This window comes from Macadamia integrifolia, unplaced genomic scaffold, assembly GCF_013358625.1.
Source record: "Macadamia integrifolia cultivar HAES 741 unplaced genomic scaffold, SCU_Mint_v3 scaffold949, whole genome shotgun sequence".
NCBI lineage: Eukaryota > Viridiplantae > Streptophyta > Magnoliopsida > Proteales > Proteaceae > Macadamia > Macadamia integrifolia.
The window spans coordinates 149723-200896 of NW_024870593.1; the positions used below are offsets into that span (position 1 = coordinate 149723).

Sequence of the window (51174 nt, forward strand, 5' to 3'; positions counted from 1 at the left end):
AAAAAAAAAAAAACGAAAAAAACAAAAAAACAAAATGTGATGTGACAAATTTGACCATTGGATATATGAGGAATGGTCTAAGAATATTTATTTACTCACGTATGAAATGCAACATTTTAATTCCTTGTTTTTCCACTTGGAAAACAAGGATTGATAGAGAGAATGATGGAGGATGGGAGCGTTGTGGAAGGAAGGAGACCTGAGGATGATGATGCTGATAACAGTGACCGAGAGGCTTTGGGTCGTTGACCACCTCCTCATGAACAAGCGGTAGAGTCTGCCCAACCTACTGCCCCTAAACGTTCTTATGCAAGGGCTATGGGATAGGCTTCCTTGCCTACAATCGACTCCCTCCCAGGCAGGAAACATCACGAGGATAATAATTCCCTGAACCGATTCAGGCAGGCTTCCTTGGTCGGGTGAACTTTCGATTAATTTTGTTGGACGATCTACGTAAGGAGGCTAAAGATAATTGGAACTTGAGTCAAGGGGTTGTGACGCACCCTCTCAGCAAAGGTAATGTTATTTTTCAGTTCCAATGCGAGGGTGATAAGGCAACCGTTTGGAGGAGAACCCCATTGTGTGTGGGGGAGCAGTTGATTAGATTTCAACACTGGAAACCGGATTTAATTATCCATGAGAAGCAATCCTTCACAAAATTGGTTTGGGTTCACTTTCCAAATCTCCCATTGGAGTACTGGCATGAGAACGTCATTCTTTCAATCACAAAAGCGGTGGGTGCCTTGTTGCATTGGATAGGATTACCAAACAAGGAATTATGGGGTACTTTGCTTGAGTATTGGTAGAGGTCGATACTTTCGAATCTGCAACTCACATTGAGGAGGTTCAGGTTGAGCACCTCCAGCTAGGAACATAAAAAATTTTTGGGTTCCGCCAACGAGTGATTTACGAAGACAACAATGTGAAGTGTGGACACTATAAATGCATGGGACACCAGGTTAATGCATGCCGTCAGAAGAAGGCGGAGGATGAGAGGCAGAATGCTTGGGATAAGTTGGGAATACCAGGTGCTGTGTAGAAGAAGATGGAGTTGACTCAGCAAGAGCCAACTTGGTGGGTCGCTCAGATCCAATTTTGGAAGGAAATATTCATGAATATTCCCAACAGTTACCAAATGTAGGAGGAAGGGGTACTGCTGAGAATATTCCCTCGAATGATTCTCCTAGGTTGCCTACCGTGGAGGGGGTTGATATTTATATCGATTTGGTTCCTTCCAAATCTTCTCTCACTAAATCAGGAAAGGAGGGTCTAGCGCAAGAAAGAGATGATGTGGATGAGGATTCGATTGAGGCTGATGTGGATTGATTTGATTCTAAGATTGGTTTAGAGTACGGTTCAATGTCAAACCATTCTGATGCTATTGGGCATGATGAACGGATCCATATGGGGGGCTCCTCAGTTCCTAGTCAGCAGGGCACGCAGGACTAGACCCAGGATATTGCCGTGAGGGCTCACCACCCTGATTCTGTGAGAACTTCCTCCCGCCCAAAGAGGACGGTGGTGGCACTGTGTGCTAGTCATGGTGGTATGATTGGAAAGAGTGGCCGGCTAGCTCTTATCAGAGACCCACATACCGCTTCTCAAGCTCCTGTGAGCAGGAAGGAGGCGGCTGTGATGGGTGTGGAAGCGATTGATGAAGAGGTTGTCTCCCTTAAGAAAGGCATGAAGATGGTGGAAATAAGGAGAAAGAAATAGAAAAAATAGGGTGGTCAGGCTGCTAGGTCTGACAAAAATCTTCGAAAAATTATTAATCATGTGTGTTCTTTTTTGGAACATCCGTGGTGTGAACAAAGAGGCTAGTAAGAGGGTTTTGAAATCCATAGTGAATGAGTCTTCTCCAGATTTTATTTGAGTGGCTAAACCAATGGTTCAGGTTAGTAGATTTCCAACTCTATTCTTTGACAAACTGGGGTATGTTGTGGATGTTATTCACAATATTTGCTAGGATAGGGTCCCTAATCTCTGGATTATTTGGAAACGGGGGTTGATGTGCCCCTCCCTTGTTTCTCTTTTGGACCAACAAGTTACTGTTGAAGTCGATTGGATGGGTAAAATTGCTCGCATTTCTTTTATTCATGCCAGTTGTTTCAAGTTGGAGCGTAGGGCTCTGTGGTCTGATCTCGCGGCAGTTTCTGTTGTTTCAGCTCTGTGGATTGTTTTGGTGATTTCAATCCAACCATGTTGTCTCATGAGAAAAGTGGGCCAGGTGCGTTTAATATTGGGTCTGCAGTAGAATTCCAGGCTATGGTGGATGCTTGTATGATTCTCCCTAGTCCTTCTCAGGGGAAAAAATTCACATGGTCTAATAATCGTAGATGAGGGAATGTTCTGGCTGTCCTAGATCGTAGCTTTTACAATGAACAATGGATTGATGTCTTCTCTAATATTTCTCAACGTGTTCTCACTTGTTCAACCTTAGATCGTGCACCACTCTTGATTCAGTTGAGTGCAATTCCTAAACCTCAGAACATCCCTTTTTTGGTTTTATAGCTTTTGGATGGAGGATGATCGATTTCTGTCAGTGGTGGAGAATGCCTGGTCTCAACCTATCAGTAGTAATCCCATCTTTAAGTTGGCCCAGAAATTAAAATCAGTGAAAATCGCTTTGAAGGCTTGGGCTAGAGAAGTTTTCCCTAATTTAAATGAGGAGGTGGCAAAGGCAACTATGGAGTTAAAAAGGGTTCAGGAAGCTATTGAGGTGTCAGGTATGTCGGATGCTCTTTTCAATGAAGAGGCTGATGCTAAAACTACTCTCTTAAATGCTTCTAAGCTGCAGGAGAAGATGTGGTCTTAGAAGGCTAAAATCAAATGGCTTAAGAATAGGGATCATAACTCCAAAATTTTTCACTTATCTGTGAAAATCAGAAGATCCAAAAATCAAATTTGTCCTTTGCGCCTAGAGGATGGCTTGTGTACATCAAATTAGTAGGATTTGGCTAGCCATGTGATTGAGTATTATGAGAATTTTCACTCTGAAGTTCCTGTATCTCCTCATTATGAACTGCTCGACCATATTCCTAAAATTGTCTCTGACGAAGACAACCTTCTCTTGGATGCTATTCCGTCTTGGGAGGAAGTTAAACAAGTAGTGTGGGAGCTTGATCCAGATAGCTCTCCTGGTCCTGACGGCTTCTCAAGTCAGTTCTTTTGTAGGTGTTGGGAAGTTGTGGAGAAGGATTTTTGTCGCCATTCATTCCTTTTTCCTGGTGGGGAAGCTGCCTCATGGGGTAAACAATTGTTTCCTTACTTTAATTGCTAAAATAGATGGTGCATCTTCATTAGACAAATTTCGCCCCATTTTATGGGGAATTTTTTTTTGTAAGGTCTTGTCAAAGATTACTGCTTCCAGGTTAACCTCTCTCCTTATAAGGCTTATTTCAGCTGAACAGGAGCTTTCAAGAAGGGCAAGATCATTACTGCAAACATCGGTCTTGCTTCAAAATAGGCAAATTTGATGAACTCGGCTGTTCGAGGTGGTGGTATGGGGTTAAAGCTCGATGTGCAAAAAGCCTATGACTCTCTGTCTTAGGAATTTCTTTTCGCCACATTGGGAAATTTTGGCTTCTCGTCCAAATGGATCAATAGGGTGCACCAGATGCTAGTCTCAACAAAAATCTCTATTTTGTTGAATGGTGGCCTAGTGGGATTTTTTTTTGTTAGTCGCAGTCTGAGACAAGGGGATCCCGTTTCTCCTATCTTGTTTATTCTGGCTGAGGAGGTACTATGCAGGGGATTGAAGAATTTGATTTTGGAAGCAAGGGTTGAAAGCTCTAACGGGGCCAAGAGGCGTGATTACTCCCTCACATTTTCTCTTCGTGAACGATATATTCATATTTATGAATGGATCAACCAGATATGTCAGTAGTTTTATATTTTTTATCCAAGTATTAGGACTTCTCTAGTCAGAAGATAAACTTGGAGAAAGCAAGCTATTCTTTGGGAAGATTGCTCCTCACAGAAAACAGTATATTACTGAGTACCTAGGAATAGCAGCGGTTTCCCTTCCTTCTAAATACCTAGGCGTGGAGATCTTCAAAGGTAGGGTGAAAAACTACCACATTCTTCCCCCTTTGGATAAGATTAAAGGTAGATTGGCATGATGGAAAGGAAAGCTCCTCTCTATGGCATGGAGGGTGGAGCTTGTGAAGTCTGTTATATTAGGCATCACAGTTCACAATTTCTCAGTATATTGGTGGCCTGAAGGGACAGTAAAGGTGGTGGAACGATGGGTTCGAAATTTTATTTGGTTTGGTGATATGGAAACCTCTAAGAAGATAGTGGTGAAATGGGTTGATGTATGTAAGCCTAAAAGGGAAGGTGGCCTGGGAATCAGGAGAATGCGTGAGGTGAACTTTGCTTGCTTGTGTAAGCTGGCCTGTCAAATTAAACATGAAGACTCCATTATGAGCAATTTCTTCAAAGAGAGATTTACCAAAAGGGATGGCTCGCTGAAACAGGGGTATAAATCCTCTTCCATTTGGCCAGGTTTGAAGAAGGTGTGGAGTTTTGTCTCTAAGCGTGAGCAATGGGTAGGCAATGGTGAAAAAATTAATTTCTGGTTGGACCATTGGCTGGACTCCAAATCCATTGCAAAGCAGTCAAATCTGGACCTCTCTCTCTTCTCTGGATCGAAGGTCTCTATGGCTGATTTTATTAATGGATCTTCTTGGGAGTTTCCTTCGTTGGATTCTGTGTTTCTTGCTGGTATATGGAAGAAAGCAAAGAAAATTCACATTCATAATTTTGAAGATTCCTATTTATGGTGTTTAACCTCTTTAGGGGTCTTCTCCATTAAATCAGCCTGGGAGGAAATTATGGAAAAAATAAAAAAAATGGGTTAGTATGCTCTTATCTGGAACTCTGGCATTCAGCCAAGGCAATCCATTTTTGCTTGGCGTTTACTTCAGGAAAAATTATAAATTGATGACAATGTACGTAGAAGAGGCATTGTGCTTGCATCCAAATGCAGCTTGTGTGGTAAAGAAGAGGAATCTCTTTCTCACATCTTCTACAAATGTGATTTTGCGATCAGTATATGGAGGGACTTTTGTGATGGTTTTGGAAAACAGTGGCCTCCTTTTGTGGAGTTAGATGCCCTCATGCTTTCGTGGAAACAATTAGCAAGTGTGGGTAAGTGGTTTCTCTCTTGTACCATACTTTATATGGCAAGAAATGAATGCTAGACGCTTCGAAGAATCCTCAAGGCCTGCGAACTTCTGCTTTGCACGGGTTAAGAGTGAGATCAGTCTCCAGGTGGTGGCTTCCACTGGATCTCCTCTTTCCTTTGATTCATTGTTGTGTGCTAGGAGGTTGAGAATATCTAGAATGTGATATAAGTCAAAGGAGGTGGTTGAAGTATTCTGGTGTTCCCCTTCTCCAAGATGGGTCAAGCTTAATTCTGATAGATGCACCCTGGGCAACCTAGGAAAGGCAGTAGTGGAGGTATTTTTCGAAATGATAAGGCTAAGGTTTTGAATACCTTTAGGTATTTCTTGGGTGTGTGCACAAACTTTGAAGCTGAGATTTTTTCTGTAATTCATGGTTTGGAAATTGCTAGAGAGATGGGGATCATGCACTTATGGATAGAGAGCGACTTGGTGGCTGCTGTTCTTCTTATTTCAAGCTGGAAAGTTCCGTGGAGAGCGCTTCAGAGGTGGATGAGTCTGATTTTATACCTGCAGTCCTTAACTTGGAAAAGTTCTCACTACCTTCGTGAAGCTAATCCTATTGCAGGCCTCCTCGCTAAGTCGGCGGTGAAGTTCGAATTATCCTCTCCAATTGGCTCTTGGCCAGTGCTTGTCACCATGGAATTAGATATTGATAGTCAGAATCGGCTCAGATACCGATTTTTATAATGTAATTTTTGCTTTTGGTGGCTTGGTTTCTATCTTGTTTTCTCTTCTGCTGATGGCAATGCTGAAAGTGGATTTGATCTCAGCTGATCCTAGGTGAATTTTTTTTGCATTCTTGTAAATTCTTTTTTTGCCCACTTAATACAAATGATTTTCTAGCCCAAAAAAAAAAAAAAAAGGATTGATATGGAATTTGGCATGTGACCATGAAACCTCGGAATCTACTTATTTACAAAATTTCAGCACCATTTCACATCTCACAGATCTAGGTGGCAGTTTAGCAAATTCTTTCCATAACATTCATTTAGAACCAGATCCTTAACCTGGATTACAAAATTTCAACTTACAGATTTCCAATTCTGACCAAAAAAAAAAAATAAAAAATAAAAATAAAAATAAAAAAGTTTACAGATTTCCAAAAGGGATGAAAAAGAAAAGAGCAAAACTGTTGTGCTAATCTTTAGAGGCTTCAGTCTCTTCTCAAAACCGCCTCTATATCCTCCTGGGCTTCGCACAAATTCTCTCCGCAAAGTTGACTAATCAGAAAATGGCAAACCGGTTCTTCAAGAGTATAATCCATTCCAAATAGATAATCTAAAACAAGCAGCATCATCAAACCGATTATTTGAAGAGAAATCCTCGACCAATCTGTTAAAAGTGTTCCTCCTAGGCCTCAGCTTACTTGTTAACAACCACTCCATGCCTTCTGTTGGATTTCCCTGCTTACACAATCCTGTAATGATATAATCATGAGTACAGACTAATGGCTCCAAACTCCGATTTTGCGTATCTTTCCATAACTCTATTGCTTCCTGTGCTTTTCCCTCCTCACAAAGAGCCTGAATCTGAGGAGTATAAGATGAAGTATAGGGTTGCAAATCCAGCACCATAAGTTCATTGAACAGGTTCATAGCCTCAACTACTTTCCCTTCCTTACAAAGACCCTGAATCAGAGTATTATATGTAACTACATCATGGTTGATACCTCTATTGGCCATTTCTTCAAACAGCTCATGTGCTTTGTCTGTCTTCCCATGTTGACAAAATCCTGCAATCATGTGTTATAACTCACTCTGCTCTCTCTGTATCCTGTATCACACATCTCCCTATTAACTCCTGGGCTTTTTCCAAATTACCTGCCTTGCAGTATCCATCCATGAGTGCATTATATGTATACTCATTTTGCTTGAATCCTTTATGAATCATCTCAAACCAAAGCTTTCTTGCTTCCCCTAATCTACCCATCTTGCAGAGACCATCAATCATTGTGGTGTACATAACCCTATCAGGAGCATAACCTCTGTCCTTGAGATCATTGAAGACTCGGAGAGCTTCATTCCCCATACCATTCTAGCAGAGCCCAGAAATGATTTCCTGATAGTGACGATATCAGGAAGCCGACCCTTCCCTATCATCAAATGGAGAAGCTCTGAGACCTTAGCATAATTCCCATCTCTGGAAAATCCAGAAATCAATTTGGTGAAAGCAATATTATCCGGGGTATGCCCAGCATCACTCACTTGTCGAAGAAGCTCATAAGGTTCGTAGAGCTTGTTGTCCTTACAGAAGGCTCGAATTAGATACCCAACAGTGTCAACATCGCCCACTAGGCCAGATTCCATCATCGTAGCATACAAATCCCAAACCAGATCGGTTCTCTCAATACGTAGAGAATCCAATAAAGCTGAATTCCAAACTGATAGAGCAGGCACAAAATTTAAAATTTTGAGCTGTGAAAACACATCAAGAGCGTCATAGATTGCTCCATCATCGCAGAGACATCGAATGAAGGATTCTAAAGAAGAAGGTTGGGGTTGAAATCCAGGGAAGCTCAGAAAAAATGATTTTGCAGCTTTGGCTGCTTTGGCTTCGACAAGGGTATCGAAGAGAACAGAGCAGAATTGAGGGCCAGGAGAGAAGCCAGGGTGAGAGGAAACGCATTAAAAGAAACGGAAAGACAGGAACGCATTGTTTTGACGCTTAATGATCTCTTCAAAGCAGTTAGGATCAAACATACTGTGATTGAGAGAGGGGAAATCAGAGAGGAGTGTCTGTTCCCATCTGGGTCGTGTTCGTATGGTCTTGCAGACCTCAATCGCCATTTGTTCTGTGAATTGAAGCTGAAGTTTTCCATCCATGATTTGGGGTTCTTGTTGTGTTCCATCTCCTCCTCCTTTCACGACAAGGTTTCCGATAGTTCTTCCAGGACGTTGAGGGTTTTGGATTCTACGAATGTTCTGGCGAAGGAAGTTGACGATCAGAGAGGACGAAGATGGTGCCATTTTAGTCCTCCTCCTCCTCCTCCTCCTCCTCCTCTACGCTCTTTTGTCTTCTCTCCTCTGTTGCTGTTCTTCCAGTTTTCCTTAGAACCGGGAGAGAACCAGTTAAAAACCGTTCGGTTGAAGACCATTGAACCGGTTTGTGGTTAGAATGGGTTGCCCATGATAAAAAAATACCTATTAAACTCAAGGGAAAATTCTATAGAACAATTATACATAATTATACATCTGAGAAGTTTTATTTATTTATTTAAATAAAAAAATTAATGAAGAAAAAACATGGAAAAAATTAATGTTATCATTACATGTCGACAAAGATTTCTAGCTTATCATAGCTTTGTAGGCTATATTTGCTAAAAATACAATCTCGTCATTAAAAAGATAAGGTTGAGGAAAGGTTATAGACATTTAAGAAGATGGGGGATTATGCTCCAAGGTCATGATGTGATTGTTCGGTGAAAAAAAAAAAATAAGAGTTTTAATTCTTTAGAATTACTCCAAACTTCTTCAATCTTCCATCCCTTCAGTCGAGCCTATTGAACTCCCAATAAGATCCATCGTACGCATGCATCAAAAGTGTTACTTGCCAACAAGTAATCAACAATGAATGAAATTACACTCTCCCCTATGTAAAAAACAAGTAGTTCATCCAGATGTCTTATGACAAGCATTGGAGACAATTGCACAAATCATGATGGTGAAGTCATGATTTGGAAGGCAAAGTGTCATAAGGCTTGGTTGGGGAGGGTTTACTTGTGATTCCGGGCAAGCGGGTTGAGAATAACAAAATGGTTATGTTTTTCTTTTTTGAAAATGATTTTATTTCTATGTGACCATATAAAATAGCAAATAAGAATAAAGTCTGAGAAAAAAATTGTGATTATTGACAGGGATAATGTTGGAATTAAAGGGGTACATAATAAGTTGCTAAAAAGAAGCAGCAGAAAAATTTTCGGTACAAAAACCTAAGGGGCATATTGCCCAAATCTAGATAATGAACTCGCAAGAAATAAAAGTGTTCCGAACAGATTCTAATTGCCTGTGACAGAAACCATAAATCGTCAACATTATTCATCCATTGCCCCAGTAGATACGAAGAGCTTAAATCTTGGGTATAATTTGAGTTTTCAGAAGAATCTCCATCAATGTGAGCAAGATGACAAGCAACAATGACAGCTATTTGAGAATCTGAATGGGTTAGTAAGCATTCTATGATTCAAAAACTTAGCAACCAATTCAGTGGTTAAGACCCTGTTTTTGAAAGGTGGCACCACCAAATATTAGAATTAAAGTTTAATGAAATATTAAAAATATTAATGACAAGTGAAAAGGAGAGAAAAGATGTTAACAAATTGGTATTCCAAGTGCTTCTTATCGTAAAATCACTTAGGGCCCGTTTGGTATCGTTTCTGTTCCAGAAACTTCGTTTCGTGTCAAAAACGAAAATTTCAGTTTCTGTGTCAAAACGCCATTTTTAAACGATTTATGCATGTTTGGTGAATCTGTTTCTAGAATAGTTTCAGAACCAAGAAACGACATTTCTGCCGTTTGGTAATGCTTGTTTCAGAAACGGTTTTTTTTTTTTTTTCTTTCTTTTCTTCTAAGTCAATAATTACAAAAATAACATTAAAATACTATAAGCATATAAATAATTTTGGGACAATAAAATATTACACACCAATGAAAAAAAACATGGTTTCCAAAGGATGAATAAAATACAGTATTAACAATGCCTTGTGCAAGTTAACTATTACATAATTCCCCAAATTTTCATTTTTTTTCCAAGTCTAAAGACTTGAATGCATGGAGGATGTCTTTCATCTTATTTGTTTGGTCCTCTAATCCTTTAAGTGTCCCTTCCAGATATCCTTTCATGTACTCGTTTGAAACGGAAAGTGGTCTGGATGATGTTGATGTTGAGCTTGAGCTTTCTGAACATAATGTATGTTGTATGGTAGAGATATGTGTTTCATCTTTTAACCATACAAACATACCACATCCACGGTTATCAGCCTATATCAAATAATAGATGTGATTAGGGTCGTTGAAATTTAACATCGAATTAAACAAAAATCATAAATTATCTATAGGTATAGGTCAATCGTAGAAATAAATTACCCCAGTTGAACTTGGGCAACATAGAAAATACTGTCCCTTGTTTGGACCTTTCATCGCAGTTCGTACTTTGCATTGACCTTTACCACATCTACATAGATGTAGTTGATCCACCCACATGAAAAAATTACATGAATCTTCACACTTGAAAATTTCTCTTCCAATATTTTTACCCGACTTGGTTGTATATTTACCACAACTCTTCCCACAAATTTCACAAGTTGCTATCATGAGTGGGGGCATAGAAGAAGTCATCTGTAACAGAAATTTATTTATCAAAAAATTTAATATAGCATCCAAATATATGACATTCATAATAATATATCAACTTGTACCACATATATAAATGTACCATAAAACAAGTACTACGTGGGTTGAAACATCAATTTAGGTTTTCAGTTTTGGGAAAATAGTTATCGGTTTTAGTTTTCAACTAGTTCTGGCATCCTTTGCTGTCTAGCCATTGCATTTGTAATTCTTAGCCTAATGGCATTCATCTCTTTTGCCCGATTTCGTTGACTTGATTGTATTGTAGAATGATCAACGAAATCTTCATGTGGCGGATTCAAGTCATCTTCTGCAACTTTTAAATCATCGCTCATCCCCACGAATTCTGCATCAGCAATATACTATTCTCGAATATAGTTGTGTAGCCCACAACATGCCAATACGATTGATGCCTGAGTTTCCACTGGAAACTGATGCATTAACCTTAAAATTTTAAATTTGTTCTTCAATACCCCAAATGTGCATTCAATAACATTCCGAAGTGATGAATGTCTATAATTGAACAACTCTTTCGCTGTTCTTAGGGATCTTCTATGCCCTTTATAGTCCGGTAGATGGTATCTCTCACCCCGAAATGGTGTCAAAAATCCAGATTGGCTAGCATACCCAGAGTCGACAACATAATACTTTCCTACAAACAAAAAATAATATATATTATTATGTATACACTCAAATGAAAATCTAATATATTAGTATAAAGTTAATACCTGGAGGTGGATGAGGAAAACTCAATCGAGGATCACTTCTTGCCTGTTCAAGTACTCGACAATCGTTTGCACTACCTTCCCATCCCGCATACACATATGTGAATCGCATGTCAAATGAATATGCACACATCACATTTTGAGTTGTGATCCCCTTCCGATTCCTATATCGAATTTGATCCTCTCTTGGAACTACCACATGGATGTGAGTACCATCTATGACGCCAATACAATGCTGATATGACATATATTGACAATTAAATGGCCAGTACATATAAGAATATAAACATTCATATATTTAATTACAGACATGTATCATATTAACATATTTACCTTGAAAAAAGGGTAGTATTTCGGGTTCTGTGCAATCTCTATCGGTATCATATTGACGTCTGGCGGTCTGATTTTCTCCTTAGCCAGACGTTGCATTGCAATCAAGACAACATTGAATGTTCGACTAATTATTTCTCCTGAGTGGTTGAAATGATTTTGGGTGTCCCTATTACTTGAACCCTTCCCAACAATCCATAGGAACATTCCAAGCTGTTCATCCACTCGGATGTTGGTCGTATCTTTCAACCACCCCCTATGTCTAACATAGTCACATAGGTTAAGGAAGACATGACGTTCCATCCTAAACTCTTCATAGCATCTATTGGCATGCCCATTCAATACGTCATGCATCATAACAGCACCTGGAAATACACTATTCCGACATGGTTCTCGAATATATACAGCCTCACTCAGTAATTCCATTCCCATGTGAATGACCATATCTTCTTCATCACTAGAAGTTTCACATAATGCATTTGACATAACTGTAATAAATAAACAATTACTACACAATTGGAAACAAATATCTGTAAAACATAACAAGCTGACACATCGTGTCAACCCAAACCACATGTTCAGCATTACACACATTAATAATAGGAAAAAAACACAAAAGAAATAAAGCCAAGTCATGCAATGTATCTCCAAAAGTAAAATTACACACATCAAAAGTAGAGTCTCGAATCCAAAATTATCAAAAGTAGCATACAAACACAACATCAACTACTCCAACGCATCTAAAAGCCAAGTCCTCTTCGCAGGCTCTGCACAGACAAACAACTCGCTCCAACTAGGATCAGTACACATACGATTGGTGGCCTTCAAATATATCTCCTTTGATATATCCAGTATGGAGGATATCAGCGCCTCACATGCACTCACACTGAAATCTCGAGGACAAGATGCACCTACCCCACCACGAACAGGAGATGTAACAGAAGTACTGGATGCTTTCTCAATTTTTATGGATAAATACTTTCCATACAAGTCCTTCACGTGGCTATCTCCCTTATTGGCGCTCTTCTTTCTTCGTCCCGTATGTGTCCTATCAAGACTTCGTTTTGTGGTGGTCTGAGTTGGAGTATGAGTATCCTCATGAAAGGGGTCAGTCATGCTTATATGCACCGGGGTACTGGGGGAGTGAGAGACTTGCTCAATATCAACTGTATTAACAGCTTCGATGCCATCCAAATCTTGAGCACTATCAACCCCTAATTTACCTCTAGCATATGCATCCCCAAATACCATGCTCAAATCTGGCCAATTGTTTAGTCCATTCTTCTTGTATTTCAACCAACCTGAATTTGCCTGCATAAGCAGTAATTGTATCACTTAGATATACTACTCATTGTAATCTAATTTTTAAATAATTGAACTAGCTACTGAAATCTGTTGTACCTGTATTGCCCTATCCCATACGGACTCATCATCGACTGTGACTGTTTTTGTCATTGAGTTCCACCCAAATCCAGTTGTGTCAAGCAGTCTCTTGAATTGTTGATACTCTTGTTTCAACTTGTTCATCTTATTGCGTAACTGTTCTCTCCCAACTGGACGATTTAAAGCCTGTTGAAATTGCTTTGTAATGTTCTCCCATCCAGTTTGTTAAATGAATTACCGGATTTGTGACCATTTTTTACAGCTTCTTTCATTGCTTCAATGAAAACAGTGGTCTCAAATTCTGACCACTTAACGGCAGGGATATTACTTCCAGACATAATAGCTAGACATTATAAGTTAGTGTAAAAGTTAGCATACTGGGAACCAAGCAGAGTTTAAAGCCACAGATTATTCACATGAAAAGCATCGGGGATAGTTTTAATGAATACGCAAAAGACATTTGAGGTTAGCAAAATTAATGGTAAAACATAATAACCAAACACAAAATGAAATAAGATTAGGGAATACATAGCAATTAACCTTGAAACTTGGGAAATGTTTGAAGAGCCATGCTGACACTCTAAAAATTGAATATACTACCACCAAAAAATATTGTAATGTAAGTAAATTTTAAGAGATGGAAGTTGTCACTGGTCCTTGATACACAATTTATGAAAAACCCCAAACAAGAAAAATGCAAAAAATAAAATTATGGTAATGTTGTGTTTTCATCTGCTGCACCAGAGTACTAACCTTTGCTGGGCAAAACTAAACCATCTCAACTGATTTTCCTTACCACATTCCCAAAGCAGAAACTCAGTTGTACAATCAAATGCATTCAATAAGGGCAATATTTAATTTTTTTTATTCTGAATGTAACAACTTAACAACCTTATCCAGCCTACACTCATACATTCCCAACTCTATCAAATCCAACCCAATAACAGACCCAAAGGTCGAAGATTGAAGAAAAACAAATTCTGCAATTATGTCTGCAGTAGGAGAGAGAAAATGCCAGATTTTTAGTTATTGCAGTAGGGTTTTGGGTTGGGATTCTTCAGGGAGGGTCATCCAGAAATAACAACTCTAATCCCTAAGTTTGATAATGAGTGGGAAAGGTATGAAAGAGATTCAACAAATCTCTCACCACTAGGTTGACTCGTTAACAACAGGGAAATTAAAATAACAGAGAAACAATAAGAAATGGGGAAGAAGAATATTACTTGAAAGGAGTGGAAGATGGAGAACAGGAAAAAGGAAGAAAGGAGAAATACGAGAGTACCTGAGAAAGAAACTTAGATTCACAGATAAAGAGAAAGTATAGAACAAGTGCAGCTCCACAGCTGTGAAAGGCAAACCAAGCTCGGATTTTATTCAATCATCAATACTGTTCTCCATATCAATGGGACTACATACATATATATAATCTCTAAAAGATAAAATACCAATCAAACAAGAATTCCCATTAGCTTCTAAAACTGAATCTACACTCCTTTCTATAACTAAATCTTATATTAAAAAAATAATAATAATAAGATTCAAATTATAAAATAACCCATAAAATAAGCTTAAATATCCCTATCTAACCCTACATGTAACAGCATCAACAACCTTGACCACAACACAAGAAATGCAACAGGGTCACAACATATAGTGCAGTCAAGGGTGGAAAACCTTGAGGTTCAAGAAACATAAGGAGTCCACTAAGAAAAACAGTAAAGCAATGTTAGATTCTCCAGAGAATTATAGGAGAGTGAAATTTTTTCTTCTTGACAAGTTTCCCTCACTTTTCATTGTTTAATAGTTTGAGAAAGCATCTTGGGAACAGTGCTTTTCCCAACCAATATAATCAGTTAGTCATTTTTGTGGGGAGGAGTGTGAAACCTTTATAAGGAGTGTGCACCAATTTTTTTCGCTATTTTTCTATTTGTGTTGGATTTTATGCAGCATGGGGAAGTATGTAGTGAAAGTGTAGCCTTGTAGGAGAATGTGGGGAAGTTAACTGATTTCAAATTAAGTGGAAGAAAATGACATATTTTCCAAGGCTTATGTTAGGCTGTGCTAAGAAAGAAGAAGAAAATGAGTGGACCCAAGCTTTTTAAAGGTTATACACTATCTCATAAAAGATTGCAATTGGTGATTTGGTCGGATTCTTAAATCTCTTTTTTTTTTCCCCAGGAAGAATGAGAAAGTGGGTAGGAGAAGCATTATTATTGAGACTAAGCTTTTCTCAAACAATCAAAAATACGAAAGAGGGAGAATTGGTCCAAAAAGTGAGTTTTTCACAAACTTTTCCACACACTCTACACAACCGAGTAACAAACACAACATAATGCTCAATCTGATTGGATCACTGTACAACATTTTAAGAAGAATAGCCCCATAGTAAACTAGGAAACAGTAACATTTTGAAAAAGGTTGACAAGAATGGACCCATAGTATACAAGGCAACGTTGACATCTTGAGAAAAATTGACAATTAAACAAAGTACTTCGGATTCCATATTTTTTACAAGGATCTTCTGAATCTAGTCAAAACTTTAATTAATATACCTAGAGAGTTTATAAATTAGTTACACTTGGAAAGTTCACACGTCATTGTTGTTTTAAATTTTTTACTTACATTACAACATTTTATATCAACCAGTAAGCCACACAAAAATGAGAAAAGGAAGCATTCCAAATAATAGCAACGATAATGCAAACACTAACTGTATTACTCAAAAGACTAACGATTGTTTAATTAACCCAAACTTAGCCAATATAGTGACCAAAAATTTCAACCAAATTCCTTGAGACTTTTGTTATATGAAAAGAACTACCTATGTTTCAACTACAACAACAAAAACCAAGCCTTTTTTCCCAATTAAATGGGATCGGCTACATGGAACTGCGATAGGTACCTTTGCTTCAACTCTTATCTAAAATATTTTATTTTACTTGTACAACATTCGACACCCAACCAGACGGAGCCAAAAGGAGAGAAAATTGCTTCCAACACAGCACAATAATGCAATGTAGATCATTTTCCGAATCCAAATTCCAAACAGATAGAACACTGAGCAGGAAGGAAAGCATCAGACATATATAAGGCCAACATGCTTGCATGCATAGATATAGATATAGAATTTGAAATGAGACTGAACTGGAAAAATCCCATTAACCTATCATACCAATGAGATTCAAGCGAACTACAATGGATAACTTACAAACCCTTCAAACCCATCAAGAAGAACAAAAAATTACTCACAACATGGAAACAATAATATAAGCAAAATGTTAAAAGGTTCAGACAACTGGAGCTAAGGAGAAGTGAGAGATTACTTGAAGGAGACTAGTTGAATAGCTGATATAGTTCCTTATCAGGCCCTGGGTTGTGATTCGGATCTCATTCTCGTTTATCATCGACTCTGGCCTCGGTTTCTCGACTCTCTGATATCTATCCATGGCTTTGATTGGAGCACGGAGAGAGCGGGAAGGGGAGAGAAGGTGGAGTAGAAGAAGGGTTACGGTTTTTTTACAGGGCAGTTTAGGCGCTAAAAAGGACTAGGGGAATCCTAAAACAAGAGAGAGTATTCTGCTTAGAACTTTCGTTACCTTCGGAAGTGGCAGTCAAGGTTTATTTACAGATTAATTAATCAAGTCTTCAATACACAACTTCCAGAGTAAACATAAAAACAAGAATGCACATTTCAATTGGTGAAGATTCTGTACAAGCTGAAATGAAAATTGGAAGAATTGAAATTTAACAAACTTACAACAACACTGTGATAGATGAAACTAGGTACCACAAGAGGTGTATGGATTTAGGAAGCAAAGGAGAAGAAGAAGAAATAGAAGAGAAGAAGACGAAATAGAAGAGAAGAAGAAGACGTTACCTCTCTGTATAGGGGGTCTAGAAAAACCCTAAAATTTGTCCCAATACCTGCTCTGTGATTACAATAGATGAACAAGAAGGAGAAGAGGTTAGAATACAAGAAGAAAGAGGTTAAAAGAGATGAAAAAGAAGAAGGAGAAGAAGAGCCGAAATCGAAATTACCTGCAGAGGAGATTTCACAAGGGGGCGAGCTCCTGTTTCTTCTTCTCTCCTCTCTCTGTGCGAGTTCCAAACTATTCGAAACCAGAACTTTGTTAAGCTAATCGATCTCTGTCTCTGGTAGAAAAGAAAAAATGAAGAAGAAGGAGAAAAAAACCCCTAAATTTCACACAAACCCTCTTTGTGGTTACAATAGATGAAGAAGAAGAAGAAAAGAAGAAATGAAGAAGAAGAAGGAGAAGAAGGAGAAGAAGGAGGAGAGGCGAAGCACAGACCTGAGGTGAAGATTTCTCGTACAGTTTCAGCTGGTTTCTCTCTTCTTTCCTCTCTGCTATCCTCTCTCTATCGCGGACAATCGGGAACGAAAGTTCGTCCCTCTATTAATTTGGAAGGAAACGTGGCCGACGGAACAGCCTCCGAGCATTTCGTCAAATCGGGCCATTTTCGTTTCTTACCACACTGACAGTTTCGAAAAAACTGGAACGGAGCCTAAACATACCAAACGGTTTTCAACATTTTTTCGTTCTATTAACACGAAAAAACGCTAGAAACGTTTTTTATGAACTATACCAAACGGCCTCTTACTTTAGATAGGAAAGGTCGGATATGGGGTGGGGTGAGAAGAATTGTTAAGGGAGACGGGAAATTTGGAATCCAGGGTTCATTCCAAAAATCAGTGTTGGATCCATTACCAATAGTACGGAGAACTATCTTAAGGAGAGTTGAGAGTATACTTACAATGCTATTCTAGGTGATTAAGCCTTTCTTCTTTAAAGTCTTGTACTGAAAGATGGATCTATCAAGGAAATATTTAGAGGTGAGGATTTGTACCCATAATGAGTTCCCTTCATGTAATAATCTCCATCCCAATTTCTAGAGTAAAACCTTATTTTGGGTTTCAAAGTTCCTGAGACTCAGTCCCCCATAAGCTTTTGGAGAGCAGACTTTATGCCAACAGATTAGATGCTTCCTTTTATCTTGCAGTTGATCATCATTCCAAAATCTTAAATAAATGGAATCCAATTTCTTGCAAGTGATCTTTGGGAAAGCAAAGCAGGACATAAGGCAAGATGGGATGGAAGAAAGGGCTGATTGAACAAGGACAGTACTTCCTACAAAACAGAGAATATTAGCTTTCCAAATAGATAGCTTTTGTCCACTCTATGAGTAATAGGTTACCTATTACATCAGACCTGATAGGATAAAGATTGGTGCCAAGGTAGGTAGAGTTCTTATCCATCTCTTTAATACCTATAAGGTCACATATAGAGGATCTACAATTCGTACTAACATTAGAACTGAAGGCAATTCCACTCTTGTCAAAATTGATAGTAAGGCAAAAAAGGTCTAAAAACTATCAAGGATGCATTTTATAATAAAAATGTCCTCAGTGTTGGCTCCATAAAAAAGAAGGTATCATCTGCAAAGAATAAATGGAGTGTTGTGTAGTCAAGAAGAGTGACCTGAATAAACTAAGTGTAGCGGAGATGAGGATGTGGAGAAGGTTGTGCGGCAAGATCAAGAGAGGTCGAGTGAGGAATGAGGCCAAAAAGGTCTAAAAACTATCAATGATGCATTTTATAATGGAAATGTCCTCCTTTTTAATTCATTTTATCTCTCTTGTGTTGCATCTTTTTATTATTTCTTTCCTTATCGGATCCATGTAGCTAACCCCATTTAATTGGGAAAAGGTTATGGTTGTTGTCGTTTATTTTCTGAGAAAATATCACTACTTGGTTGCATGACCCCTTTACCAGCACAGGCCAATGGGACTGTTTGCCTAGGCAACCAAACAAGGAGTGATATGGTCATTTGGATTACCCCTGTGTTTGGCATATGGGCCACTTGACTGCATGGTTTTAGTGCACAGTATCGTATTAGGTACCAGTTACTTTCAAAACTGATATGAAATTGATATCGTATTAGAACAAACTGGGCGTATTAGATAATTTTACCTTTGTTTTTTCTTAAATAATAATATGTTACCCCTTATTCATGTGATTTTTCTGATACGATATCAACATGAATTACTATTGATGGCTAGAAATATCAATACAAATCTATCGTATCTGATACCAAAACTTGAAACCATTCACGTCTGGGTAGCATTCTCATGCCTTTATTTTTTTTTATTTTTTATTAGGCTAGTTACTATATTAGTACAAACCTATGATGCAAATCACAGTTTTGGTGGAGTAGAAAGGAGAATTCTAGGGATCTGGCTCATCTCCAGAGATCCGACTCCTCTCCATAGACCCCAGGGAATAGGGAATCATCCCACAAGGGGTGACTTAAGGACACATGCCCATGTCGTTCTAGCCATGAGATGTCTCCTTGTTCTCTGGGCTTTGTGGAGAGAAATTCATGTAGTTTTTTTTTTCAACACCCATTTATTTTTCATTTTATGGATTATGCATTGTAGGTTAACTAAAGGATTGCTTTATTTACACACACACACACACACACAAAATAATTAAAGGATTGCTCTTCATTGCAAAATAAATTCATTTAGCAAATTTATTTTTTTTATTTTATTTTTGTTTAAGACCCACATTGGGACCAAATAGAGACTCCTAAGGGGCTAGACAAGGGTCTAACAAAAGGGTTACCAGGCCATACTCATTACTAACTACTAATCTTTTTTTTTGGTAGAAATTACTAACTACTAACCTACTTACTAATATATCCGCCACACAATTATCAATGCTTTAAAATTATTATTTTTGTCTTCCAACAGAGTAAGATAGCACTTATCCAAAAGGATTGAAAATGAGGCTTCTGAAAACGCCTAATGCAAAATGCGAAAAATCACACCAAATGGAAGTATTACCTCCATTAGGTAACACGAGTCCAACTATTGATGGTTCAACTTTATCACTAGTATCACATGTCCACAACAATTCCTAGACGGTCTTCGATCCGCGGTGGTCCAATGGCTACTATTACTAAAGATGGTGGCACCCTGGTTTCTGGTCTGTGGTGGCTATCAAATCCACAAGGATAATGGAATACTCTATTGTAAGTGGAACAATTGTCCCTCTCAGATTCTTTCCCTAGACTAGGACCTTCACCCTTATACGTCCATGCTCCCTCTTCCCACCATCGATGGAGGGGCGGCAGACAATTATAGAATCTATAAACTTATGAAACGTCTGAATCTTGTGTGACGCATAAAAGCTACAAAATTTTTGAATGAATGTAATGTGTTGATCATGTATAATGCCCTACTAATGTGGCAACTTGGGCCACATCAGCTTGCAATCTCCCATTTGGCTCATATTGTCACACTATGCCAAAGAAGAAAATTGTTTCTGGATTGCAAACTTGATGTATGACCATACTATTGCAATCATGCTCAAACCTTATGGGCAGCCTTTAGTAATCAAAAGGGAAAAATTCCAACTTATGAATCATAGAGGTTCATGTTCAATATTGTACAACGCTCCTTTGGATAGTGTTGCTACCATTTTACCATTGACTTGGAATAGTATTGCTAGCATTTTACCATTGCTTAAAAATTGGTGTGGAAACCTTCCTTTGCCAATTTTTCTATCCCTGATGGGGTCCACATCGTGAATAGTTCCAAGGCAAGTGACTTCCTTTTAGGTAATAGTTGGAATATCTCCCTACTTTATTCTTTTGCTCCTCTTTATGTTGTTAAAAAAATTGTCTCGATTGTCCTTCTAATGAAGATGATTGATGGTGGTGTGTTATCTAGGCAAGGTGTTTTTTCCACCAAAATTGCAGCTAAGTTTCTCATTTTCAACAATTCTTCTAAATCTATTGGTCTCCCGAATAGGTCTATCGCTTCATTCTCTTTCTCCAAATGGTGGTGTTTCTTTTGGAAAATAAATATTCATCCCAAGTTCAAACTGTTATTCTAGAGGGTCCTGAAAGATGGCCTTCCAGTTAGATATATTCTTGGAAAGTGGTTGAATATTGATGTGTTATGTTTTCTGCAATTCTCATAGGGAAACTCTCTGGCATGTGCATCTATTCTGTTATTTCACAAAAAGATTATGGGCTGCTTGGCCTCTAGGCTACGCAATGAATCTCTAATAGGATCAAGTCTCATAGCTGTTATTATGTATTTCTTTAATTCCCAAGTGTTTCTTAATGGTGACTGTATCAATTTTTTTAGTTTTTTTATTTTTTTTATTTTTTTATTTTTTATTTTTTTTTAATAATTTCATCTTATTTTATATGGACTCACATAAATCAAGTAGTAATCTCAAAGGCTAAACCAAGTCCCATGGCTATAATTTATAAGTTTAACAAGTGGAGCTCTCTTCCTTTATTTTTGAAATTTTGCTCATATTTTGATACTGTTACTTTTTGTCACAAAGATGATGATGAACATGTTATCTTGTTTAAGAAGTTAACTTGCTTAGCTATCCACAGAAAGACCAAGTCATATATTTCTGAGCATAGTGCAAATGTAAAAATTTTGTTGCCTCAATTATATTTTCATTTTTTCATTAAAAAAAAAAAAAACTCCCTTCCAAGAATTACTATAACCCTTCATTTCCTTAACAAACCACTTATGACAACTTTGAACTTTAATAGAATCATAACACATCTTCAATTCTAGGTCCAAATTTTAGTTGCATTTTTTAATTGAAAAGATATATCTCACAATGTGATCTCACTTGATTATATATATAAGATTTTCCTACAAAGACAATATATAAGAAATCCTAAAAATGTTAAGGGAAAATGCTCTCTAAGCATAAGGAGTACACTACCTTTCCTCACATTTATTATTATATTAATTGTCTTAAGGAGAATGAAACAATGATTTAAAAATACAATGTGATAGGGAGTGCGTAGGTTACCCTACTTCCTTTGAAAAACCTTTCCCAAATTTTAATTTGTAACGTCCCACCTTCCGTAAAGGAAATATGGAGGTTAATGGTCAAAGGATTATGTCTCTTAAGGTTGAACCATGATTCAATTGAGTGATAAATCATAAGAAAAGTTTAAATTTATATTAAATACAAACCTTGGAATAATAACAACGAAAGTCTTCAAATTAATAATTAAAAATCATAAAAGTCTCCAATATCATCCACAACCAATTAAATCATTTAAGAGAATTATTACATCCATAATTTAAATCTTTAAGACAAATAATAAAATCTACCGTCAACTAAAATAATAATTGTTTCACACGTCCCCTTTAGTCCCTTGGTTTTCGCCACTAACTAGTATGTCGGAGTGCTCTCTATCTGGGGAATGATTCGGGTAAGTTTGTGAGAAGAAACTCAGGAAGTAAAACCGCATATAATATCCATAAGTTTGAAAACATCGGCATAATGCAATAATATATTAAAATCAAATATGCACCATTTATGACAGTTTACAAGGTCCAGTTATTCTCAGTCATGTCCATTTAATTAGTTCATTTACTTTGTTCCCCAGGTGCCCCACACGCTCTATGGTTTGTATATATGTCATCCCACAAGCTATGTGGTCAATGCATATCTTGACACCCAAATGGTAATTAAAAGCCAAAGTTCCTTAGATGCCCTCACACGCTCTGTGGCTTGTTCATACGTTATCTCACCCGATCTATGGTCAATGCATATCTTGACATCCAAGTATCCAAACATTACACATTTAATTAATTTATTTTACTTTTTTTTCCAAGTGCCCCACATGCTTTGTGGCTTGTACATATGTCTTCCCACAAGTTCTATGGTTAATGTATATCTTGACATTTAAGTGGCAATTAAAAGCCAAGATCCCTTAGATGTCCCACACACTCTGTGGCTTCTTCATACATCATCCCACACGTTTTGTGGTCAATGCGTATCTTGACATCCAAGTACCCAAACATTACACATAATCCCCTTAGATGCCCCACACGCTCTGTGGCTTGTACATACGTCATCTCACACACTCTGTGGACAATGCATATCTTGACATCCAAGTAGATCATTAAAAAAAAAGGGAGTGACTCCAAGGGTAGGAGATATAACTTGCACCACACGCTGTGTGGGTTGAATCCATGGAATGTCCCACACGTTCTGTGGCTAACACTTGAACCCATGGACCATACAACTTACCTCCCTACTTGGCCCCAAAATTCCAAGTGTCAAATGTTATGGGTCTCATTCATTATTCCATTATTTAAATGGACATGTGATGGAGTAAATAACCAAGTGCATACATTTTACCACATGCAACAACACATAATTTTAAAAACTAAGCATATCATTTCTCATTCATAATTTAAAGCATACACATTTCTAACTCATTATTTCCATGATTTTAATGTACATGTGATGGAGTAAATAACCAAGTGCATACATTTTACCACATTCAACTGCGCATAATTTTAAGAACTAAGCATATCATTTCTCATTCATAATTTAAAGTATACACATCAGCCCATGCACACACATCATGTATTAGTGTATTTAAAGAGCATTGTACTAATATATAAAATAATAAAAAAAATTACAAAAAATCAGCCCTTAGGCATCCAATACTACACATGATTATGTAAGCAACCTTTAATTCATATACTCATGATGGAATGAACCAAGACAATAAGAAATGCTAGATCATCCTCTAAATAGCTAGTTTATGATAGAATAGATTTAATCAAGTCAAAAACCTAATTTAACCCTTAAAATCATAAAATCAAAATATTATCTAATTAAATTGACAAGGAACAACAAATCAGCCCCTATCATCATAAAGCTGAAATGTGATAAATTTAATTAAGTGAATGTACCAAAACAACCCATATAAATCATAAATTAGAATGAGAAATTTTTTACTAAATGGAACACTAAACAACCCCTAATCATCAAAATCAATGTGTCATATGCTTGATTCAAATAGGAACTCTAACAACCCTTAAACCATTAACCGAAACAGTACATAACATGGAACATTTAGGAAGAAATTGATTTAATTAACTTATAGTGCTAAAAGCCCCTAAAATCATCACCAAAACAGTCATATCATTTATTATTTTGAATGGAATGAAAATGATTAATTAATAGTACTAACACCCCCTAAAATCATCATTAAAATAGTACCTAACATGAATCAATTCGAATGGAGTGAAAGTGATTGATTAATAGTACTAACAACTCCTAAAATCATCGCTAAAACAATAACAAACATGGATCACATAGAATAGAATATAAGTGATAGATTAATAGTACTAATAACCCTTAAAATCATCATTAAAACAATACCTAATATGAAATATTATATATCATAGAATCCATCAAGAATAGCTCTCAACAACCTCTTAAATTAAAATCAAAATAGCATAATATATATATATATATATATCAACAAAGTCTTAAAAGAATAGATCAACATACATAGGTACACTAAAAAGATATTATCATGCAAATATAAAAGTGAGATAAAGAGGAAGAAAAATACATGTGATATGGCAACTACAAGGCTGCAAAGTCCTAAGCATTTCTTTGAGATTTAGAAGGGTAAAAAAGAAAACATACGTAGAGAGAGTATGATGGTTTTACTCTTTTTTTGGCTAAATGAAGACTTTATTCAAATAAAATAAAAAAACCAAGTACAATCAAAGATCCATATAGGGAGAAATCAAAGAAAGGAAAAGCGCTCTCCACATCCCCACCTTCGGCATTGCAATCAGTAGGAAGAGGGAGAAAGTGCTCTAAGTGGACCTATAGTTTGGTCATCCGTTAGCATCACTGCTAAGGAGAACCACAATATAATCAGGGACAGCAGCATTGGACGCTGAGACATCTGTTTTAGCTGCATTATGAGCTAAAAAATCCGCAATGGTATATGTCTCTCTGAAATTGTGAGTTATTTTCCAGGTTATCCCGTCCAAATACAGCTTTAAGAAAGCCCATCGCTGCACAGCAAACTAGGACACCCTATTACTTTGTATCAGTGTAACCACTATGGTGGAGTCAGACTCCACCCAAAGTCTATTAACACCCATGTCCTTGGCATACATTAGACCCACCATGAGTCCCTCCATCTCTGCCTCGAAAACTCCTATTACTCCCATAAAAACTTTATAGGTCCCCAACACTCTTCCCGTAGGATCTCTAGAAACTCCTCTAGCTCCTGCATGACCAGGATTCCCCATCGAGCTACCGTCAAAATTTAACTTAATCCAGTGCATCTGAGGCTTGCACAAAAAAACTTCTAAAATTTGATTTGAGGTCATGCCCTGAGTGGTTAGACCCAACTTCTTATAGCAGATCAGATTGTTCACTGATCTCACCGTCCCTTTGATGTAAGGCTTGCAATTTTTAATTTCATCTGTAATTGAATTACAAACATACCTGGGCACCCTCCACCTTTCATCATGACTAATCCCATCTCCCAAACTTCCTTGCAGCGAACCTACGTCATACGCCGCTTTCACCATTGAAATTGCAAGGGCATCATTCCTGGACTTGTCCATTAGACATTGAAAATCCCACAAAAGAAAATTTCAGATTTCAACCAAAAAAAGGCAGTGAATAAATACATGGTCCAGTGATTCTTCTTCCTCACCACACAGAGTGCATTTTGAGGTAACAGCAATGCCTTTTTTCCTTACCACATCATCCACGGGCAGTCTTCCATGAACCATCCTCTATCCAAACATAGACATTCAAGGCTAAAGACTTTTAGACCACACCATAGAAAACTATGGGACTTCTGGATTATGAGATCTGATCTCATCCCATGCTGATTTAATGGTGAAAGATCCATCCATTGACCCATTTTAAAAGCACCTATCCTCACAATCATACTGAGGAATTCTGATACTTTTAATCAAGTCAAAAATATCATTCATGGTATGATGGTTCTACTCACTGGTTGATAATGTAGCTAGATTTACCCCTTAGATAAGGATCTTTGAGTTCTTCCTAGGAGGGTCAACTGGTGGCGGATGCAACTTAGGTTATAAGGCCTACTTCTCCTTCTACTCTTCTTCTTCTTTTTCATCGAATACAGGTCGTAAGAAAGCTATAGCTGCTCCATTTTCTCCTCTTTTTTGTCTTTTTTCTCTCTTCCTCTCTTTTCTTCTCTCTTTTGTCTCTTCCTCTTTTTTTCTTCTCTCTTTTCATCAAAATAGTAAAAACAATGATTGATAATGACTAGCGAAGTTTTGGAGAAAGAATTCTAATCAACATATAACCTTCCCTAGGTAGAAGTGTAAATTAAGGTATATGATTGATAAGAGTTTGGTTGATCAAATCACCACCCTTCAAAAATATTCTAAATTCATCATATAAGTCATGACCTTATCCTCTTCCCAAACACTCACATACTTACCTAAACAATTCACCAATTTGTCTCCAATCAAATTATTCACTTCCCAATCACTCACATACTTACCTAAACACCTCATCAATTTATCTCCAATCAAATTATCCCCTTCCAAATCACTCACATACTTACGTAAACAAGTGATCAATTTGTCTCCAATCAAACAAGATAGATAATCCTATAACTAAAAGGAGGATAATATCTAGGGATAAGAATCAAATGATTGATTATATAACTACCAAATCAACAATCAATAATCAAAATAATATATAAACATATATAATCATACTTTACATACATATATATATATATATATAGTAAAGATACAATTTAATACTTGTAACGAAAGAAAAAAAATTACGTATATATATATATAATAAAGATAATATATACATGGACACGATAGGATATAAATAAAGGATAAGGTAACATTCAAGAGATAAATAAAATAAATTTAAAAGAAATGCCAGAGGCATTACATAATCCCCACGCAATTATAATTTTACCCATGTACATATAATGGATCCAAACCCGACGTAAATATATATATATACAAGCCCAATAATAATTATGTGAACCACTACACAATACAAGACATCAAACCTAAAAAATTGCCCCATGCAATTGGGCATATTCTAAGGTCAAGTTTTTATGGTAATGATTAAGGGTGTTAAACGATTTATAAATATACGGTCTGATTTGATTTGGTGCATAGTACTTGGAATTATATTATCATTTATATAATTATTTGTCAAAGTCTTATACCAAACTGCCTGGACTTTATTTATTAAAATCTTAAGGTATTTGAATCTAGGTATAAGACTATGGAAAATGATACGGATTCAGATATACATAATGCAATTGGTGAAATTGGTGCCACACCAACTTTGCCTACCTATACTGATGCATCAATTTCTTCTGTCATTTTTGCTCCACCAATTTTTCCTACTTACTTCTCAACACCCCACTAATGTTGTACCTACAATTGGATCACTTCAACCTGCCATAGAGAAGATGAGGATAGTTTCTGACTTTAAAAAAATTGACAAATTCAGTGATCAAAATTTCAAAAGATGGAAGCAAATGCTTTTATTTGCTTGGTCTTAGATTGGGGTTGCTTTTGCTTGGATTGAACCCAAGTAGTTACAAAGTGAGGATCCTGCACTTGAAGCAAAAAGACTTGCTTGGGTGGAGGCCAATTACCTTATGTTGATGGTTTTGGGGAAATTTTTACAGCCAAGACAATCAAATTTTGAGTGGCGCTTGATGCATAAAAAATTACCCACTGATGATGCTATTTCTGCTAAGGGTGTTTCAGTAGTGTCCATGTGTAGTTTATGTGAGGAGAAGTGTGAGTCTTTTAACCATTTATTCTAGGGTTATAGATTCGCGGTGATGACTTGGAAAAAATTTCTTGATTGCTTTAGAGTTTTATGGCTAGAAATTGAGGATATAATCTTCTAGTTTAGTGGTGGTTTAGAAAGCACATGTTACTATCAATAAAGGAGGCTTGGTCCATGAGGCAGATCATTGTAGCAGACAAGTTTAGAAGGAAAACAATGCTTGGCATTTTAAAGGAAGGAATCTCAACAGCAATTGAGTATTTGAAAGGATGAAGCAGGACTTCCATAATGCAAGTGTCATCTTGCATGATCAAATCAAATGGTGAAATGACCTCATATGTTGTCGAACTCTTAGGTTGCAAACTGGGACCAATCGCCTTTCACAAATATTGGAGGTTTTCTGCTGTAAACCAATGCGTGAATGGGTGAATTTTAATATGGATGGCAGCTCTATTGGCAATCCTGGAAGGGCAGGGGTAGGTGAGGTGATTAGTAATAATAATGGAGTTGTGATGGGTTCTTTCAAATCATACCTTGGAATTCAGTCTAATCATGCTGCTGAATTTCAAGCGTTGATGGAAGGACTTTGTATGGCAAAAGATTTGGGGGTCAAATCCCTTTGGATTGAAGCAGACTCTGTAGCTATGGTGATTGCTGTCCATGTAAGATCCATACCTTGGTATATAGAGCAGGATTAGATATCGATTCAACCATTCATGAACTTTATAGTCTGGAAGATCTCTCATTGCTTTAGGGAGGCAAATTGCATAGCTGATGTTTTAGCGAAGGATGCAGCAAATTCAGGAATATCAGAGAAAAAATGTTACTTTTCCCAATCATATAAGGGAGGAGATCAGCCATGATGCTGAGTCTAGGTGTAGATATCAGTTTGATTAGTTCTGATTTTTTCCCTCTTTTGATGCCAATGCCCAAAGGTGGAGGTTTAAAATCAGTTTTTGTGATTCTTTTGTAATTCTTATTTTCTTTTTTAATGAAATTTTGATCCTTCTAGCGAACAAAAAAAGAAAAAAAAAAAAAAAAGATGATGATGAACATTTTATCTTGTTTAAAAAATTAGTTTGTTAGCTATCCACAAAAAGACCAAGTTATATTTCTCTGTGCATAGTACAAATGTAAAAATTTTGCTACCTTAATGATATTTTCTTTTTTCCATTAAAAAAAAAAAAAAAAACAAAACAAAACAAAAAAAAACTCCCTTCCATGAATTACTATAACCCTTCCTTTCCCTGACAAACCGCTTATGACAACTTTGAACTTTAATAGAATCATAACCCATCTTCAATTCTAGGTCCAAATTTTAGTTGCATTTTTTTATTGAACAAATACATCTCACAATGTGATCTCACTTGATTGCATATAAGATTTTCCTACAAAGACAATATATAGGAAACCCTAAAAATGTTAATGGAAAAGACTCTCTAAGCATGAGGAGTGCACTACCCCTCCTCACAATTATTATTACATTAATTGTCTTAAGGAGAACGAAACAATGATTTAAAAATACGATGTGATAGGGAGGGTGTAGTTTACCCTCCTTGCTCAAAGAAGCCTTTCCCAAATCTTAATCTCTACACAATTATAATTTTACCCATGTATATATAATGGATCCAAACCCGACCTAAATATATACAAGCCCAATAATAATTATGTGAACAACTACACAATACAAGACATAAAACCGAAAAAATTGCTCCATGCAATGGGCATATTCTAATGCCAAGTATTTATGGTAATGATTAAGGGTGTTAAAAAATTTATAAATATATGGTCCGATTCGGTTTGGTGCACAGTAAAATAGACCAAAACTGTTTATAAACGATTTAAGCAAATTTTAGTTATTTTATTCATATTACAATTCAGTCTCTTGATTTTTTTTTTTAATTGGTAGAAGACGGATTGTGTTTGTATATTATAAATCATGTGATCTATATTATAAACTCTCACTCTAGCTCATATATTCTTGCTGAAATGGATCATCTTATAGGTTGGGGTATTGTAGAAATAAAGAAGGCAGTTTGGGATTTGGACCCTTATAGTTCTCCAGGTCCTAATGGCTTTTTAGGAGTTTTCTTCAAGCACTGTTGGGACATGATCTCTTTAGATTTTTGTAGAGCAGTCAGTGACTTTTTCAGATTCAGTACTATGCCATGTGGGGGGGGGGTAAATAATAATTTTCTAACTCTGATTCTGAAATTTGATGGTGCTGAGGCTCTTGATAAATTCTGCCCTCTTTGCATGGGGAATTTTTTTTTGCAAAGTGTTGTCTAAGATTATGGCAACCAGATTATCTCACCTTCTCCCTAGGCTCATTTCTGATGAACAAGGAGCTTCTCAAAGAGGAAATGTTATTCAGACCAATATTAGTATGGCGTCAGAGTTGGCCAACTTGAAGTACTTTTCAACTAGAGGTAGAGGTATGGGGGTTAAAATTGACATTCAGAAAGCATTTGACACAATTTTTTGGGATTTCTTGTTTTTGGTTCTAAGAAAATTTGGATTCATAGAAAAATGGGTGGCTTGGACTTATCAGATTCTATCTACATCTAGAATCTCTATTCTTCTCAATGGAGGGCCTGTGGGATTTTTCGGGGTGGAGAGAGGTCTTAGGCAGGGCGACCCAATGTCCCCAATCTTATTCTTCTTAGCAGAAGAAGTTTTATGCAGGGGCTTTTTTATTCTTCTTCGTGAGAATAGAATAAAAGCTTTGAAGGCCCCAGAGGTATTACTGTCCCTCGTCATCTTTTATTTGCAGACGATATATTCATATTCATGAATGCATCTATCAGGTATGTCAGAAACCTTAAGGTTTTTCTTCAGAAATACCAAGATTTTTCTGGGCAGAGAATAAATCTTGAGAAGAGTAAGATTTTTTTAGGCAAAGTTCATCCTTCTAGAAAACAGATTATTACTAATAACTTGGGAATCCCTATATGCAACTTCCCGACTAGGTATCTTGGGGTTGAATTTTTTAAAGGAAGAGTTAAAAAGCAGTCTCTTTTTTCTGTGATGGATAAAATTAAATGTTGTCTATCAGGATGAAAAGGGAAACTTTTTTCTATGGCAGGTAGAGTCCAACCTGTCAAATTTGTAATTTCAAGAATGCCAATTCACAATATGACAGTTTACTGGTGGCCCTCTTCCATAGTTTCTTTGCTAGAGAAATGGATGAGAAATTTTATTTGGACTGTTGATGTGGATACTTTAAAGGTGATCACAGTCAAATGGGACAAAGTCTGTAAACCAAAAGAGGAAGGCGGTCTAGCATTAGACGTTTGTGAGATGTTAATTTGGCCCTTCTTGCTAAGCAATCGTGGAACATTAAGCATGGATCATCCAGAATGAGTGCTTTTCTTAAAGCTCGTCATCTTGGAGTAGGTGGGGTTCCGAAAAAATTATACAAGTCTTCTTCGATTTGGCATAGTCTTAGAAGAACATGGGACTTTATTTCAAGCAAGGAGAGATGGTTTGCTGGAAATGGCTCCCAAATAAATTTCTGGACTGACAAATGGCTTGGTGATTTGTCTATTAAGGAGCCAGTTGAACCTTAAGGAATTTTTTTTTGCAAATTTTAATCTCAATATCAAATTTCAAATGGTGTTTTCCTCCTGTCTCATCTTTATTCATGCAAAATGTCTTCACAACTGCAGAAAGTATTAAACTCCCTCAATGTGAGGCGGAAGATAGATGTGTGTGGAGTTGCACATCTTCTGGTGTGTTCTCCTTAGCCTCTGCTTAGAATGCAATTTGTTGCCGTAATCCAAAAGTGCCTTGGTACTCTTTAATTTGGAAAGCTCATCTTCAGCCGCGGAAAGCTCTGTTTGGGTGGCGAGTGGTGAATGGAATACTCCCTACGTATGATTTAATCAAGTCTAATGGAGTTTTTCTTCCTTCCCATTGCTCCTTATGCCAGTTTGCTGAGGAAAGTATTTTTTATATTTTCCTTCAGTGTAGTTTCAGTATGGAAATACGGAAGAATGTTTTGAAGTGTTTTGATGTGTCTTGGAAATCCCCTGCTTCTGTTCTTAATCTTTCTATTTGGTGGAAAGAAAGCGCAGAGATTTGACTGCTAAAGAGCCTTGGCTGGCTGGTTTTATCTTAATTTTAGACAACATTTGGAAAGAGGGGAATGGCAGGTGCTATGAAGAAAGAATGAGATCTCATTCTCTAGTCTTTAAATTAGTAAAAAGTGATCTCCAAGAGGTGGATAGAAATTTGTCAGGATTAGCGATGTAGTTTCAATTTTTGAGGTTGAGTGTTCTCTCTTGATGGCAATGCCGAAGGTGGAGAATGCTTGGCTGGGTTTTTGTGTAATAGCTTGATTCTTTTTATTAAATTTTCTGAATCTTTATTGAAAAAAATAAGTTGGGGTAATAGAGGAAGGAGGTGAGGGTGAGGTCAAGAAGAATGAGGCAGGGTTGGGAATATGGAGAGAGGGCAAAGGGTGGGGAAGGTGGTGGGGAGAGTTGATGTGAAAGGGGAAGGGAGATGGAGGGGTGCAAGACCAGGGGTGAGGGAGGTGGTGAGACATTTAATAGGAGAGCTATAGCAAGGGGAAGGGAGAGGAGTTGTAGAAAATGACCTCCAAGAGGTGGATATAAATTTGTCAGGGTTAGCTATTTAGTTTCAATTTTTGAGGCTGATGGTAATGCCGAAGGTGGAGAATGCTTGGCTGGGTTTTTGTGTAATGGCTTGATTCTTTTTATTAAATTTTTTGAATCTTTATCGAAAAAAATAGGTTGGGGTAATAGAAGAAGGAGGTGAGGGTGAGGTCAAGAAGAATGAGGCAGGGTTGGGAATATGGAGAGAGGGCAAAGGGTGGGGAGGGTCTAAGGGGGTGGGGAGAGTTGATGCAAAAGGGAAAGGGAGATGGAGGGGTACAAGACTAGGGGTGAGGGAGGTGGTGGGCCATTTAATAGGAGAGCTATAGCAAGGGGAAGGGAGAGGAGTTGTAGAAAGGGGGTGGGGAGGGTGGAGGTCGGAGCTAGTGATGGGAGACGGAGTGGGGGTGCGGGCAAGGGAGGCCAGCGGTGGGAGTTTTTTCTTAAAAGAAAAACGATGTACCTAGTGCAGGAGGCTCCCGCAAGTGCGAGGTTCTAATTATATTTACTAATGGTAAATAGAGTACCTCAAAATGTTCTTACTTTCTAAGTTTACTAATGAAATAAGTACATTTTGTGGTTTTTACCACCATTGAAAGTGTTCTCTTTAGGGTTGTTGAAACTACTGTTGCTATTAAAAGCTGTATAAACATCTACTATCACTATATATTAAAAGTTTTTATTTATTTATTTATTTTTAGTAATACTACATATTAAAAGTTGTAGCACATTTGGTAGTGGATTTCTGACAATAGAAAGAAACAACCAATAAGGACTATAGAGACTTTTTTACCTTCCGCGGCGGAAAAACCCTGTTTTCTTGTAGTATGTATCCTGTGTGCTTACTTGCACTTACTCAGAATTTTATGATTGCCTTAGCAATAAAATTTGTATTTATAAAAATAAATAAATAAAACAACCTAAATCCAAGGTAAATCAAGAAAATCTGTGACAAAGCTCCACCACTAAATGGTTTTTTTGATAGAATCCACCACTAAATAGTTACAAACATAAGAGACCTTAAAAATTGAGATAAAAACCAAATAAATGTTTTCAACAACTGAATGCATTTTCCATTCAGCCTTCAGAGTTTGGAAACAAGAAATTACCAACATCTTTTTTCCTTTTTTTGGTAAAAAAAGGTACCAACATCACTTTAAAGTTCAAGGGCCAGAACATGAGAGAGAGAGAGAGAGTCTTACGTGTCGTTGGATGCAAAATCTAAAAGATAATCTTGATCGTAAGGCCAGCTGAATAAAAAAAGAAAAAAAAGAAAAAACCAGGTTAGTACCAAACAGCCATGAACACATGATGACTTTGCCGAATAGACTTGTTAAACTCCAATGTCTAATCCTGCCATTTTCACTGGGGGCAATGATTGAATAGACCAAGTGGTCTACAATCAAGATTGCGGAAACCATTCATATAACAAAAAACTATTATGTTTGGAGCTGAATTTTTGGTATATGCAAACATTTTTCACTTCTATTGATTACTCTTCAAAATAGAAGGGTAGGGTAGGTTACCTGCATTGTATATATGGGCTGACATTTCGGCCGAGTTGGCATCACCAATAGCAATTTTTAGTAACGATAACATTTGTGGGGATCTCCTAGGGGCTGTATTGGGCTTTACAAAATTTACCAAAATCCAGATATTGGAGTGAAGACAGGTTTTTCAACCCCTTGACTCTCAGTCTCATCCAGAAACTGCAACAACTCTTCCCTCTCATACCCAAGATCAAGATTTCTGAGTGAGGTGAATCTGCTTAATCCTCCTGCATGAGGCAACATCCTGAGCATTGGACAGCCACTGAAACGCAATTCACATAGTCTCGGACTTGACAGAAGTTGCTGTGGTAGTATCCTTAGTTCGGGACACCAGAAAATGCTTAGGCTTAAGAGGCTAGGGAATTCAGTTCCCTCTCCTCCAGAGCTGCTAGACTTGGCATTCCGTGCAGCGTTGGAGTCTCAGAGAGACTAGCTTGTTGTAGCTTGCCAACTCTATCATCAACCAAAGCGCGCCCTCAAGCTGTGATAGCTCCTTCAGCTCTCTTATTCCACAACGATCATCATCTTTTGAAGACAGGAAAGTACGGCAATGTCTTGAGATTAGTTAGTTTCCCAATTCCTTGCGGCAAGGAAAGTATGGCACAGCCCAGAAGGTCTAGATTTTGGAGATTGCATAGATACTTGATGCCTCTAAGGTAACTCACATATTCCGGAATGACGGAGTATCAGTGATTGTAGATTGTGATGATCATGTAAGATTTTCTATTAGGTGGGCTAGCATAGTCAAAGATTTGTTTCTAAAACCGGTTTAGTGGTGTTGACTAAAGATGGAGTAAGCAGAAAGAATCCAATATTATTGGTAAGTGATCTCTATGGAGATATTGGATTCTACTAACACACCTTAATGGTATGAAATATTTATTACTATGTGTGGACCTAAGGTATTGTTTCCTTAATGGGGAGGAAACCCTAATTTTATTGCAGGGTTGGTCCCTACCCTCACCCCTATATATAATTATCACTGACCCATTAAGTGAGGCTAACAATAAAAAGCAAAAGGAAAAGATGGTAAACCAGACCAATATTGATCGTGTTGTACGAGGAGCATACAAGAAGACATAGAGGAGTTCTTATTCTTCAGCCATGGATTTAGGTATGCTTAAAACTTGTTATATTTTGTAATGTTTGTCGTGCATGCTTATCGATCTTCATGAATCGTTCCGCATTTATTTTCTTTCAGATCACACAATGAATCAGGTAATCGTTCAATGCCTCGAGCAAAAGAGAGGTTAATATCATTGGGAAGCATACAAATATCAGAACCATTCAAATCTAAGACACGTAGGTATCTCAATGCTCCAAATGAGAATCCAATAGGTTCAATCCGTTCATAATAACATGTGTTTTGTACAACAAATGTGGATAACCTCTACTTCGAGTTGTTACTATTATTCTACTTCCTTCCCCTGCCGCTATGAATGCAACCCTCAAAGCTTTCCAATCATTTTCCTTCTCAATCCAAACATCATCTAAGATGATTAAAACTCGCTTCCCCATTAGTTCTTCTCTCAACTCACATTGAAGTGGTTCTATGCTGCTCAAGTTAGGATTTCTCCAATTCAATGACTCTAAAATTGCAGAGATCAATCTCACGACATTAAAATCAGTAGAGACATAAACCCAAGCTCTTCTTTCAAAATGTTTCTCTACATCAGGATCATTATAGACAAGCTAGGCTAGAGTCGTCTTGCCTACACCCCCCAATCCAACAATGGCAACTACAGAAACTTGTTTTTGATTTTCATCATCTGGATATGAGAACAACCTTTTTTTAATTTCATATTGCTCTTTCTTTCTCCCCAAAGTAATAGACTCATCAACTAGAGAACCACTCTTTGGCCTGGTATCTTTTTCATCATTTACACTTGTGATTTCCAATTTCCCGAGTCTTTGAGATAGTGATCTTTAAGTTCCTTCTCAATCTCCACTAGTTTCTTTATGAGTTCATCATTTATAAGAGGTTCAATATCTTGTCTATGTAAAACCCCCCCATTTTCTTTCAAATTAGAGGGGAAATGCACGAAACGTACCTTTCCACCAAGATCTTTTTCCTTGTGAGCTTTATTAGCTTCATGGATGAACTCATCCAATATATCCTGAGCTCGGTAAGCAACATCTTTGAGAGAGTTCCTGTAAAGCAGGTTGCACAGACCATTGTGATCCAAATTCCCTTAACGCTTCTGATGAGGATAATTTGTCAGGCAAAGCTGATACAAGAAGGGATACAATTATGTGATCCCTACTTCCTTCCATAACTGCTCCCTGAAAGAAACGGAACAGAGCATAGATATGAGTTTGTAAATGTTTGTAATGAAATGGTTTTCTATTAAATACAACAACATTAATTATCATTCAAGAAAGAGATGTCGTGGAGTTTACCTATGAATCTGCTAGGAAGGAGTGTGGAAAATTCCCTCCTAAAAACTTATGCTTAATCTCGAAATCAATGGATCTCTGAAAATGTTAAACGGAACACCAAGAATAACTGCTACCTGCAAGAAATGGAACAGAGCACAGATATGAGTTTGGAAATGTCTGTGATGAAAAGCTTCTCTGCTAAGTACAAAGAACAGTAATTCTCTCTCAAGCAGTTACCTAAGCATTCACTTCAATAACCTCACCATGAATAAATGCACCCATGCTTTACTTTTTTTTTGGTAGGACCCACGCTTTACTCAAAGACAATCATTTTTTTTTTTTAAATCTTTTACAGTGGGTGGATCACCACCCTTGTTTTATGTAAAGCAAATCAATGTTTGATTTATGTGAACCCATAAAGTGAAGACTAACATGAAATGTGCCAAAAATTTCATAAAAAAAAAAAAAAAATGTCAAATTCACTTTATTGTTGTTTTTCTTTTTGATAGAATATTGGTATTTTTTCAAAGTCCACACGTTATCCAAGAAGGATAAAGCTGGCAAAGGCCAAAAAACATATGATCAAATTTTCCTATGCCCAATTCTATTTACAAAAGCCTTGAGATGCGCATGGGGTATTTGAAGGGTATCTTGGGAAGATACTAAACTCTATAGGAATTTGTGAACCTAAAATGGTGGTTGAACTGTTTTCTATGAGTGCAGGAAAACTTTCTCTTATATTTATATTTTTGTTTCATGCAATTAAAATCATTTATGGTTTTAATATTGAGAAAAGTGCAAGCACTACAAAAGCATACCTTATGCCACTTAATGCATTTGCTAAATTAGTGAAATCCATTGTATGGAAACAATTGTGAGTTACAACTGTTCTAGTTCTAGCTTTTTTCTCAGTTTTCATTGTTAGCATGCTTTCCTAAAAGCAAAATGCTACCCACACAGCCCAAGCACAATTTCTATAAAGAAAAAGGACCGACAAACATGTATGTAGGACTACATTTTTAAAGAAATGATCAATGTTTGTTGTCTTTGACAAGCTTGCTCTTCTTCGAAAGTGCAGCTTTTTCGAAGGCATAGATTTTTTTTTTTCTAGATGTTGTGTCCATGTCTTGTTGCAAGTGAACTCTCTTTGCTGAAGGTAATGCCTTAGGTGGAGTCAGATTTCTACTTTTTTGATTTTCTTCTAATTATTTTTTTTTCTTTTTAATACAAATGACCCTTTAACAAAAAAAAAGTCAGAGAGTGTGACTCTGCGTGTACGTGGGAGTCAATGGAAGAGCACACAGAAACATTAGGTAGGGGGTTATTACCTGATTTCATAGGAACGAGACGGTCATTGTGCTCCAATGTATTTTTGTGCAATCACAATAGAAATAGTTTTTCCGTACATATAGTTGGTATATTTGTAACCTTCTTGGTTAAAAATAGACTTTTTACCGGTTTCTGTGATGAGTTCTGGCAAATCCATGATTCCACCAACAAAATACATCTGCTTAAACGAGAGATAAAGAGAGCTGAGGGCATGCCAACATCCTTATCATTCAATGCATTTTGTTAAAGCAACGGAATCTTTTCAAAAAAAAAAAAAAGGAGCAATGGAAATCCTCATCATGCAGATTCTTTCCCCTGCTACTGTAAACACTAATCCAAGTGGTTTGAATGAATAAAAATGTCCTAAGTTTTGGTACAAGAAATTTCTAGTTGTGGCATCAGACTGAACAAAAGTAGTATAATTTATTATTATTGTGTAAACCTTTAATTGTTAGCGATGTGGGATACCACCCTTGCTTTACTCAAAGCAAATCAATGTTTGATTTATGTGAACCCAAAAGTGACAACAAAAGACAGACCCACATGATTAAAAGTTTTTCGAAGGGAATATAGAATATTCCCTTCCTAGCAAATACCCTAATTATTAAAAGGAACAAAGTTTTCTACCCATGAGAGATCACTCTACCACAAACATAGGGGCATGCAATGATCTTCACATCCTGCATCGGGTGTGCACCAGAAAACACTTGCCCTTATTAAATTTCTTTTTTCCTTTTGAGTCAACATTGAACCACATTATTATAAGTTTCCAGGAGGGAAGTTTCCTATCTCCTTTCAACCATATCCTAATTAATTTTTTGGGAAAGTGTTTCCTATTGGGGAATGTGGTACTTGTGTAGGTGTGAGGGAGGGTATAATGAATTTTACTGAGCAGTAAAATACAAAAAAATTTAATGCTCAACTGATGCTTGGTATTTGATGGGCGAACTATTTGGTTGGACCAATATATTCATTATATTGAGAAATTGATTGTACTTTGTTGTATTAAATGAATTTACAAAAGAAAAAGTAAATTTTAGAATATTGTTTTTGGCTTTTCTTGATTTTATCTCCTATAAGGTTTAAACCGTTAAGTAACTTGACGTTGCTTTTAGTAAAACAAAATAGTGAGAATTATTTAGTCTCACATTTCTTATGGAATAGAGTAGAATAAGGTTTATATTAACATTTCTTAGGAAGAAAGATTAAATAGGCTCTCTTTGTCCTTTTTTTTTTTTTTTTTTTTTTTTTTTTTTTTTTTTTGTGGGAGGTGGGGGGAGGGGGGTTTGGGGGTTGTTCTTAATTTTATGCGTGGGTTAGGTCGTGTCGAGGCCTTGGTGTGTGTAAAATTTCTTTTTTTGCTTCCGTCTCGAAATATATATCCTGTTTTCTTTTTACCAACATTGAATAGGCATTTTCTAATCTTAGATTCGTTTCTCTAAACATAGGTGGGTTGTAGTTAGATGTCAGCTAGAGCGTATTCAAAGTCAGGGTTTTTCAAGAACTTTGCCCACTATCACTTAATTTTTCCAAATTTCCTTTTGAATCAACATTGGCAGGTGTCCAGTGAATGATACATTCTATTTCATATTAAATGGATGTGATAATTAACTCTACTTGATCTCAATCAACCAAACAACAACAACAACAATCATAACCTTATCCCAACTAAATGAGGTCGGCTACATGGATCCGAAATGATAAAAAAAAGTACTAGAAATATGAACAAAAAGAAGTAATAAAAAGGAAGTAGAAGGAGATCCGATCTCCCCTTTGCTATTTATTATGGCAGAGGAGGTTTTGTGTAGAGGGCTAAAAGGGTTGCTGAATGAGAAGAAGATCAGGGCGTTATAGGCTCCTCGTGGTGCCCCAACACCTGGCCATATTCTTTTTGTAGATGACATCTTCATCTTCACCAATGCCTCAATAAGGTATGTCAGAAATCTAAAATCCTTCTAGAATAAGTATGAGGAATTCTCTGGTCAATGCATTAACCTTGATAAAAACAAGCTTTTTTATGGGGAACATTTCTGCAGTTAGAAAGTAGGCAATAGGTTTGGAGTTGGGTATCCCGGTGGGTCATTTATCAACTAGATATTTGGGTGTTGAGATATTTAAAGGTAGAGTCAAGAAAGATGAGCTTCTTCCAATTATGGATAAAGTGAAATCCAGACTAGAAGGGTGGAAAGGAAAACTATTATCCATGGCAGGGTGAGTGGAGCTGAGTAGGGCTGTTGTAGCAAGGATGCCTATGCATAGCATCTTAGTGTATTGGTGGCCTTCATCTTTGCTCTAGATCATGGAGAAGTGAATGAGAAACTTTATCTGGACAGGGGATGTGGACATGGGTAGATCTATTACTATGGGTTGCGATCAATGCTGCAAACCGAAATTAGAGAGGGGGCTAGGTTTGCGAAGACTTAGAGAGGTAAATGAAGCTATACTCTGTAAGGTGGTATGGAAGATTAAACATGAAGATACAACTACTTACAAGTTCTTGAGGTCGAGGTTCATTAAATAAGATGGTTCCTTTAGGAAGGGATATAAAGCTTTGTCTATTTGGCCTGGCATTAGAAGAATGTGGAGGTTTGTGGCTTTGTAGGAAAGATGGATAGTAGGGAATGGTAATAAAACAAAATTTTGGAAGGATTAGGTTCTAAGTCTATTGCAGAGATGATGGAGATGGACTCTCCGCCAGAGGAGAATTTTTATGGTATGGTTGCCAAAGTCATAGGAGATTTTGAATGGCAATTTCCTCATGACTAGTCAAGCTTGATGTAGGGAATCTTGGAGAAAGTGAAGGAAATTTCTCTTCTCAAGTATGAGTGTGAATATTTGTGTGTGTGGAGACCCAACCCAGATGGGAATTTCACTGTAAAATCAGCATGGGAGCAGATTTGAAGGAAAAAGTCGACTGCTGCATGGGAGGCCCTAGTTTGGTGTAAGAAGATGCAGCCTCGATTATCTATCTTTGGATGGAGGCTAATGCATGAGAAGTTGCATACAGATTGGGCTATTATGAAACGAGGTGTGAACATGGTGTCTAGGTGTGAGTTGTGCAGATCTTCGATTAAGGATATGGAGCATGTATTTGTGCATACAGGGGAGATATGGAAGAATGCATGTGATTGATTTTTTATCCCTTGGCAGGTTCATAATTCCCTGAAAATTTTCATGAAGTGGTGGAAGAGGAAAATAAAGGTGGTTGCATTGAAAGAGGCATGGGTAATTTCTCTTATAATATCAGCTAAGCATATTTTGAGAGAGAGGAACTGCCGTCGGCATGTTGGCATGATAATCGGTAGAAACAACCAAGTTATGCTGTAGACATGATAAAGAAGGATATAAGGGAGAGCATTCTTGGTGCAAGAAACGTAATTGGATCGGTGTATGATTTTCTAAGCTGCAGAAGATTGGGCCTGAATATTATTAACGTTGGAATAAAGCTTTCTTTGGAGGTGTTCTGGTGTAAACCACCACTGGGTTGGGTAAAGCTCAATTTTGATGAAAGCTCATTGGGGAAACTAGGAAGCCAGGTGCATGAGGGATCATGAGAGATCAGAATGGTAAATGTTTGTGGTCTTTTAGGCTCTGTACTGTAACGTTATAAAAAATAGATCTGTTGTTTTTTCATTTTTTTGAAACAGAAATAAGGTAAAAACTGTATGGTAAGTCCGGTTCAGTTTCTTGTTTTTTTTAAATGAACCGGAAACTTTTAAGGTTATGGAGTACCTTTTTTGGCACAAGAAAAGCTTGCTTTTAATCCCAGAATCGATTATGAGCAAAAGGTGTAGGATCAAAAGACTCACTTAAGTAAAGAGGGGTAATAATATGAAATTTACACTCAAAACATAACAATAGGGTCATTGTAAACCCTTTTCCACTCTTTTTTCTTGGAACAACCAGAGAGAAGTGTGAATAGAGCCTAAAACCGAAGCTTGACAAACCCAACCTTTGAAGTTTCAGATCTTGCATCGGCGAGGTGAGATGCAATCTCTATCTCTCTCTCTCTCTCACAAGGATAACCCTAGGACCTTCGGTTATACCCTTTGAGCATCTGATGCAGAGCATAATGGTGCGGAACATGGGATCATGGGTTCTTAGTAAAGCATTCAAGAGACTTGATTGAACTTCTGGAAAAATCCACTCCGAATCTAAGATAAATTCTGCAACTTTTGCATTTGTATGCTAGAGATCCAATTAGACGAGTCACTTCTACTATGGATTCTGGACCTCACCATCTATCCTTCCAAAAAATTATAGATTAGCCATTTCCAACAATCTAGCGCTCTTTTCACTAACAAATCCCCACAATCTGCAAGTACCATGCAAAATAGAGGAAGACATATTGACCTTCTTGATCTTTCCATCGCTTGTACGGAACCAAGCCTTTATTTTTTTCGCTAACGATTATTTCATTAAAAATCAAAAGATGAAATAACACAAGCAACGAAAAAGCAAACAAGCACCAAAACCACACACCTTCCCTATCCTCCCACCTTCGGTGTTGCCATCAGCGGGAAGAAAGGAAAGGCACTAATAAAATCTAAAATTCGGTCTGCCCTGAGCATCTCTGGAAAGAAGATCCCCAATGAACCAAGCCTTTAAAAATTCAAAGGACACCAAAGAATCATGCTTGAATTTCCACACCACCTTGCTAATCATGGCTTTATTCACTCCATTTGTCTCCTGATACCCAGACCTCCTTCATTCTTAGGTTTTTCAAAGCTGGTCCCATTTAACTGTCACAACTTTGGTTGTATTTATCTCACCTTTCCATATGAATTTCCTCATCCATTTCTCCATGATAGAGATCAAGGATGACAGCTACTAAAAGATTGAAAAATTGTGAATGGGCATTCCAAAGGTGACCGACCCCACCAGTTCAACTCTACCTGCCATAGACAAAACCTTGCCTTTTCATACAGATAGACGACTGTTGACTCTATCCATCACTGGAAGGAGAACATCTTTTTTCACTCTGCCCTTGAATATTACCACAACCAAGTATTTGGTTAGAAAGTTTCAGACTGGAATGCCAAGAATATTAGAGATTGATCGTCTGCACTCTGGCGTGATCCTCCCCATAAAGAGCTTGCTTTTTTTAAGATTGAACCTTTGGCAATGAGTCAAAAAAGAATGCAAGTTTCGAACATATCGACTAAGACGGCTAATGAAGATAAAAATATCTTCTGTAAATAGAATATAACCCAAAACAGAGACACCATCAGGACCTTGGAGAGGACTGATTTTTTTTCTTCTCCATTAGTTATCACATATTTAATTAAATTGACTCTACTTGATCGCAATCAGCCAAGCATTAATTTCTCATAACTGAGAAAATTAAATGGAAGGTAGGATAAAAGAAAGAGAGAGAGAGAGAGAGAGAGTCTTACGTGTCATTGAATGCAAAGTCGCAATGATAATCTTGACCGCAAGGCCACCTCCTGATTAAAGGGGCAAGAAAAAAAAAAGGTTAGAACCAAACAGCCATGAACAATGTACTTTAATAACCAAAAGAAAAAAAAGAAAAGAAATAAATCCCAAAACAATTATTGGTTTCTGTAGGACTTATGTCGTTTATTATGGACTTCCAATCTGTTCCATCACAACGGTTACACCAATTGTATTGTAGGCCTGGCCTAGCTTTTAAAGACAGCCCAAAAGCAGCAGGAGGATGCATCTGTCTCATGTTCATGCAAGAGACCTACAAGATATTGCTTTACCAAATTAAACACTATTATGTTTGTGGATGTATCTGCACTCCAATCACACAGTGCAGGGTAAAGTTGCCTGCATTGTATGGGCAAACATTTTTCACTTCCATTGACCTTTATTATTAGTCTTCAAAAGATTTGGAAGGGTAGGTTAAAGTTACCTGAATTGTATGGGCAGACAATTTTGGCGGGTTGACCTCACCAATCCCAATCTCTAGTAACGATGACATTTGTGGGGAGCTCATCAGGGCTGTATTGGGGTTTACAATGTCGACCAAATTTCAGATGTTGGAGTGAAGACAGGTTTTTTAAACCCTTAGGTAGCAATTTACATTCATAAATATAAAGGCAACTAAGATTTGGAGGTAAAGTATCAGACTCATCCAGTGAGTGCACCAACCCTTCAGTCCCAATCCCAAGAGAGAGATTTTTGAGAGAGGTGAGTTTGCTTCCTTGATGGGGCAACATCCTGAGCCTTGGACAGTTCTCGATACTCAATTCATCTAGTCTAGGACTTGATAGAAATGGCTGTGGTAGTTTCGTCAGCTGGAAACACACTGAAATTGATAGCCTTAAGAGGCTGGGGAATTCAGTTTCCTCCCCTCCACAGCTACAAAAGTCCTCCAATGCTTCCACATCGTTTAAGCGTAGAGATTCCAATAGCGGCAGCTTCCCCATCGGTGGAAGGACTTGGCAAGTGCAGCAGTCAAGTGTGAGAGAGACTAGATTCTTGTAGCTTGGCAAGTCTATCATCAACCATCTTGGAAATGTTAAACCACCATAGAACTTGATTTGTAAACTCTTCAGCTCAGTGTGAGGTTGTAAGCCTTCAAGAACCTCAAAAACTCTATCACCACTGTCAAGCCACGTCAACTCCAATTCATCGACTTTCGGTTTATTCACCAAATGAGCTTCTCGAGCATCCAAAGGATCAATCACACTCCCTCTGAAGACGATTGAAAGCGCTCCCTCAAGCTGCCATAGCTCCTTGAGCTCTCTTATTCCACAACCATCATCTTCTTCCGAGACAAGAAAATATGGTAATGTCTTGAGACTAGTTAATCTCCCAATTCCTCGTGGCATAGAATATAAGTAACGGCACCCATTAAGGTCTAGATGCTGGAGATTGCGTAGATACTTCATGCCTTCAGGTAACTCAATTATTCCGGAATTACGGAGTATCAGTGATTGTAGATTGTGAAGATCACACAATGAATCAGGTAATTGTTTAATGCGTATAGCATTAGAGAGGTTAATATATTGCAGGCATTTCAAATGGCCAATATCATTGGGAAGCAAACAAATACGAGAATCACACAAATCTAAGACACGTAGGTACCTCAGTCCTCCAAAGGATTCAATGAAGTTAACCTCATTGAAATAACAGTTACTCAAATTTAGGATGATCAACGTAGATAACCTGTTGTCACCATGATTTTTGTCCTGAAACAAGTGTTTTACACAACAAATGGACAAATAACGGGTCTCTTTAGTAGAGCTATGGCAAGATTCCCCAAATTCAAATCTACCATACACCATGTACAAGGTCATGCATTACAAATGTGCCTGCCTCCACCTCAATATGGGATATTACAAGTGGACCAGTACAATTATCTCCATTGTAATGCTGGAAGAAAGATCTATGCAGCAAATCATCAAAATATTTGCTACCTTTCTCTTCAATTCTTGTAGTGTTCGATCTAATAAATCCTTCTGCTACCCACAGTTGGATGAGACGTTGCTTATTGAATTTGTAATCTTTAGGAAATAAAGAACAATAAGCAAAACACTGCTTCAAATATGTGGGAAGAAAATAGTAGCTTACACTTATAGCAGCGGGCAAATTGCTCTGTTCCAATAACTCCCACAAGGAACTATTCAACACTTCTTCCCAATGGTTTAAATCTGAAGAAGAAGAAGAAGAAGAGCATAAAAGGCCTGAAAGCGTACTTGCTGCCAAGGGCAATCCTTTGCACTTCTTCGCAATGCTCCTACCCACTTCTTTCAGATTGGGAGCAATAGAGCCATAATGCATAGATATGCGCCTTTCCATTATTGACCAACACTCTTCATCAGATAAAATTTGTAGATCATGGGTATAAATGGGGTGCATCATTGAAGAAACTCTTCGACTTCGGGTAGTTACTATTATTCTACTTCCTTCCCCTGTCTCCATGAATGCAATTTTTAGAGCTTCCCAATCGTTTTCCTTTTCAGTCCAAACATCATCTAAGACGATTAAAAATCGCTTCCCCCTTAATTCCTCTCTCAACTTACGTTGAAGTGGTTCTAAGTCACTCAAGTCAGGATTTCTCCCAATCAAGGATGCGAGAATTCCAGAGGTCAATTTCACAACATTATAATCGGTAGACACACAAACCCAAGCTCTTATTTCAAAATGTTTCTCTACATCAGGATCATTATAGACAAGCTGGGCTAAAGTTGTCTTGCCTACACCCCCCAATCCAACAATGGCAATAACAGAAACCTGTTTTTGATTTGCACCTGGATATGACAGCAACTTTGCTTTAATTTCATCTCGCTCTTTCTTCCTCCCGAAAGTAAAAGACTCGTCAACTAGAGAACCACTCTTTGGCCTAGTATCTATTTTATCATTTACACCTTGTGCTTTCCAATTCCCTGACTCTCTGAGATAGTGATCTTCAAGTTTCTTCTCAATCTCCACTAGTTTCTTTATGAGTTCATCATTTACAAGAGGTACAATTTCTTGTTTACGTAAAATTCCTTCAGTATTTAAGTTAAAGGGAAAGAAATGTACCTTTCTACCTCCATATCTTTCATCCTTTTCCTTAAGAGCCTCATATATGAACTCATCCAATATGTCCTCAGCTTGGTAAGCAACGTCTCTGAGATTCCTGAGGCAGCGTTTGACCAAGATATTCTTTGTTTGAGCTTGCTCTGCAAACTTGAGAAGTTCTTGAATCTTACCAAGAACATCTGAGAATGCACGTAGCTCACTTTTCACACACCATACCGATCCAAAATCTCTTAATGCTTCTGAGGACAATTTATCAAGCAAGACTGCTATAAAAAGGGATACAATTATGTCATCGCTGCTTCTGTCCATACTCTCTCCCTGCAAAAAATACGGAACAGAGCACAGGTCTAGATGAGTTTTGTTAATGTTTGTGAGGAAAAGGTTCTCTGGTAAACATAAACAATGGTAATTATCATTCAAGGAAGAGATGTGGAGGAGTTTACCTGTTCATTCACTTCAATAACCTCATCATCAAGCAGATTTTTTTGAATGAATAAAGCCTCATCAAGCAGGTTTGTTCCAAAAAGTTTTCTTGTTGTCACCGCCCTTGTGTAGCAGATGCTCTAATTATTATGCTTATTATTATTTTTTCAATTCAACATTGGCATATTCTATTTCATATCGCTATCATATGGGCGTGAACGGCTGGCTGTATAGTGGGTGTAACTTTTGGAAAGTGGAACTTTATATATATTCCCAAAAAAAAAAAAAAAAAAGTCCGAAAATTTAAATTTTTTTTTTTTTTTTTTAAAGTCAGTGAAGTGGAAAATTAATATTCAAATTTCTGGAAGGTTTTTTTTCTTAGGCCCTGTTTGTTTAGCAGAGAGTCGGGAATGGAATTGTTGTGAAATTGGGACCCACATGATAATGTGGTAACCGATAGGAAATTAAAGTGAAGTTTATCATCACTTTACCACCACTTTACTATTCCGCCATTGTGTTTGGTCATTTTGCTTGGAGAAGATTCCAGAGACTAAAAATAGTAGAAAGAGATAAGTTTGCACAGGGAACCAAAGCAAAGGAGGTGAATATATAGGTGTCGGAGCTATGGAACACACAGTCGGTTGCTTCAAGTCTCCCCTAAGATCTCCTCCTTATTTTTTTTTTTCTTGTAGTCCATGCTGCAAGGGGCCAAGGGGCTTGGAGGTAGAGAGTTCGGTTGCTGCAAGTCTCCCCTAAGATCTCCCCCTTTTTTTTTTTTTTTCTTGCAATCCATGGTGCAAGGGGGCCAAGGGGCTTGGAGGTAGAGAGATCGGTTGCTGCAAGTCTCCCCTAAGATCTCCTCCTTAATGTTTGTGATGAAAATGTTCCCTAGTAAACATAAACAATAGTAATTATCATTCAAGGAAGAGATGTGGAGGAGTTTACCTGTGTATTCACTTCAATAAGCTCATCGTCAACAGATCTTTTTGAATGAATAAAGCCTCGTCTCGGAGGAGTGAAGTTCTCCCACTCTGCCAGGAAAAAAATCTTGTTGATTAGATCAGACAACTTCGATTCGTCAAGAAAATTTGAGAGAGAGAATATCTATACAAGCGAGAGTCACAAAGACATTACAGTTAGGGTTAAACTACTTGAGATAGGTATTGTTAGTGATTCTAAATCTTAGAATCATTTGAATGACCTACAGTGTAATATCCTACTTCTTAAACCCGGTCTGATTACACGGTTGACTCAGTTTAACTATGCAGGACCCGAACCGGAGAGAGTTAGAGCGGGCTCCTTATGGACTATGATGGCAAGGGTGACCTTAAACACCGGCTGGCCCGACAAGTCCGAGCTAGTGTCAGAAGAGATGGGAGTACCCAAGCCGTGTACATGCACCTACCATAAGGCCATGTATGGATAAAGCAGGTATGGTAGCCGTATATTAAGGTGTATACGTATATTACATCGTATGCCAGGGGTGGGGTTCGCGCCGAGGCCCGAACTGTCAAAATCCCAAGTTTTGGCCCTCAGGTGGGCGGACAGGTGAGCACCCACCCACCTGAGTGACCCATCCATGTGAACTATTTAGTTATTTAGGAAGTATATATATAGCATTTATGATTTTCTCTTCTTTTCATTTATGACACTCGTACGTTGGTGAGGATAGTAAAGAGGAGAGAGAAAAGAAAGGGAAGAAGAAGGGAAGAGAAGGAAGAGGAAGAAGAGAAGGATTTCAGCGGCGCCGAAGCTTGATCTTCCCATTCCGGCGCCGAAAGAGTGATCTTCAACACTAGATCTACATTTAGAGGTAAGCAAGGTGGGGTTCCTTAAACATTCACCATACCCAAGTAAAACCCTTGATTCGAGTAGGGTTTCTTGAGATCTTGTAAATCCCCTTTGAAATGATGAATCTAAGGTTTAATAGATGATTTATGTGTTGATCTTGAAGGATTTGAAGAGGTATTGACAAGGTTGGAGAAGCATTGTGGGTTTGAAGTGATTTTGAGGGTTTGAAGGTGTTCTTAAGCAAAGAAGGTAAGATGGCTTCCCATCCCTTAAATCTAACCTAGATCTAGGTTAGAACCATCCTATAAGACTTTAAAAGTGTGAAGAATGGGTTGGAAAAATCGCCATTTGAATCCCCAAAGAATGGAGGGAGTTGGGAAGAAACAACAGTTTTTCCGCCAAGACCGGTGGGCCATCTGGCCCGTCTGTGGGCACCCGCCTGAGAGGGCAGGGCCTTTGGGCACGATCGATGGGCCAGATCGATGGGCCAACCTGCCCACCAGTCCAGACCGGTGGGCCAACCGGTGGGCCAGACAGCCCACCTGTCTAACCCACCTGTGGGGCCCCGAATGTTATTTTTACGTCCAATTGGACCCAAATCAGACGTACGACCTTCTTTTAACATTCTAAACATGATTTTTTCATTGGATCTCGTTAATTTTGATTCTAAAATGGTGAAGTACTAACCCCGCTCAATCATGTTAGGTTCACCAAATCCTACGCTTCTCGCACCGGATCTCACCCGTACCGAACGGGAATCCTTGTACACTACAAGTAAGTGGGGAGAGGACATTTGGCCTTGTTTCAAGGTATTTTTTGGCATTCATTTACTTGTATCTAGTCTAGTCATGCCATCATGAATATGCTATGTAGATTAGTCATCCTCACATTGTTATGCATGTGTGCTATGTTTACTTCCTAAATGCCAAGTGATGAGATGCTTATGTGATGAATGTTGACATCATTATGCATAATGCATTAATAGACTAGATGCCGTAGTCGGCTTGAAAATGAGTGCATTGGTGGCCCGTGGTATGGGACGTGGTGGCACTATGCAATCATACTATTGTAATATAGGAGCATGTGGTTTAGGATTTTCACCGTCCCGTGCTACGACCCTTCCCAACAGGGGTTAAGGTGTTGGGTTACCATTTGGGGGGAAGTAGTGGTCGCGGTTGTCGAGTCACTGTGGCGGTTAGACATAACGCCCGGCGGGTCATTAGGACAGTCGGCAACCCCGGTGATATATTCAGGAGGGCCAATCGTACTGCTTTTAAATTGCTGGAGTCAGCACCTTTAATTTCAGTCATTTACATTTCTGTTGAGAGCCGGTGGTCCACATGTTTTTACTTTTCCGAGTACTCACGATGGGCCTTCTCTGGCAGCCCTATGGGCGTATCGCGGGATGGAGTTTGCGGCTCGTACCCAGAGTATACGCACACTATGGCTGTAGTAGCACTAAACCGAAGACTTAGTAATGTTGCTTAGGTGGATGTGATTTAAAATGTAATGCATGGCATATAGTGCATATGATTGTGTTTTGATGTGTGGACTGCTGTGTGGTCCATCTTACCACTTACTGAGCTGGTGAGCTCATCCCACGGGTACCCCCTTTTTAGATGATTTTACAGGTTATACATCTGAGGAGCATGGGGTGGGTCCCACAGTCGAGTTCCCTGAAGAGGACTGGTGGGCCCCTGAGGAGTTAGAGCACGGCACTGACTGCTCGTGCGAGAGTTGTGTTACGGGACAGCAGTTCTGATGCCGAGCTGAGCTCCACTTTTGAGGCCGAGCTGAGCTCTACCATGTGATGCCGAGCTGGGCTCAACCCTTGATGCTGAGCTGAGCTCTAGCCTTTGATACCGAGCCGATCTGTGCACTCTGATTATTTTGATGGTTTCCTTTATGTACTTGATATGTGAATTGTACTTTTACTGTGTAAATATCATGCCTTCGGGCCCACATGTATATAACTATTGTATCACAATTCGGGTATCAAGTATTATGGGATTATTCACAGGTAAAACTTAGTCTTCCGCTGATCCGATAAGTTTTATTAGTTGTGTGTATGCTGTGGTGGAATATAGTATCAGATGATCCTGGCAGGTTTGGATTAACCGGTGTTAACCCGGTCACTGGCCTGGTTCAGAGTGAACGGGGTGTGACAAACGGTGGTATCAGAGCGTGATGCTCTGCTCCACTCACAGCATACCATTAGAATCCCGTAGAATCTATAATAAGGAAATGGGGTTGGGTTAATGTAAAAGCTTTAAAGAGTAAAAGCCAAAGAAAGAAGTATTAAAAAGGGTGGCATTAGATGTTGCATTCATGGCATGCGTGAGAGTAGACAAAAGGTAAATAAGTTGATGTTATAACCTATCAAGTACTAGTTTGACGAAATTTCGACAACATAACCGCGTATAATGGGATTTCCAAAAATTTACACAAACACCTGATAAACAACAGATATATAATATGACAAAGATCAAAAGTAGCAAAATACACCACAACTAAACTACACAAGTATTCAACATATGAATTCACCACAAAGAAATCGCTATCAAAATATATTATTCCACAAATGATTCCAGTTACAGTGCAAATACAAGGAATGAGAAGAAATGAAATATACAACAAGGTCCACAAAAAAAAAGGAAAATAGATAAAAACCAGGTGTGGGCGAGCTAAGACCTCACTGGTCATCGTCGTCATCATCAATGATCATCACGTTTGCCGGAGGTCTAGAGTTGACGTCGAGGCGGTGGTCGTAGTAGTCAAACCTCACGTTCACCAATCGTACCGCCCTCCGTAGTCGGCCAAAATCCGCTGACATGGCGTTGGCCGTGGTGCTCAAGTCCTGGCCCAGTTGGAGAAAGGAGTTCTCCAAAGTAGCCTGCCTCTCCAGGATGCGTTCCTCCCTGGAAGCACTCTCGTCCAGCCTTCTCAGTAGTTGAA

At 37.9% G+C, this 51174-nt stretch overlaps 2 protein-coding genes and 1 long non-coding RNA gene across 5 annotated transcripts; all 3 read right to left on the bottom strand.

The window, feature by feature from the left end:
- Positions 1 to 6436: 6436 nt before the first annotated feature.
- Positions 6437 to 8155, bottom strand: LOC122070584 (pentatricopeptide repeat-containing protein At5g18950-like). The gene is made up of 4 exons (XM_042634777.1): positions 7964 to 8155; positions 7310 to 7603; positions 7010 to 7223; positions 6437 to 6921 (listed from the first exon to the last, which is right to left on the bottom strand). The coding sequence occupies exons 1-4, from the start codon at positions 8153 to 8155 to the stop codon at positions 6437 to 6439; spliced, it is 1185 nt and encodes a 394-aa protein (XP_042490711.1).
- Positions 8156 to 16549: 8394 nt separating this feature from the next.
- LOC122070575 lies at positions 16550 to 17306 on the bottom strand. Its single transcript, XR_006137854.1, has 3 exons — positions 17283 to 17306; positions 17011 to 17124; positions 16550 to 16901 (listed from the first exon to the last, which is right to left on the bottom strand). It is a non-coding gene; the product is annotated as an uncharacterized LOC122070575 (long non-coding RNA).
- Positions 17307 to 33198: 15892 nt separating this feature from the next.
- Positions 33199 to 46579, bottom strand: LOC122070582 (disease resistance protein RGA2-like). Of its 3 annotated transcripts, XM_042634776.1 has the most exons (8): positions 46449 to 46579; positions 43627 to 46323; positions 43388 to 43476; positions 42906 to 42956; positions 37509 to 37687; positions 36202 to 36314; positions 35853 to 36084; positions 33199 to 33501 (listed from the first exon to the last, which is right to left on the bottom strand). In XM_042634776.1, exon 2 carries the CDS (start codon positions 46312 to 46314, stop codon positions 44752 to 44754), a length of 1563 nt encoding a protein of 520 aa, XP_042490710.1. In that variant the 5' UTR covers positions 46315 to 46323; positions 46449 to 46579; the 3' UTR covers positions 33199 to 33501; positions 35853 to 36084; positions 36202 to 36314; positions 37509 to 37687; positions 42906 to 42956; positions 43388 to 43476; positions 43627 to 44751. The 3 variants fall into 3 exon arrangements, with proteins under 3 accessions (XP_042490710.1, XP_042490708.1, XP_042490709.1); XM_042634774.1 differs by having other exon boundaries at positions 43388 to 46323; XM_042634775.1 differs by lacking the exon at positions 37509 to 37687 and having other exon boundaries at positions 43388 to 46323.
- Positions 46580 to 51174: the final 4595 nt, after the last annotated feature.

Coding starts and splice junctions, on each gene's coding strand:
- LOC122070584 (XM_042634777.1), bottom strand. CDS start 8,155: ATGGCACCATCTTCGTCCTCTCTGATCGTCAACTTCCTTCGCCAGAAC. Junction 7,604..7,963: donor CAGAACAAATGGCGATTGAG/GTCTGCAAGACC, acceptor GTGTTTTCACAG/CTCAAAATTTTAAATTTTGT. Junction 6,922..7,009: donor GGATGGATACTGCAAGGCAG/GTAATTTGGAAA, acceptor ACATGATTGCAG/GATTTTGTCAACATGGGAAG.
- LOC122070582 (XM_042634776.1), bottom strand. CDS start 46,314: ATGGACAGAAGCAGCGATGACATAATTGTATCCCTTTTTATAGCAGTC.